Consider the following 72089-nt stretch of genomic DNA (forward strand, 5'->3'; position numbering starts at 1 on the left):
CCAAAAATTCGGTTTTACAGATACAAAATTCTGTTTGGAATTCATCGTCGGGGTCACTAATAAGGCAGCTGTGAACCTACATTGCGCGTGCCCAGAAACGAATGCCGGAAAAGACAAGGAAAAAGGACACAAATCCGCCTTCGTACAGCCTACTGGCAAAACACAAGCGCTATACTCGTACAACAACGTAAATAAGAGCGAGTCACACCTACAAATTTACGTGTGCAGAACACCTTAGATGCTCCATAGGGACTCAGCGAATAAAAGTCCGAAATCAATTACCCGGACTTGGGCGCTGTTGAGCTGTTCTAGTGATGAGATAATGGTCGATGGGCAATTGGGGGCGGGCGATTGGCAGCATAGGCCATGTGCCAGACCCATATACCAAGAAGAAAACCTGATCGGGATTCGTGGCCAGAATATCCTGGATTCAAACCTATATCTGTCTTGCCGGGAAAATAGCCAGGCAAAGACATTAAACATTGTGATATCTTTGCAGTCGCTTCCATCCGTTGTGAACCAAAATAAGCATAACTCCGCACAAAACCAACTTGGGAAAAAGACACTGTGGCCAAGAAACTGCCTAAAAACAGTGGTAAACAACATCCAACAACCACAGAAATCCTTCCAGTTTATAACTAAAATCCCAAAAAGAAAACGAGTGGGCATTTCTAATTCTGCCTATACACCTACTTCCTTTTCGTGCAAACCCGCCCTGTTGAAATTAACGATTCACTTCACTGCATAAGATAGGCGACTGAACAAACCACGTTCTGTTTCCGCGTGTGTCATGTGACGTGAACCTCTGTTTCCAGTGTCATGTGACCAACACGTCACCGATTGGCAAGCATTGAACAGTAAGCAATAGAGCCAGTGCCGTTTTCATACTGAGTTGCAGACAGGGCCACCGTTTTGACTTAACAAGTTTTATCAGTGCAGCTTTGGTGACTTACAACGATCCTGTCCGTAAACGACCAAGCAAGACATTTACTTTACAGTGACTGTGCAGTCGCCGTCAACCATTGGCTACAAAATTAAGTGCAAAGACAAACCAAGATGGATTTACTGAAGAAAGCTTGTATAAGCAATATGGTATAAAACACTTCTTGTCTTATAATGTTTATCATTTATCTGATGCAATGTGACAAACTTAATAAAACCTCACACCCAAAAAAGCGCTTGTATTTGTCTATTCTCCAAGTGATTCGTAAACGAAGCGCATTCAATATCAACCTTCGAACGGAGTAAGCGCGAGATTAAGCGTTCCTCTTGCGCATAAAACGGAAGGAGCGATTAAACGAAGCAAATTCGAACTCGCTGTATTTGTTTTCCCATACCTGGGCTTCGATTCAAATTCTTGTATGAACCTTAATGCGCGTGTCAAGAAACAAAAAGTACAAAGGAAAAACACAAGCGCTACAAAGCCCCCCTCCAGAAGCGGTTATGGGGTAGATGGTCATCTCACACACATACACTCAAAAAACAATTAGTGTCTCTTCGGAGATCCAAAGCTGACTCAACGTCGTAGTACTTAGTCTCGTCGGCCGAGATGTTTTTAAGTGCAAATTGGGCCTCTGCTTGCCTAAAGCAAATGCGAGGCTATTCGGTCCAAAAATTCGGTTTTACAAATACAAAATTCTGTTTGGAATTCATCGTCGGGGTCACTAATAAGGCAGCTGTGAACCTACATTGCGCGTGCCCAGAAACGAATGCCGGGAAAGACAAGGAAAAAGGACACAAATCCGCTTTCGTACAGCCTACTGGCAAAACACAAGCGCTAAACTCGTACAACAACGTAAATAAGAGCGAGTCACACCTACAAATTTACGTGTGCAGAACACCTTAGATGCTCCATAAGGACTTAGCGAATAAAAATCCGAAATCAATTACCCGGACGTGGGCGCTGTTGAGCTGTTCTAGTGATGAGATAATGGTCGATGGGCAATTGGGGGTGGGCGATTGGCAGCATAGGCCATGTGCCAGACCCATATACCAAGAAGAAAACCTGATCGGGATTCGTGGCCAGAATATCCTGGATTCAAACCTATATCTGTCTTGCCGGGAAAATAGCCAGGCAAAGACATTAAACGTTGTGATATCTTTGCAGTCGCTTCCATCCGTTGTGAACCAAAATAAGCATAACTCCGCACAAAACCAACTTGGGTAAAAGACACTGTGGCCAAGAAACTGCCTAAAAACAGTGGTAAACAACATCCAACACCACAGAAATCCTTCCAGTTTATAACTAAAATACCAAAAAGAAAACAAGTGGGTATTTCTAATTCTGCCCATACACCTACTTCCTTTTCGTGCAAACCCTCCCTGTTGAAATTAACGATTCACTTCACTGCATAAGATAGGCGACTGAACAAACCACGTTCTGTTTCCGCGTGTTTCATGTGACGTGCACCTCTGTTTCCAGTGTCATGTGACCAACACGTCACCGATTGGCAAGCATTGAACAGTAAGCAATAGAGCCAGTGCCGTTTTCATACTGAGTTGCAGACAGGGCCACCGTTTTGACTTAACAAGTTTTATCAGTGCAGCTTTGGTGACTTACAACGATCCTGTCCGTAAACGACCAAGCAAGACATTTACTTTGCAGTGACCATGCAGTCGCCGTCAACCATTGGCTACAAAATTAAGTGCAAAGTCAAACCTTATAATGTTTATCATTTATCTGACGCAATGTGACAAACTTAATAAAACCTCACACCCAAAAAAACACTTGTGTTTGTCTATTCTCCAAATGATTCATAAACGAAGCGCATTCAATACCATCCTTCGAACGGAATAAGCGCGAGATTAAGCGTTCCTCTTGCGCATAAAACGGAAGGAGCGATTAAACGAAGCAAATTCGAACTCGCTGTATTTGTTTTCCTATACCTGGGCTTCGATTCAAATTCTTAATCGTATGAACCCTTAATGCGCGTGTCAAGAAACAAAAATTACAAGGAAAAAACAAAAATTACAAGGAAAAACACAAGCGCTACACAGCCCCCCTTTAGAAGCGGACCTGGGGTAGATGGTCATCTCACACACATACACTCAAAAAACAATTAGTGTCTCTTCGGAGGTCGACCTCTATGGGGTGGTATGTCCAAAGCTGACTCAACGTGGTAGTACTTAGTCTCGTCGGCCGAGATGTTTTTAAGTGCAAATTGGGCCTCTGCTTGCCTAAAGCAAATGCGAGGCTATTCGGTCCAAAAATTCGGCAATTTTACAGATACAAAATTCTGTTTGGAATTCATCGTCGGGGTCACTAATAAGGCAGGTGAGAACCTACATTGCGCGTGCCCAGAAACGAATGCCGGAAAAGACAAGGAAATAGAACACAAATCCGCTTTCGTACAGCCTACTGGCAAAACACAAGCGCTACACTCGTACAACAACGTAAATAAGAGCGAGTCACACCTACAAATTTACGTGTGCAGAACACCTTAGATGCTCCATAAGGACTTAGCGAATAAAAATCCGAAATCAATTACCCTGACGTGGGCGCTGTTCAGCTGTTCTAGTGATGAGTTAATGGTTGGGGGCGGACGATTGGCAGCGTAGGCCATGTGCCCGACCCATATACCAAGAAGAAATCCTGATCGGGATTCGTGGCCAGAATATCCTGGATTCAAACCCCGGTGTGGTAAAAAAAAGATGAGCAATTGGGAATATCTTTTGACACGCCCCGACCCATCTAGAATCGTAGCCGAAATAATCTGGATTCGAATCTCGGTGAGGGAAAAAATTAAAAAAAATTTTAGCCTGTATTGACTCGCATAACTTGACAATATTTTATTTGGTGTCTATTATCGGGCAATTAATTTATTGGCAGCATTGACAATAAACAGTACATCAGTGAAAGTGAAACAAAAGTTTTGTTGGCAAGATTTCAAATTTGATTTCTTGCAGCCCCAACGCATTCTATTTTGTTCGTTCGCGTGGCATTCGCTTGCTGTTGTTGGCGTTTGCGTCATCGCGCGAAACACCCTTTGTTCTTGCCAGGTTATATCCTCCACATTGCGACAATCCGCAGATCTTAATCAACAACTAGTTTCCTACTGAGATGATGGAAACTTACCTTAATGTCAGGGTTTTCAACACGACTTGACATGTACGATTTAAAGAGTTTTTGCGGTAGAATAAGTAAATCTGAAAAGGATAAAATTATATAGCAACCATAAACGCCATTATGTGCCTTATAATAGCAACCAAAATTCGCATCTCATTGCAGCAAATCTGACTAATTTCTTTTTTTAGTCGCATTCTGCTGTCCCCTGTTTAGCGGTGACTCGTTGTTAGAAAAGCTAAAAATGGACTTTACTAATGCAAATCCAAATCGTTCCACGTAACCATGTCTGTGTCCTTGACACGACTTGACATGCAAGATATAAAAAAATTTCATGTTGGAATAAGGAAATCTCACAATAATAAAAGAATATGGCAACCATAAACGCCATTTCCTGTTTTCACAAAACGCCCACCAATGACGCACGGTATGTCGGAAGTAATGGAAAATAATAGCAGGGCCAGTCCATGTGAAAGCCGATTTCGTCAAACCGGTCAAATGTGCCTTAATAATCTTTTTCAGATAGATATTAATCTACAAAACAAGCAGGAGAATACGCTTTATATCTCGAGGTTAATAAAAGTTATATTTTGTACTTTTTGTGTTTACATCATTAACCATAGACAAGAAAGACCAAGTATTTCTGTAGAGATTTTCTAACACAAATATATTAGGTTCGGACACACTTGTATACTTCATAACAAAAACATCACTTGTTTCACTGCAAGTTACGAGTAGTATTTTCTATGCAAAGACATAATCTTATATTTTGTGTCGTTGCTTGTGTGCTAAATTAAATTGTGCGTGTTTCCTGGATTCGGTGCACATTCGAACAAGCTGATTTGATCATTCACATCCCCTGTGATTTGACGTTTCGTTGCAGGTTTGATCTGTTATTTGTTCGGGAAAATTTGTGTAGTGGGCGCTGAACGTACAGGTTATTCTGCTTTTTTTCGTATTTCATTACCCTTGATTACCCTTACCTTGATTACCTTGATTACCCTTGATGAGCCTCCATGGGTAACCGTACCTAGTTTGGTACGCCCATGATGAAAACAGTTTCTTCCCTACCGGTGGTACGCGCACCAAGGAATTTGCAATAATTAGTGTTTCCAAAACTTGCTTTGTAATTGAAATTCATCCAAGTAAATTTTATTGGGTTGAACATCTTATCTCGGTAATTATGGATCTTGTATATTTGTATGGCTGACGTGCTTTAGTGTAAGCAGGGTTTAGTGTTATGAGAGTTTTTTAATGTTATTGTATCTGTACGTTTATTCACACATTGCTTCACCACACACTGATGAACCAATTTCCGCAGCACGAGCTATCGTTAAAACCACCCACTAAATATATCTTCCACTGCGTTTAAATTTGTTACGTTGAAACATTACACTTCAGGTATGCCAAGATACGCATCACCACATTTTTTGAGATAGGTTTGTATTTTTAATGTCAGTTCAATGTTGTCTAGTTTTCCTGTTCGCAAAACTTTTATAACATCAGGTCCATGCAAGTAATATGGATCGGATAAAAAAAGATTTCATCAAAATTATGTCGTGATGTAAAACCGCTTTATAACAGAAACCAAACATCGCAACTCATTGCAGCAAATCGGATTTAATTCCCTTTTCGGTCACCTTTCTGCCGTCCCCTGTTTAGCGGTGACTCGTTGTTTGAAATGCATGAAATGGACTTTACCAATGCCAGTCCAAATAATTCCACGTAACGATGTCTGTGTCCTTGATACGACTTGACATGCACGATATAAAAATTTTTTATGTTGAAATAAGGTAATCTGACAACAAAAAAGAATATGGCAACCATAAACGTCATTTCCTGTTTCAACGAACGCCCACTAATGACGCACGGTATGTCAGAAGTAATGGAAAATAATAGCAGGGCCAGACCATATGAAAGTCGACTTCGTCAAACCGTTCATATGTGACTTGATAATCTTTTTCTGATAGATTATGGTTCACAAAACGGGCAGGAGAATACGCCTTATATCTCGAAGTTAATGAAAGATAAATATTTATTTTTTATGTTTGCATCATTAACCATAGAAAAGAAAGACCAGGACTTTTTGTAGATATTTTCTAACACAAAAAATAGGTTCGGGCACAGAAGAATATTTCATATCAGAAACTTCATATGTTTTACTGCAAGTGAAGAGTAGTATTTTCTATGCAAGTACGTAATCTCAAATTTTGTGTCGTTGTTCGTGCGCTAAATTACGTTGTGCGTGTTTCCCGGGTTCAGTGCACATTCGGAAAAAACTAGGTTGACCAGTGACGTCCCTTGCCATGTGACATTTCGTTGCAGGTTTGATCTGTTCTTTGTTAGAGAAAATTTGTGGAGTGGACGCTGAACATACCGGTTAGTCTGCTAATATATGCGTTTCGTTTTTAAACCTTTGGTGATCCTCCTTGTGTAACCGTGCCTAGTTTGATACTCCAATGATGTAAACCAGTGTTTCCATTCCGGTGTTGCGCGAACCAAGGAATTTACTACAGTCCTTGTCAATGAAGATGGCAATAATTAGTGTTTCCAAAATTTCTAATCCAATAAAAATGCCTCCATGTAATTTTTTATGATTTAACATCTTACTTCGGTAATTTTGTAACGGGTATATGTGTATGGCTGACGAGCCGTAGTGTAAGCGGAGTTTGGTGTTATGAGAGTTTTTTAATGTTATTGTATCTGTACGTTTATTCACACATTGCTTTACCACGCATTGATGAACTGATTTCCGCAGCACCACCTATCGTTAAAACCACCCGCTAAATATATCTTCCACTGCGTTTAATTTGTTACGTTGAAACATTACACTTCAGGTATGCCAAGGAACGTATCACCACATTTTTTGAGATAGGTTTGTATTTTTCAATTTCAGTTTAATGTTTTGTCTAGTTTTCCAGTTCGCAAGACTTTTATAACATCAGGACCATAAAAATACTATAGATCGGATGTAAAAAGATTTCATCATAATTATGTCATGAGGGAAAACCGCTTTACAACAAAAACCAAAAATCGCAACTCATTGCAGGAAATCGGATTGAATTTTTGGTCACTTTTCTGCCGTCCCCTGTTTAGCGGTGACTCGTTGTTGGAAATGCATGAAATGGACTTTACCAATGCAAGTCCAAATCATTCCACGTAACCATGTCTGTGTCCTTGATACGACTTGACATGAACGGTTTAATTAGTTTTTATGGTGGAACAAGTTAATCGGACAATGATAAAATAATATGGCAACCATAAACGTCATTTCCTGTTTCAACAAATGCCCACCAATGACGCAGGTTATGTCAGAAGTAATGGAAAATAATAGCAGGGCCAGACCATGTAAAAGTCGACTTCGTCAAACCGTTTAAATGTGACTTAATAATCTTCTTCTAATAGATTATGGTTCACAAAACAGGCAGGAGAATACGCCTTATATCTCGAAGTTAATGAAAGATAAATATTTATTTTTTTTGTTTACATCATTAACCATAGGCAAGAAAGACCAGGACTTTTTGTGGAGGTTTTTCTAATTCCAAAAATAATGTTTGGGCACAAAAGAATATTTCATATCAGAAACATCACATGTTTCACTGCAAGTGACGGGTAGTATTTTCTATGCAAGTACGTAGTCTCAAATTTTGTGTCGTTGTTCGTGCGCTAAATTATGTTGCGCGTGTTTCCCGGGTTCAGTGCACATTCGGAAAAAACTAGGTTGATCAGTGACGTCCCTTGCCATGTGACCTTTCATTGCAGGTTTGATCTGTTCTATGTTAGAGAAAATTTGTGGAGAGGACGCTGAACATACCGGTTAGTCTGCTATTATATGCGTTTCGTTTTTAAACCTTTGGTGATCCTCCTTGTGTAACCGTGCCTAGTTTGGTACTCCAATGATGTAAACCAGTGTTTCCCAACCGGTGGTACGCGAACCAAGGTATTTACTACAGTCCTTGTCAATGAAGATGGCAATAATTAGTGTTTCCCAAACTTCTTATCCAACTAAAATGCATTCATGTAATTTTTTATGGTTGGACCTCTTACTTCGGTAATTATGTAACGGGTATATTTGCATGGCTGACAAGCCTAAGGTAGGCAGGGTTTAGTGTCATGAGAGTTATTTTAATGTTATTGTATCTGTACGTTTATTCACTCATTGCTTCACCACGCATTGATCAACTGATTTCCGCAGCAACACCTATCATTAAAACCACCCGCTAAATATATCTTCCTTTGCGTTTAACTATGTCGCGTTGAAATATTGCACTTCAGGTATGCCAAGATACGCATCACCACATTTTTTGAGATAGATGTGTATTTTTAATGTCAGTATAATGTTGTCTAGTTTTCCTGTTCGCAAGACTTTTATAACATCAGGACCATAAAAATACTATGGATCGGATGTAAAAGATTTCATCATAATTATGTCTTTCTGTAAAACCGCTTTATAACAGAAACCAAACATCGCCATTCATTGCAGCAAATCGGATAGAATTCCACTTTCGGTCACCTTTCTGCCGTCCCCTGTTTAGCGGCGACTCGTTGTTTTTGAATGCATGAAATGGACTTTACCAATGTAAGTCCAAATCATTCCACGTAACCATGTCAGTGTCCTTAATACGACTTGACATGCACGATATAAAAAAATTTCATGTTGAAATAAGGTAATCTGACAATAATAAAAGAATATGGCAACTATAAACGTCATTTCCTGCTTCAACGAACGCCCACTAATGACGCACCGTATGTCAGAAGTAATGGAAAATAATAGCAGGGCCAGACCATGTGGAAGTCGACTTCGTCAAACCGTTCAAATGTGACTTAATAATCTTCTTCTGATAGATTATGGTTTACACAACAAGCAGGAGAATACGCTTTATATCTCGAAGTTAATGAAAGATAAATATTTACTTTTTATGTTCACATCATTAATCATAGACAAGAAAGACCAGGTCTTTTAGTAGATATTTTCTAATACAAAAAATTAGGTTTGGAAACACTCGTATACGTCATACCAAAAACATCACACGTTTTACTGCAACTGACGGGTAATACTTTCTATGCAACGACATAATCTTATATTTTGTGTCGTTATTCTTGTGCTAGGTAACATTATGGGGGTTTGTTGCGTTCGATGCGCTTTCGAACAAGCAGATTTGATCAGTCGCAATCCCTTGTAATTTGACGTTTTGTTGCAGGTTTGATTTGTTATTTGTAAGGGAAAAGTTGTTGAGTATACGCTGAACATACAGGTTACCCTGTTTTGTAAACATTTAGTTTTGAAACTCGCGGTGTGACTCCTTGGGTACTAATACCTAGTTATGCCCATGATGTAAACCAGCCTTCCCCACCGGTGGTACGCGTACCAAAGAATTTACTACAGTCCTTGTCATTGAAGAGGGCAATAACGTGTGTTTCCAAATCTTGCTTTGGGATTGAAATGCAACCATAAATGTATTGTTATTGTGTTAAAATAAACGAAACATCTTGTCTCGGTAATTGCATATCGGGTATATTTGCATGGTTGACGTACCGTAGCGAAAGCCAGGTTTAGTAGCATGAGAGTTCTTTTGATTGTATCTGTACGTTTATTCACACATTGCTTCACCAAGCATTGATGAACTGATATCCGCAGCACCACCTATCGTTAAAACCACCCACTAAATATATCTTCCTTTGCGTTTAAATTTGTTACGTCGAAATATTGCACTTCAGGCATGGCAAGGTATGCGGCATTCGACATTTTTGAAAGTAAATGCGTATTTTTGACTGTTGGTTTAATGTTTTGTGTAGTTTTACTCTTGGAAAACGTTCATAATGCGATGACCACAAAATACTATGGATAGGTTTTAAAACATTTTATCATCATTATGTCATGAGGAAAAACCGTCCTATACCAGAAAACTAAATTCGCAACTCATTGCAGGAAATCCGACTAATTTCCTTTTTTAGTCGCCTTTCTGCTGTCACCTGTTTAGTGGTGACTCGCTGCTAAAAAGGCAGAAAATTTACTTTACCAATGCAAATGCAAATATTTTCACGTTGCCATGTTCTGTACTTGACACGACTTGACATGCATGATTTAAAGAGTTTTTATGGTGGCATAAGTTAACCTGACAATAATAAAACAATATGGCAACCATAAACGTCATTTCCTGTTTCAACAAATGCCCACTAATGACGCACGGTATGTCAGAAGTAATGGAAAATATTAGAAGAGCCAGACCATGTGAAAGTCGACTTCGTCAAACCATATTTACTTTTTTTGTTTGCATCATTAACCATAGACAAGAAAGACCAGGTCTTTTTTGTAGAGGTTTTTCTTGTTCCAAAAATAAGGTTCGGGCACACAAGAATATTTCATATCAGAAACATCACATGTTTCACTGCAAGTGACGGGTAGTATTTTGTACGCAAGTACATCATCTTATATTTTGTGTCGTTGTTCGTGCGCTAAAATACGTTGTGTGTGTTTCCCGGGTTCAGTGCACATTCAGAAAAGCTTGGTTGATCAGTGACGTCCCTTGCCATGTGACATTTCGTTGCAGGTTTGATCTGTTCTTTGTTAGAGAAAATTTGTGGAGTGGACGCTGAACATACCTGTTAGTATGCTATTATATGCGTTTCGTTTTTAAACCCTTGGTGATCCTCTTTGTGTAACCGTGACTAGTTTGGTACGCTCATGATGTAAACCAGCCTTTCCCAACCGGTGGTACGCGTACCAAAGAATTTACCACAGTCCTTGACAGTGAAGTGGACAATAATGTGTGTTTCCAATACATGCTTTGTAATTAAAATGCTCCATAAAGAATTTTTTTGGGGGTTGAACATCTTATCTCGGTAATTATGTTTCTGGAATATTTTTATGGCTGACGTGCCTTAATATAAGCAGGGTTTGGTGTTATGAGAGTTCTTTTAATGTTGTTGTTTCTGTACGTTTATTCACTCATTGCTTCACCACGCACTGATGAACTGATTTCCGCAGCACCACCCATCGTCAAAACCACCCACTAAATATATCTTCCTTTGCGTCTAAATTTGTTACGTCGAAATATTGCACTTCAGGTATGCCAAGGTACGAATCACCACTTTTTTTGAGATAGGTGTGTATTTTTAATGTCAGTTTATTATTGTTTCGTCTAGTTTTCCTATTCGCAAAACTTTTGTAACATCACGACCTTAAAAATACTATTGATCGGATATAAAAGATTTCATCATAATTATGTCATGATATAAAACCGCTTCATAACAGAAACCAAACATTGCAACTCATTGCAGCAAATCAGATTGAATTCGAATTTTGGTCACTTTTCTGCAGTCTCCTGTTTAGCGGTGACTCGTTGTTAGAAAAGCTAAAAATGGACTTTACTAATGCAAATCCAAATCGTTCCATGTATCCATGTCTGTGTCCTTGACAGGACTTGACAGGCATGATATAAAAAATTTTCATGGTGGAATACCATGTAAAAGACCATGTGAAAGTCGACTTCGTCAAACCGTTCAAATGTGACATGATAATCTTCTTCTGATAGATTATGGTTCACAAAACAGGCAGGAGAATACGCTTAATGTTTTGAAGTTAATGAAAGATAAATATTTACTTTTTATGTTCACATCATTAACAACAGACAAGAAAGACCAGGTCTTTTAGTAAATGTTTTCTAATACAAAGAATTAGGATTGGAAACACTCGTATACGTCATACCAAAAGCATCACATATTTCACCGCAACTGACGGGTAATACTTTCTATGCAACGACATAATCTTATATTTTGTGTCGTTATTCTTGTGCTAGATAACATTATGCGGGTTTCTTGCATTAGATGCGCTTTCGAACAAGCAGATTTGATCAGTCGCAATCCCTTGTTATTTGACGTTTTGTTGCAGGTTTGATTTGTTATTTGTAAGGGAAAAGTTGTTGAGTATACGCTGAACATACAGGTTACCCTGTTTTGTACACATTTCGTTTTGAAACTCGCGGTGTGACTCCTTGGGTAACAATACCTAGTTATGCCCATGATGTAAACCAGCCTTTCCCAACCGATGGTACACGTAACAAAGAATTTACTACAGTCCTTGCCAGTGAAGTGGACAATAATATGTGTTTCCAATACATGCTTTATAATTGAAATGCATCCATAAAGAATTTTTTGTTGGGTTGAACATCTTATCTCGGTAATAATGGTTCTGGAACATTTTAATGGCTGACGAGCCTTAATGTGAGCTGGGTTTAGTGTTATGAGAGTTCTTTTAATGTTATTGTATCTGTACGTTTATTCACACACTGCTTCACCACGCATTGATGAACTGATTTCCGCAGCACGAGCTATCGTTAAAACCACACGCTAAATATATCTTCTTTTCCGTCTAAATTCGTTTCTTCGAAATATTGCACTTTAGGCATGGCAAGGTACGCGGCATTACCACATTTTTGCAGGTAAATGCGCATTTTTGACTGTTGGTTTATTGTTTTGTGTAGTTTTCCTCTTGGAAAAGGTTCATAATACTGGGACCACAAAACACTATGGATAGGTGATAAAACATTTTGTCATCATTATGTCATGAGGTAAAACCGCCCATACTAGAAAACTAAATTCGCAACTCATTGCAGCAAATCCGACTAATTTCCTTTTTTAATCGCCTTTCTGCTGTCCCCTGTTTAGCGGTGACTCGTTGCTAAAAATTCTGAAAATTTACTTTTCCAATGCAAATGCAAATAATTTCGCGTTGCCATGTCTGTGTTTTTAAAACGACTTGACATGTACGATTTAAAGAGTTTTTATGGTCGCATAAGTTAACCTGACAATGATAAAATAATATGGCAACCATAAACGTCATTTCCTGTTTCAACAAATGCCCACTAATGACGCACGGTATGTCAGAAGTAATGGAAAATATTAGCAAGGCCAGACCATGTGAAAGTCGACTTCGTCAAACCGTTCAAATGTGATTTAATAATCTTCTTCTGATAGATTATGGTTTACAAAACAAACAGGAGAATACCTTTTATATCTCGAAGTTAATAAAAGATAAATATTTACTTTTTATGTTCACATCATTACCAATAGACAAGAAAGACCAGGTCGTTTAGTAGATATTTTCTAATACAAAGAATTAGGATTGGAAACACTCGTATACGTCATACCAAAAACATCACACGTTTCACCGCAACTGACGGGTAATACTTTCTATGCAACGACATAATCTTATATTTTGTGTCGTTATTCTTGTGCTGGATAACATTATGCGGGTTTCTTGCATTCGATGCGCTTTCGAACAAGCAGATTTGATCAGTCGCAATCCCTTGTAATTTGACGTTTTGTTGCAGGTTTGATTTGTTATTTGTAAGGGAAAAGTTGTTGAGTATACGCTGAACATACAGGTTACCCTGTTTTGTAAACATTTAGTTTTGAAACTCGCGGTGTGACTCCTTGGGTACTAATACCTAGTTATGCCCATGATGTAAACCAGCCTTTCCCAACCGGTGGTACGCGTACCAAAGAATTCACTACAGTCCTTGTCATTGAAGAGGGCAATAACGTGTGTTTCCAAATCTTGCTTTGGGATTGAAATGCAACCATAAATGTATTGTTATTGTGTTAAAATAAACGAAACATCTTATCTCGTTAATTATACATCGGGTATATTTGTATGGTTGACGTACCGTAGTGAAAGCTAGGTTTAGTAGCATGAGAGTTCTTTTGATTGTATCTGTACGTTTATCCACTCATTGCTTCACCACGCATTGATGAACTGATTTCCGCAGCACCACCTATCATTAAAACCACCCGCTAAATAGATCTTCCTTTGCGTTTAAATTTGTTACGTCGAAATATTGCACTTCAGGCATGGCAAGGTATGCGGCATTCGACATTTTTGAAAGTAAATGCGTATTTTTGACTGTTGGTTTAATGTTTTGTGTAGTTTTACTCTTGGAAAACGTTCATAATGCGATGACCACAAAATACTATGGATAGGTTATAAAACATTTTATCATCATTATGTCATGAGGAAAAACCGTCCTATACCAGAAAACTAAATTCGCAACTCATTGCAGCAAATCCGACTAATTTCCTTTTTTAGTCGCCTTTCTGCTGTCACCTGTTTAGTGGTGACTCGCTGCTAAAAAGGCAGAAAATTTACTTTACCAATGCAAATGCAAATATTTTCACGTTGCCATGTTCTGTTCTTGACACGACTTGACATGCATGATTTAAAGAGTTTTTATGGTCGCATAAGTTAACCTGACAATGATAAAATAATATGGCAACCATAAACGTCATTTCCTGTTTCAACAAATGCCCACTAATGACGCAAGGTATGTCAGAAGCAATGGAAAATAATAGCAGGGCCAGACCATGTTAATTGCATTCGTCAAACCGTTCAAATGTGACTTAATAATCTTCTTATATTAGATTATGGTTCACAAAACAAGCAGGAGAATACGATTTATATTTCGAAGTTAATGAAAGATAAATATTTACTTTTTATGTTTGCATCATTAACCATAGACAAGAAAGACCAGGTCTTTTTTGTAGAGGTTTTGCTAATTCCAAAAAAAGAGGTTCGGGCACACAAGAATACTTCATATCAGAAACATCACATGTTTCACTGCAAGTGACGGGTAGTATTTTGTACGCAAATACATCATCTTATATTTTGTGTCGTTGATCGTGCGCTAAATTACGTTGTGCGTGTTTCCCGGGTTCAGTGCACATTCGGAAAAGCTAGGTTGATCAGTGACGTCCCTTGCCATGTGACATTTCGTTGCAGGTTTGATCTGTTCTTTGTTAGAGAAAATTTGTGGAGTGGACGCTGAACATACCGGTTAGTCTGCTATTATATGCGTTTCGTTTTTAAACCCTTGGTGATCCTTTTGTGTAACCGTGCCTAGTTTGGTACTCCAATGATGTAAACCAGCCTTTCCCAACCGGTGGTACGCGAACCAAGGAATTTACTACAGTCTTTGTCATTGAAGAGGGCAATAACGTGTGTTTCCAAATCTTGCTTTGGGATTGAAATGCAACCATAAATGTATTGTTATTGTGTTAAAATAAACGAAACATCTTATCTCGGTAATTGCATATCGGGTATATTTGCATGGTTGACGTACCGTAGTGTAAGCTGGGTTTAGTAGCATGAGAGTTCTTTTGATTGTATCTGTACGTTTATCCACTGATTGCTTCACCACGCACTGATGAACTGATTTCCGCAGCACCACCTATCGTTAAAACCACCCGCTAAATATACCTTCTTTTCCGTCTAAATTTGTTACGTCGAAATATTGCACTTCAGGCATGGCAAGGTATGCGGCATTCGACATTTTTGAAAGTAAATGCGTATTTTTGACTGTTGGTTTAATGTTTTGTGTAGTTTTACTCTTGGAAAACGTTCATAATGCGATGACCACAAAATACTATGGATAGGTTATAAAACATTTTATCATCATTATGTCATGAGGAAAAACCGTCCTATACCAGAAAACTAAATTCGCAACTCATTGCAGCAAATCCGACTAATTTCCTTTTTTAGTCGCCTTTCTGCTGTCACCTGTTTAGTGGTCACTCGCTGCTAAAAAGGCAGAAAATTTACTTTACCAATGCAAATGCAAATATTTTCACGTTGCCATGTTCTGTTCTTGACACGACTTGACATGCATGATTTAAAGAGTTTTTATGGTCGCATAAGTTAACATGACAATAATAAAATAATATGGCAACCATAAACGTCATTTCCTGTTTCAACAAATGCCCACCAATGACGCACGGTATGTCTGAAGTAATGGAAAATATTAGCAGAGCCAGACCACGTGAAAGTCGACTTCGTCAAACCATATTTACTTTTTATGTTCACATCATTAACCATAGACAAGAAAGACCAGGTCTTTTTTGTGGAGCTTTTTCTTTTTCCAAAAATAAGGTTCGGGCACACACGAATATTTCATATCAGAAACATCACATGTTTCACTGCAAGTGACGGGTAGTATTTTGTACGCAAGTACATCATCTTATATTTTGTGTCGTTGATCGTGGGCTAAATTACGTTGTGCGTGTTTCCCGGGTTCAGTGCACATTCGGAAAAGCTAGGTTGATCAGTGACGTCCCTTGCCATGAGACATTTCGTTGCAGGTTTGATCTGTTCTTTGTTAGAGAAAATTTGTGGAGTGGACGCTGAACATACCGGTTAGTCTGCTATTATATGCCTTTCGTTTTTAAACCCTTGGTGATCCACTTTGAGTAACCGTGCCTAGTTTGGTACGCCCATGATGTAAACAAGCTTTTCCCAACCGGTGGTACGCGTACCAAAGAATTTACTACAGTCCTTGTCATTGAAGAGGGCAATAATTAGTGTTTTCAAATCTTGCTTTGTAATTGAAATGCATCTATAAAGAATTTTTTGTTGGGTTGAATATCTTATCTCGGATCTGGAATATTTTTATGGTTGATGTGCCTTAATGTAAGCTGGCTTTAGTGTTATGAGAGTTCTTTTAATATTATTGTATGTATACGTTTATTCACACATTGCTTCACCACGCATTGATGAACTGATTTCCGCAGCAGCACCTATCCTTAAAACCTATATCATCCACTGCGTTCAAATTTGTTACGTCGAAATATTGCACTTCAGGCATGGCAAGGTACGCGCATTGCCACATTTTTGCAGGTAAATGCGTATTTTTGACTGTTGGTTTAATGTTTTGTGTAGTTTTCCTCTTGGAAAACGTTCATAATACAAGGACCACAAAATACTATGGATAGGTTACAAAACATTTTATCATCATTATGTCATGAGGTAAAACTGCCTTATACCAGAAAACTAAATTTGCAACTCATTGCAGGAAATCCGACTAATTTCCTTTTTTAATCGCCTTTCTGCTGTCCCGTGTTTAGTGGTGACTCGTTGTTAAAAATGCAGAAATTGTACTTTAAGAATGCAAGTCCAACTAATTTCACGTTGCCATGTCTGTGTTCTTGACACGACTTGACATGTATGATTTAAAGAGTTTTTATGGCGGAATAAGTTAACATGACAATAATAAAATAATATGGCAACCATAAACGTCATTTCCTGTTTCAACAAATGCCCACTAATGACGCAGGTTATGTCAGAAGTAATGGAAAATAATAGCAGGGCCAGACTATGTGAAAGTCGACTTCGTCAAACCGTTCATATGTGACATGATAATCTTCTTCTGATAGATTATGGTTTACAAAACAAGCAGGAGAATAAGCTTGATATTTTGAAGTTAATGAAAGATAAATATTTAATTTTTATGTTCACATCATTAACCATAGACAAGAAAGACCAGGACTTTTTGTAGAGGTTTTTCTTGTTCCAAAAATAAGGTTCGGGCACATCATCTTATATTTTGTGTCGTTGTTCGTGCGCTAAATTACATTGTGCGTGTTTCCCGGGTTCAGTGCACATTCGAAAAAGCTAGGTTGACCAGTGACGTCCCTTGCCATATGACATTTCGTTGCAGGTTTGATCTGTTCTATGTTAGAGAAAGTTTGTGGAGTGGACGCTGAACATACCGGTTAGTCTGCTATTATATGCGTTTCGTTTTTAAACCCTTGGTGATCCTCTTTAAGTAACCGTGCCTAGTTTGGTACGCCCATGATGTAAACCAGCCTGTCCCAACCGGTGGTACGCGTACCAAAGAATTTACTACAGTCCTTGTCAGTGAAGTGGACAATAATATGTCTTTCCAATACGTGCTTTGTAATTGAAATGCATCCATAATTTTTTTTGTTGGGATGAATATCTTATCTTGGTATTTATGGTTCTGGTATATTTTTATGGCTGACGTGCTTAATGTAAGCTGGGTTTAGTGTTATGAGAGTTCTTTTAATATTATTGTATCTGTACGTTTATTCACACATTGCTTCACCACGCATTGATGAACTGATTTCCGCAGCACCACCTATCGCGAAAACCACCCGCTAAATATATTTTCCTTTGCGTTTAACTATGTCGCGTTGAAATATTGCACTTCAGGCATGGCAAGGTACGCTGCATTGCCACATTTCGGTGATAAAGGTATATTTTATAATTCGATATTTTGTGTAGTTTTCCTGTTGGAAAAATTTTTAACATGAGGAAAATGAAAATAAGTACTATGGATCGGATATAGAAAGATTTCATCACAATTATGCCATGATGTAAAACCGCCTTATACAAGAAACCAAACCTCTTAACTCTGCAGCAAATGGGAATAATTTCCATTTTTATTCGCCTTTCTGCCGTCCCCAATTCAGAGATTGCTCATTGTTGGAAATGCAGAAAATGTACTTCACCAATGCAAATCCAAATCGTTCCACATAACCATGTCTGTGTTCTTGACACCACTTGACATGTACGGTTTGAAGAGTTTTTATGGTGGAATAAGTTAATCTGACAATGATAAAAGTATATGGCAACCATAAACGTCATTTCCTGTTTCAACAAATGCCCACCAATGACGCATGTTATGTCAGAAGTAATAGAAAATAATAGCAGGGCCAGACCATGTGAATATATAACATCAGGACCATAAAAATACTATGGATCGGATATAAAAGTTTTCACCATAATTATGTCTTTCTGTAAAACCGCCTTATAACAGAAACCAAACATAGCAACTCATTGCAGGAAATCGGATTGAATTTCACTTTTGGTCACTTTTCTGCCGTCCCCTGTTTAGCGGTGAGTCGTTGTTTGAAATGCATAAAATATAGTTTACCAATGTAAGTCCAAATCGTTCCACGTATCCATGTCTGTGTCCTTGATACGACTTGACATGGACGATATAAAAAATTTTCATGTTGGAATATCGCAATCTGACAATAATAAAAGAATATGGCAACCATAAACGTCATTTCCTGTTTTCAATAACGCCCACTTATGACGCACGGTATGTCAGAAGTAATGGAAAATATTAGCGGAGCCAGACCATGTGAAAGTCGACTTCGTCAAACCACATTTACTTTTCAAAAATTTACTTTTTATGTTCACATCATTAACCATAGACAAGAAAGACCAGGTCTTTTTGCAGAGGTTTCTCTAATTCCAAAAATAAGGTTCGGGCATACAAGAATATTTCATGTCAGAAGCATCACATGTTTCACTGCAAGTGAAGGGTAGTATTTTCTACGCAAGTACATCATCTTATATTTTGTGTTGTTGTTCGTGCGCTAAATTACATTGTGCGTGTTTCCCGGGTTCATTGCACATTCGAAAAAGCTAGGTTGATCAGTGACGTCCCTTGCCATATGACATTTTGTTGCAGGTTTGATCTGTTCTTTGTTAGAGAAAATTTTTGGAGTGGACGCTGAACATACCGGTTAGTCTGCTATTATATGCGTTTCGTTTGTAAACCCTTGGTGATCCTCCTTGTGTAACCGTGCCTAGTTTGGTACGCCCATGATGTAAACCAGCCTTTCCCAACCGATGGTACGCGTACCAAAGAATTTATTACAATCCTTGTCAGTGAAGTGGACAATAATATGTGTTTGCAATACATGCTTTGTAATTGAAATGCATCCATAATTTTTTTGTTGGGTTGAACATCTTATCTCGGTATTTATGGTTCTAGTATATATTTATGGCTGACGTACTTAGTGTAAGCTGGGTTTAGTGTTATGAGAGTTCTTTTATTGTTATTGTATCTGTACGTTTATTCACACATTGCTTCACCACGCATTGATGAACTGATTTCCGCAGCACCACCTATCGCGAAAACCACCCGCTAAATAGATCTTCCTTTGCGTTTAACTATGTCGCGTTGAAATATTGCACTTCAGGCATGGCAAGGTACGCTGCATTGCCACATTTCGGTGATAAAGGTATATTTTATACTTCGATATTTTGTGTAGTTTTCCTGTTGGAAAAATTTTTAGCTTGAGGAAAATGAAAATAAGTACTATGGATCGGATATAGAAAGATTTCATCACAATTATGCCATGATGTAAAACCGCCTCATACAAGAAACCAAACCTCTTAACTCTGCAGCAAATGGAACTAATTTCCATTTTTATTCGCCTTTCTGCCGTCCCCAGTTCAGCGATTGCTCATTGTTGGAAATGCAGAAAATGTACTTCACCAATGCAAATCCAAATCGTTCCACATAACCATGTCTGTGTTCTTGACACCACTTGACATGTACGGTTTAAAGAGTTTTTATGGTGGAATAAGTTAATCTGACAATGATAAAAGTATATGGCAACCATAAACGTCATTTCCTGTTTCTACAAATGCCCACCAATGACGCAGGTTATGTCAGAAGTAATAGAAAATAATAGCAGGGCCAGACCATGTGAAAGTCGACTTCGTCAAACCGTTTATATGTGACTTAACAATCTTCTTCTGATAGATTATGGTTTCAAAACAAGCAGGAGAATAAGCTTTATATTTTGAAGTTAATGAAAGATAAATATTTAATTTTTATGTTTGCATCATTAACCATAGACAAGAAAGACCAGGACTTTTTTATGGAGCTTTTTCTTGTTCCAAAAATAAGGTTCGGGCATACAAGAATATTTCATATCAGAAACATCACATGTTTCACTGCAAGTGAAGGGTAGTATTTTCTATGCAAGTACATCATCTTATATTTTGTGTCGTTGTTCGTGCTAAATTACGTTTTGCGTGTTTCCAGGGTTCAGTGCACATTCGAAAAAGCTAGGTTGATCAGTGACGTCCCTTGCCATATGACATTTTGTTGCAGGTTTGATCTGTTCTATGTTAGAGAAAGTTTGTGGAGTGGACGCTGAACATACCGGTTAGTCTGCTATTATATGCGTTTCGTTTTTAAACCCTTGGTGATCCTCTTTAAGTAACCGTGCCTAGTTTGGTACGCCCATGATGTAAACCAGCCTGTCCCAACCGGTGGTACGCGTACCAAAGAATTTACTACAATCCTTGTCAGTGAAGTGGACAATAATATGTCTTTCCAATACATGCTTTGTAATTGAAATGCATCCATAATTTTTTTTGTTGGGTTGAACATCTTATCTCGGTATTTATGGTTCTGGTATATTTTTATGGCTGACGTACTTAATGTAAGCTGGGTTTAGTGTTATGAGAGTTCTTTTAATGTTATTGTATCTGTACGTTTATTCACACATTGCTTCACCACGCATTGATGAACTGATTTCCGCAGCACCACCTATCGCGAAAACCACCCGCTAAATATATCTTCCTTTGCGTTTAACTATGTCGCGTTGAAATATTGCACTTCAGGCATGGCAAGGTACGCTGCATTGCCACATTTCGGTGATAAAGGTATATTTTATACTTCGATATTTTGTGTAGTTTACCTGTTGGAAAAATTGTTAACTTGAGGAAAATGAAAATAAGTACTATGGATCGGATATAGAAAGATTTCATCACAATTATGCCATGATGTAAAACCGCCTTATACAAGAAACCAAACCTCTTAACTCTGCAGCAAATGGAACTAATTTCCATTTTTATTCGCCTTTCTGCCGTCCCCAGTTCAGCGATTGCTCAGTGTTGGAAATGCAGAAAATGTACTTCACCAATGCAAATCCAAATCGTTCCACATAACCATGTCTGTGTTCTTGACACCACTTGACATGTACGGTTTAAAGAGTTTTTATGGTGGAATAAGTTAATCTGACAATGATAAAAGTATATGGCAACCATAAACGTCATTTCCTGTTTCAACAAATGCCCACCAATGACACAGGTTTTGTCAGAAGTAATAGAAAATAATAGCAGGGCCAGACCATGTGAATATATAACATCAGGACGATAAAAATACTATGGATCGGATATAAAAGATTTCATCATAATTATGTCTTTCTGTAAAACCGCCTTATAACAGAAACCAAACATCGCAACTCATTGCAGGAAATCGGATTGAATTTCACTTTTGGTCACTTTTCTGCCGTCCCCTGTTTAGCGGTGAGTCGTTGTTTGAAATGCATAAAATGTAGTTTACCAATGTAAGTCCAAATCGTTCCACGTATCCATGTCTGTGTCCTTGATACGACTTGACATGGACGATATAAAAAAATTTCATGTTGGAATATCGCAATCTGACAATAATAAAAGGATATGGCAACCATAAACGTCATTTCCTGTTTTCAATAACGCCCACTTATGACGCACGGTATGTCAGAAGTAATGGAAAATATTAGCGGAGCCAGACCATGTGAAAGTCGACTTCGTCAAACCATATTTACTTTTTATGTTCACATCATTAACCATAGACAAGAAAGACCAGGTCTTTTTGTAGAGGTTTTTCTTATTCCAAAAATAAGGTTCGGGCATACAAGAATATTTCATATCAGAAACATCACATGTTTCACTGCAAGTGAAGGGTAGTATTTTCTATGCAAGTACATCATCTTATATTTTGTGTCGTTGATCGTGCGCTAAATTACGTTGTGCGTGTTTCCCGGGTTCAGTGCACATTCGGAAAAGCTAGGTTGATCAGTGACGTCCCTTGCCATGTGACATTTCGTTGCAGGTTTGATCTGTTCTATGTTAGAGAAAGTTTGTGGAGTGGACGCTGAACATACCGGTTAGTCTGCTATTATATGCGTTTCGTTTTCAAACCCTTGGTGATCCTCTGTGAGTAACCGCGTGCCTAGTTTGGTACGCCCATGATGTTAACCAGCCTTTCCCAACCGGTGGTACGCGTACCAAAGAATTTACTACAGTCCTTGTCTGTGAAGTGGACAATAATATGTCTTTCCAATACATGCTTTGTAATTGAAATGCATCCATAATATTTTTGTTGGGTTGAACATCTTATCTCGGTAATTATGGTTCTGGAATGTTTTTGTGGCGGATGTGCCTTAATGTAAGCTGGGTTTAGTGTTATGAGAGTTCTTTTATTGTTATTGTATCTGTACGTTTATTCACACATTGCTTCACCACGCATTGATAAACTGATTTCCGCAGCACCACCTATCATTAAAACCACACGCTAAATACATATCTTCCTTTCCGTCTAAATTTGTTACGCCGAAATATTGCACTTAAGGCATGGCAAGGTATGCTGCATTGCCACATTTTTGCAGGTAAATGCGTATTTTTGACTGTTGGTTTAATGTTTTGTGTAGTTTTACTCTTGGAAAACGTTCATAATGCGATGACCACAAAATACTATGGATAGGTTTTAAAACATTTTATCATCATTATGTCATGAGGAAAAACCGTCCTATACCAGAAAACTAAATTCGCAACTCATTGCAGCAAATCCGACTAATTTCCTTTTTCAGTCGCCTTTCTGCTGTCCCCTGTTTAGTGGTCACTCGTTGTTAGAAAAACTAAAAATGGACTTTACCGATGCAAGTCCTAATAATTCCACGTATCCATGTCTGTGTTCTTGACACGACTTGACATGTATGATTAAAAAGAGTTTTTATGGTGGAATAAGTTAACCTGACAATGATAAAAGAATATGGCAACCATAAACGTCATTTCCTGTTTCAACAAATGCCCACCAATGACGCAGGTTATGTCAGAAGTAATGGAAAATAATAGCAGGGCCAGACCATGTGAAAGTCGACTTCGTCAAACCGTTTATATGTGACTTAATAATCTTCTTCTGATAGATTATGGTTTACAAAACAAGCAGGAGAATAAGCTTTATATTTTGAAGTTAATGAAAGATAAATATTTAATTTTTATGTTTACATCATTAACCATAGACAAGAAAGACCAGGACTTTTTTGTAGAGGTTTTTCTTATTCCAAAAATAAGGTTCGGGCATACAAGAATATTTCATATCAGAAACATCACATGTTTCACTGCAAGTGAAGGGTAGTATTTTCTATGCAAGTACATCATCTTATATTTTGTGTCGTTGTTCGTGCGCTAAATTACGTTGTGCGTGTTTCCCGGGTTCAGTGCACATTCGAAAAAGCTAGGTTGATCAGTGACGTCCCTTGCCATATGACATTTCGTTGCAGGTTTGATCTGTTCTATGTTAGAGAAAGTTTGTGGAGTGGACGCTGAACATACCGGTTAGTCTGCTATTATATGCGTTTCGTTTTTAAACCCTTGGTGATCCTCTTTAAGTAACCGTGCCTAGTTTGGTACGCCCATGATGTAAACCAGCCTTTCCCAACCGGTGGTACGCGAACCAAGGAATTTACTACAGTCCTTGTCAATGAAGATGGCAATAATTAGTGTTTCCAAAACTTCTTATCCAACTGAAATGCATTCATGTAATTTTTTATGGTTGAACATCTTACTTCGGTAATTATGTAACGGGTATATGTGTATGGCTGACGAGCCTAAGGTAGGCAGGGTTTAGTGTTATGAGAGTTCTTTTAATGTTATTGTATCTGTACGTTTATTCACACATTGCTTCACCACGCATTGATGAACTGATTTCCTCAGCACCACCTATCGTTAAAACCACCCACTAAATATATCTTCCACTGCGTTTAAATTTGTTACGTTGAAACATTACACTTCAGGTATGCCAAGATACGCATCACCACATTTTTTGAGATAGGTTTGTATTTTTATTGTCAGTTTAATGTTGTCTAGTTTTCCTGTTCGCAAAACTTTTATAACATCAGGTCCATGCAAGTACTATGGATCGGATAAAAAATGATTTCATCATAATTATGTCGTGATGTAAAACCGCTTTATAACAGAAACCAAACATCGCAACTCATTGCAGCAAATCGGATTGAATTCCACTTTCGGTCACTTTTCTGCCGTCCCCTGTTTAGCGGTGACTCGTTGTTTGAAATGCATGAAATGGACTTTACCAATGTAAGTCCAAATCATTCCACGTAACCATGTCTGTGTCCTTAATACGACTTGACATGCACGATATAAAAAATTTTCATGTTGAAATAAGGTAATCTGACAATAATAAAAGAATATGGCAACCATAAACGTCATTTCCTGCTTCAACGAACGCCCACTAATGACGCACCGTATGTCAGAAGTAATGGAACATAACAGCAGGGCCAGACCATGTGGAAGTCGACTTCGTCAAACCGTTCAAATGTGACTTAATAATCTTCTTCTGATAGATTTACAAAACAAGCAGGAGAATAAGCTTTATATTTTGAAGTTAATGATAGATAAATATTTACTTTTTATGTTCACATCATTAACCATAGACAAGAAAGAGCCGGTCTTTTTTGTAGAGGTTTTTCTAATTCTAAAAACAAGGTTCGGGCACACACGAATAATTCATAGCAGAAACATCACTTGTTTCACTGTATGTGACGGATAGTATTTTCTGCGCAAGTACATAATCTTCTATTTTGTGTCGTTGTTCGTGCGCTAAATTACGTTGTGCGTGTTTCCAGGGTTCAGTGCACATTCGGAAAAGCTGGGTTGATCAGTGACGTCCCTTGCCATATGACATTTCGTTGCAGGTTTGATCCGTTCTTTGTTAGAGAAAATTTGCGGAGTGGACGCTGAACATACCGGTTAGTCTGCTATTATATGCGTTTCGTTTTTAAACCCTTGGTGGTCCTCGTTGTGTAACTGTGCCTAGTTTGGTACTCCAATGATTAACACCAGCGTTTCCCAACCGGTGGTACACGTACGAAGTAATTTACTACAGTCCTTGTCAATGAAGATGGCAATAATTAGTGTTTCCAAAACTTTTTTTTCCAACTGAAATGCATCCAATTAATTTTTATATGGTTGAACATCTTACCTCGGTAATTATGTAACGGGTATATTTTTATGGCTGACGAGCCTAAGGGTAAGCGTTGTTTAGTGTTATGAGAGTTCTTTTATTGTTATTGTATCTGTACGATTATTTACTCATTGCTTCATCACGTACTGCGGAACTGATTTCTGCAGCACCAGATTTCGCGAAAACCACCCGCTAAATATATCTTCCTTTGCATTTAAATATGTCGCGTCGAAATATTGCACTTCAAACATGGCAAGGTACGCTGCATTGCCACATTTCGGTGATAAACATATATTTTATACTTCGATATGTTGTGTAATTTTTAACTTGAGGAAAATGAAAATAAGTACTATGGATCGGATATAGGAAGATTTCATCATAATTATGCCATGATGTGAAACCCCTTTATAACAGAAACCAAACCTCGCAACTTTGCAGCAAATCGGACTAATTTCCTTTTTTTAGTCGCTTTTCTGCCGTCTCCTGTTTAGCGGTCACTCGTTGTTAGAAAAGCTGAAAATGGACTTTACCAATGCAAGTCCAAATCGTTCCACGTATCCATGTCTGTGTTCTTGACGACTTGACATGTACGGTTTAAAAAGTTTTCATTGTGGAATAAGTTAATCTGACAATGATAAAAGAATATGGCAACCATAAACGTCATTTCCTCTTTTCACAAACGCCCACTAATGACGCAGGTCAAAACGTGTAGCCATGCACCAATGAAAGTTGTTTTCGTACTAAGAATCACGATCGCACTTGCAAGTGGCTTAGTTGGGTCACCCTACTGACTAGTACAAAGCCAATGAACCACAAAGAGAACATACAAATCCTTTCTCAGGGCGTTAGCTTTAATTTAATATAAAATAAAAACTGGTTGCGAAATAACTACTATTTTTAGGTAATAGACGTACAAAAAAACAGGAGTGAATTACTAGCGGGGGGAAGGTGACATACTCTTCGTCTTATTGACTAGTTGAGGTTGTATGTATGTTAAAGTTGCTTGTATGTAATGTAAAAGGAGCTCATAGATAATATACTGTCCACTGACACGTAATTGCGTTGTCATGCTTTGAAACCGAAACGTCAGCTACCAACTTGCAGGGCAACAAAGCACGATTGCTTAGCATTGTTCTTTAGAGTAAAACAAACATTAAACGCAAAATGTAACAGAATTAAATCAACATATTCAAAGTAAAGCCACGTAATATTTTGGAATCCTCTTTATGCAAAGGTAATTAGTGAGAATTGTTTGTTGCCGCCAGAAGTTGTTATTTTGGTGTTTCGTGTGTTTAATGTTCTCTTTAGCACCGGTGAATGAGCTACAAAGTATGTCTTGAGAACTTCTGGAAAGCATTTAGTAGTATTTTTGTGTCCACAAATACGTTACAATTTTGGCGACAGATTTCAAATTAGGCTGAAAAATGCAACACGGCGAATTTACGACTGGACTGAAACCACTTAGTGCCTGGTCAAGTACTTCTGTAGGTATCATCCTTCGAAATATCGTCACAGAAACTATCTCAAAAGTTTTAATTTTGCTCCAGAGCCACACAGTGATGGATGTCAACAATACTATATTACTCAATTTCAAAAATTGCGTTTATTCAGCATACCTCAAGATCACTTAAAAAACGTCGTCACGAATAACGAAACACAATTTCTTATCAAGAAAGTCGACCGGGTTGCTTAACCGCTTTAATGTACAACATAAGCACCAACGGCATGCCCACACAGCAAAATGTTATCAAGTTGTCTTAAAGGAAATCTTAGTTCTTAATTCGTGAGGATATTTTTTTAAGCTATTGAACAGCCGCCAGTCCACTTATTTGACATATTTAAAGCCAAATGGTTTCGCTTTTATATTGCTTAAAATGATAAATAATCCTAAGTCATCTGTCTGTTTCAAGTTTTTACGACATATATATTTCGCCTGTCTGTGCAGGCATCATCAGTATCGCTAAAAAACAACACAACAACGGAATTAGACTTTACGATTAGGTAAGGTGCGACTGAACTGTCGGCTTTGGCTTGTTTGTGGGGACGCTCGATAAAACAACAACAAACTGCAAACGATAGCGGTAAAAAATGCCGGCGGTGATCTGGCTCTACGTCATTGATAAGCTTGTCACAATGACAACACAGTTGGTGGACACTTCAACGGTAAGCGGAAGCAAAAACAAAAACAAAACCGACACTTACATTGTATTAGGCAATATAAGGGGGTTGATGTTAATTTTTGCCTTGATTTTGTGAAACCATTTGTCTTCGCAAATATCCAATAAATGCACTGGGGGCTGTTCTACGAAGACGACTTTGTAGCATTTTGCCATGTCAACATGTCGGTGCTGCTTGTGTTGTGCGTGGTAGTGGTGGAGCAACGCAGCTCGGTCGGTATTTCCGTTGTCTTTTCCCGTTTTCCAAACAGCTCGATGTCCGTTCCATCGAGTGGAAAACTTGTTTTTCGTTTGGCCAACGTATTGGTAACCACATAAAAGGCATGTAGCTATGTAAATGCCATAGTTACGACATGTCAATGTCTGACGGAGTGGAATTGGCCCACTGGGTGTTAATAACTGGTTGGTACTCACAACCATTGATGTGTGGTTGCCGAAATTCCCACAGAGGGCGCAATGGCCGCAAGGCTGTGACAGTCCTGTTTTGTGCTCTTTTGATCGTCACAATGAGCGATGCCTCTATGCTTGGTGAGCATACAAGCGAGAGTGTGTGGGCGCTAGTAAACTACCATGGTATGTAGATGCAGGATCTTCTCTTTGGGACTTGGTGTAGGTTTACGAAACTTGTAGCCCATATGTCCAGTACGGATGTACAGCGGGTGACACTGGGGCCAAACCTTTCCTTCCAGTCTTTCGCCAGGTTTAGGACGTCGTTAACTATGTTTTTTGGAAAACGCGATCGTATGGCTTTAGCTTCGAGCTTTTCCAGGCTGCTATGGTAGTCCTCGTCGGATTCATTCAAGCGGCGCAATCTTTTTGCCTCTATATGTAAAATACCTGAGAATACCCGTCAAGAAAGCAACGGTGCAAAGCAGTGGCCTTGGTGTGGTCAATGGTTCTGAATGAGAACGGAGATCGGGTGGAATAGACATGTTCTACGTCGAGGAATGGTACGCCCGACATATCTTGTTGTACGTGTGTTTTATTAAACGTGAGTTCCAAATTATTTTTGCGGAACACGTTGTCAAGCTCATTGCTGACGTGGTTGGCTGTTTCTTCAGCAAAACAAATAAAAATTATGTCATCAATGAAACGTTTGAAAACCTCGGTTTCTTTGACGAATTGGGCAGCTTGAATGACGACATAGTGAACGGAGACGTTTGCTAATGAGACCGAGTGGTTGTCACCGGTTACGATGCCAGTTTGTAAAACTTTTGTTCGTTACGTAAGACTACGCCTTCAAGACACACAAATATTAAATCGATGAGATCTTGTGTAGTCTTGTGGCTGTACTGCGTGTGTCGTTGCAGAGCATCCTGCAGGGCAGAGTGGAGCAGCGTGCGTGGGATGTCACTGTACAGAGATTTTACATCTGCTGTCACAATGTACAAGTCGGAAGTCTTCTTACCTATTTCGTTAGCCATGTGATTCTGCCAGTCAGTTAAAGTCCTTAAATAGTGAGTGCTGTCCCGGCAATATTCTGACACAATGGCTTGGCAGTATGACGCACTGATAGGTTGTTGTATGCTTTCTAAGAAAGCTGTGAACCGTGACATCAGAGTGTTAACTAGAGATTGCAACAGTCTCACTGGGATGTCCTGTATGTTCGTAATTTTCAGTTGTGCGGCGGCAATTTTGAGCGTCTTAAACAAGGGATATGCGTATGCTGGGGTGTTGGAACTGAAGTATTTTGCTGCGGGACCGGGTACGTGATGATACATATTTCCTTTGTTCTTAATTCCAGCTGTATGAAACAGTATGCTGTCGCTGATAACACCATCCTTATGTAGAGAGATTAAGATTTTTTCACAATTATATTGCTTAATATAAAAATGTTGTCGTTTACCGTTTGTCGCCGTAGTTTCCACCAACTGCTTTGCTATTGTCATAATCATTATCAGTGACGTAGAGTCTGGTCACCGCCGGCTAGCTTACATATTGTATTGTATTTTCCAGTGCGTTGCTTTTATCCTACCGCTGAATCTGGAATGTTTTTTAACTTCTTGATTCATCATTGTTTTCAAAAAAGATTCTTTACCCAGCGAAATATGTATTCTAAGAACAAACTGTGTTTAGACATAAGATTTTTCATTAATTCTAATTTGTCATTTAAATAACAGCCCACATCTGTGGAAACCAAATCAATACCGTTGTATGTTCTTGAACATTTTAAACAAAGATGCAATCTGATAATGAAGGTAAGATAGTTCACAAGTTTGCGAAAGTAAATGACTAACAGAACTCTTACTTTAGATAGTCTCAGCAGAAGAACAAGCTATAGTGGAAAGCACAAACCCGTGCAAATCATAAAGCCAAAGTCGCCAGGCGAAACTGATTACATCATCGATGAAAATGAAATTAAACGAATATTCGGACACCCGGGTATAGCCAATACACCGGTTGCAATCTATTCAATTGCTGGAGCTTTCAGAACAGGAAAATCATTCATGCTTAACTTTTTCCTTCGTTATTTGTGGGCAAATCAAAAGAATAAGGTATTAGTTACTCCAAATATTTGTGAACTTCGCATGTTATAATCCATTGTGTACATAGTGGCTTGAAACTAACGGAGATGAGCTGGTTGAAGGTTTCGCTTGGAGGGGTGGTGCAGACCAACACACAGAAGGGATTTGGATATGGGATGAACCATTTTTTGTTGATACAACTGACGGCGAGGCATGAATTTTTTGGGGGCTTGTTGCTTTAAACAACTATTTAATTATTTTGTAGATTGCTTTGTTCCTTATGGACACCCAAGGTGCATTTGATAACAACAACACCATAAAACAAGTTTCAGTTATTTTTGGAATGAGCACACTGATGAGTTCTGTTCAAATTTACAACGTGAAAAATCAAATAGGAAGAGACACTCTCGAGCACTTACAGGTTGGTTCATGCAATTTCTTTTACAGTTACGCGTGATACAATCATTCTTTTGCAATAGTTGTTGACGGGTTATGCAAAAACAGCAAAGCAATCTCCACTGGCAATGCTCAAGGTTTGTTTTATTTTTGAATTGTGTGGCGTGAATTACCCCCAGATGTTTTTAGACTTTTTACCAAAAAGGAAAATCACTTATATTTGGGTCAGACACTGATCATAAAAGACCATTTCAGGTTTGTTGAGCTAGATCATTTTATATTGTGTATAAAGGTGATTTAGAAGTTTATTTTGCGTCTAGAATTTAGTTTTTCTTGTTCGTGATTGGCAAGACTCGGGGTACAGTTTCGATTTTGAAGGAGGAGAAAAGTTGCTAAATAAAGTCCTTTACACCACATCCAGTAACCTCACAATAGAATCCGTTCGAAAACACATACGGGAATCATTTGAAAACATTTCATGTTGTCTGATGGAAAATCCCGGACGTAAAGTATATCGTAGAAGCCAAGACCAAGGAAGTCAGATACGTATACAAGGTAAGCCAGGAGGTTTTAAAGTTGGAACCGTGTCTTCTGTTACAAACAAATATTGAATCGTATGCTATTTCCAGATATAGAAAAGGAATTTCTAGAATCCCTGGACATTTTGGTAACGGAGATTTTGTCACCTGGGCGGATTGTGGTAAAGAAAATCAACAACAAAACAGTATCTGGAGAAGATCTTATTAAATTTACATTGGCCTACTTTGAAATATTCAAAAGTGGAGAGATGCCGGAGTTAGACACCATGTTGGAGGTAAGGCAAACTATTGTTTCATTAGTGATCTATCAGGCAAAAATCGATCATTGAGTTTGTGTTTTCGTTTTCTCACGATACTTGCCACATGATATAGCAGATAGGAAGGTAACGTTTATTTTTTAATATTCAACATGGTACATTTATAAACTTAAATTGTAAGATGTTATTCTCGTGCAGACTACAGCAAAAGTTGACATTTTGCAGTGTGTTGGTGATTGCCTAACAATTTATTGCAGAAGAATGAATGAGGTATATTATACCTTATTATCTCAAAATATCTTTGCAAAACTAACCGACTAAAGCCTTGGATTTAGATTTGCAAAGACGAATTTCTAAACAAAAATGACTTCAGAAGCAAACATGAGACACTGAAGTCTCAAGCAATGGCAGATTTTGATAAACGACCAAAGCTTGGTGATAAGAAATTCAACTTAAAATACAGAACGAATTTGGAGGACAGCATTAACATGGAGTTTATTATGTTTGAAAAAATGATGATAGCTCAAATGGTTTGTGAAAAGAGAATTTATTTTATAACTTTAGATCTTTATACCCGCTGAAATTATGTATATGGTTGTGTTTGTTTCGTATCATGAGGGTTTTTTCAGGAAAATCTCAAGTCAAAAGCCGGAGAAGCACTGAAAGAAACGGTGGAAAAGTACGCGAATTCACTAAAGGAAGTAAGCTTGTTAATTTACTGAACGTTATGTAGGGGCTTGTAATAAGTTAATCGAATTAGAGAAACGCTTGCCTAAAGCATTGCACTGCTTTATTGCGTTACGAGTAAAGACCGACTCCACGAGTCAGCACAAAAAACGGCAACAAAATAATAAGTTATCGTGAGATTTGCTCGCTTCAGCAGGTGTAAATAAATGTAACACCGTGTAATGTGAAAACAAGCACAAAACAGGAAATAGGCACGTAGGTAAGCTGTCGTTCGGTTCGTTCCAACGGCATCATGGTATGCGTAGTGAACCATGAAACGCTAGCGACCATGGTTGGAGTTAAAGCGGTCAATATAATGTTGCTTGTCCGTTTCTATTACAAGCCTTGATTTTTCCGTAACATTTTGTAGAACTAAAAACCGGACGACCTCCACATTGCGATAAGGTTTGTTAAATAAGATCCCTAACTGGCTTTTTAGGGTTATTTGCTTTCGCTCTTTTGGTTTTGCTGCACGAATCAGTTGTATTATTATTTTGTTTCATCAAAGAAAATCTCTGGAAAATACGTCACTGAAGAGCAATTGGAAAAGCTTGCACGTGACTGCAAAATCGAATCTGAAGCGCATTACAAAAATCAAACAGCAGACATTCCCACAGAAATTGTAGATAGTTGCGAATCCACGATGCATGATTTATTCAAACTTGAACTTAGCAGAGCAAAGGAATCCAATGGCATCGAACTCGTAAGAACACAACTTAAAAATTAATCAATATTATTGTTGTTGTAACAACCGATTCGAATAATGCGAAACAGTGCTTTACTGTACGCAGTTGTAAAAGCGAAATGTAATCATTTCACAACCCATAACATGAATATTTAACGATCTTATAATTACCAAGCTGAAATATTGCTACGTCATCACCATTAAGGCAACGGCTGAGTAGTGCAATATGTCCAATGAATGTGGGTGTAAGCAAATACTGTTTCTTATTTGAATTGCTAGTTCATTTTAAAGCGTAAATTATTTCCTCTGCTTTGAAGTTTACATTGCCTGCCTTGTGTCTTCTTATTGGCACTTGGTAAGAATCAAATTGTTTATGTAAAAATATAAATTGTAAGATTGATTAGTTCGAAACCACAAAACAGGAGATGGCCTTTAGGGGTCAAGGACCATAAACTGTAAAGTAGGGTTCACCTAGGATCTCTATGCCTGAAGTAAACGCTACCTATTTCGACATAAGTTGCATAGGACATATTGCACAATTCGTCGTTGCCCAGATGATGATGACGTAGCAATACTCTAGCTTGGTATCACATATTTCTTTGTATCATATATTTTTCTGCGAATAAAAACACCAAGATCTGTCTGTTAGATCGAACTTGAAGTTTTATTAAGCAAATAGTTATTGTTTGCACTGACAAAAAAAATTTACAGCAAAAGTATATTCTTCATCTTAAAAACAAAACCCGCGCAGCTGTAGATATGTACAAGGAAACAATGCAAAAGGTAATAATGGTATTACAAATATAGTGCACAAGTTTTAAGATGTTAGTTATCTATTTTTAATATTTGCAAGTGCTGCTCTGATCAAGTATTGGATGAAAGAGAATTTATGGAAGCCCACGATAATGCTTTTGCGGAAGCGATGAATTCCTTTGATAACTCTGACACTGTCGTCAACATAGATGTGGCAACGGAAAACAGACAAAAACTTGAGGACGAGATTTTCGGAATTCAAAACGAGTTTAGGGAAATTAATGTAAAGTCTTATTTTTTAGGTGCATAACAATAGCAATAACGAAATGGTACAATTACAGAAACAGGCTCAACGAACAGTGGACAAATGTTTGAAAAAGGCTATAAATCTTTACACATCCTTAATGCAAGAAGTAAGTGTTTCAGGTTTCAGTAATTTGCTTCAGTCTCACCCAAAAGTTATTTCGTTTGGACAGAAAATGAGCGGTGGTTACGTGGAGATTCAGGAGCTCAAAAAAAATCATTTAAACTATCAGAAAAAAGCTCAAAGTGTTGTCGATCCGAATGACCAAACTAAGATTGTGAAAGCGTGCCGACCACTATTGGAAGCGAAGATCATCAATGAGTACCACAAAATACAAGAAAAAAACAAAGAATTAATGGTTTAAATTTTATTTACCATCAAGACAAATTGTAAAAGTAGACTGATTTTGTTTTAAAGTTCGTTGTAACATAGTCTGCATGTAATGTCTTTACAACTTTAAACACGAAATTGTTACTACAGCAAGAATAATAAGGGCACTTGGCCTACAGAGCTCTTAGTCAAGCAAAACTAAATATCCTAAAAGAACATTCTATAGCACAGTTTGTATTTATTGTTATTGATCATGTTGTTACGAGTTAAGTCATGGATTTTTTTTTATTGAAACAGGAAAAATTGACTGATCGTCTTGAAAACAAAACTCACACAGCTGTACATATGTACAAGGAAATAATGAAAAAGGTAATAATGATCAAAAAATGAGATTGCATTGGGTTTAGGATTTTTGACACAAATTAGGAATTTTCATGTTTGTGTTGAAAGGTCTGCTCTGATGAAGTGATGAGTGATGAAGAATTTAGAAAAGCCAACGAAAATGCATACAGAGACGCAATGAATTGGTTTGACAACTCTGAATCTAAAGTCAACACAGATGTGGCAAAGCAAAAAAGAAAAAAACTCGAAGACGTGATTTTGAAGAGCAAAAAAGATTTTGAGAAAATCAATGTAAATAGTAACGCCAAATTTTAAAATCGCAAAGTCTCATGATTTGTGTAACCTATACAACAATTGCAATAACGAAATGTAACAATTACAGAAAATTGCCCAAGAAACATTACAAAAATGTTTGGAAACGGCTAAAAATCTCTACACATCCTCAATGGAAGAAGTAGGTTTCAGATTTCGACATTTCGTTTGTTTTCGCCTATTTAAAAAAAATTGATTTGGACAGAAAATTGGCGATGGCTACGTGGAGGCCCAGGAGCTCGAAGAAAAACATTTGGAAACTGAGGAAGAAGCCCGAGGTGTCGTAGATTCGAATGAGCAAACTAACATTGTGAACTCGTGCAGACCACTATTCCAAACAATGATTATCACCGAGCATAAAAAAATACAAGAAAGAAACAAGGAATTAAAGGTTGGTTACTTTTCTTGAGAATACAAAGCTATTCATACAATTTAAACTGATTGACTTTTAATGACCGTTTCGAAAAAAACACAAAATGTTTTAAACCTAAAAGTGCAACATCAAAATACTTTTAGGTGTAAACAAGAAGTAACTTTTCAAAGGATATGCTTTTGTTTTTAATTTTACGGCATCTCTGCCTCTTTTCAAATTTCATACTCAGCCATCATACGTCTGACGGACTACAGACTATAGCGGCTGATAGCCAAACACAATTCCAAACGCAGTTCGTCTCTTGATTAAACAACAACGAAGTTGAATATTTTTTTTCCATTTGTTGGAGGCACTACGACGTGCACTGTATGTCGCACGCTACTTCAAACCGGATTGTTCTGTGGAACATTTCTAGTACATTTTGAGAATAATGTGCAAAATAATTTCAAAGCAACTTTAGGTTCCTGTTGCAACTTTGTTTTGTGAGTTTAACGGCACATTTCCGACATTGCTGTCATCCGTCCAAGCCTTCCTTTATTTTGTTAACGGTGGGAATTGGTAAACGTCCCGAAACAGAAGAGTTTGCTCGATGCTTACCAACTGCTGTCCCTTGGACTAGCGCTCTTACAATGCAACAGAATTTTAGTTTTTCTATTGTTCTCCTTTTTAGCGAAAACTGGAAATAAACTTGTAAAATGAAACACAGCGCTAAGTTGGCACAAAATGTGAATCCCAACAAGGTTTAAGAGTCAACGGGATCACCAACTGCGGGGTTGGTACTTTGTTATAGAAGTTATAAAATGAATATAAACGCGCTTACAGTGAAACAAAATAGAACATTAGCCACATAACAAGCGCATATAAGGCGACAACCGTGACAGGATAAAGGAATAGAAAACCAATGATCCTCACGCGAATATTTGTGCAAGTTTGCCACAGAACAAAAGAAATTCACGTTTGCGATGTAGTTTCATAGTATTGGATAATACGTACGATGTAAGAATAACGTATTTTCATTGCAGGAAAAATTGATTAATCGTCTTGAAAACAAATCTCACACAGCTGTAGATATGTACAAGAAAACAATGCAACAGGTAATAATGGTTGAAAAAAATATAATTGCACAGGATTTGGGATGTTAGTTATTTATTGTTGTTTTTTGCAAGTTCTGCTCCGAAAAAGTGATGAGTGAAATGGAATTTAGTGATGCCCACGAAAATGCATCCAGAGAAGCGATGAATTGGTTTGACAACTCTGACTCTGACATCAACACAGATGTGGGAAAGCAAAAAAGAAAAAAACTCAAGGACGTGATTTTGGAGAGCGAAAAAGATTTTGGGGAAATCAATGTAAATAGTAACGCCAAATTTTTAAATCTTAACGTCTTACGTGTTGTGTAGCCTACACAACAGTTGTAGTAACGAAATATTGCATTTTACAGAAAATTGCCCGAGAAACTGTACAAGAATGTTTGGAAACGGCTAAAAATCTCTACACATCCTCAATGGAAGAAGTAGGTTTCAGATTTCGATATTTCGTTTGTTTTCGCCTAATTAAAAAAAATGATTTCGACAGAAAATTGGCGATGGCTACGTGGAGGCCCACGACCTCGAAGAAAAACATTTGGAAACTGAGGAAGAAGCCCGGGGTGTCGTAGATTCGAATGAGCAAATTAACATTGTGAACTCGTGCAGACCACTATTCGAAACCATGATCATCAACGAGTTTACCAAAGTTAAGCACAAAAACAAAAGATTACAGGTTTGATACTCTTAATGCGAAAAATATAATTTAAACTATTCGTCTTTAATGCCCGCTTTGAACAAAGCATAAAATGTTTTAAACTTAAAAACGCAACATCAAAACGTTTTTTTTTGTGCGTAAACAAGCAGTAATTTTTACAACGATACGCGTTATGTTTAATTTTACGGCATCTCTGCCTTTTTACAAATTTCGGGCATGCACTTGCTTTGCTTAACATACTCATTCGTCAGCCGACATTCATCTGACGGACTTAGTTAAAAGGCTAAAGCGGTTGACTCTTTATAGTAAGTGTTACCGAAAGTGCTGCGACGCCTGCAAGGGGCATGGGCCAAACACACTTCAATACTCAATTCGTCTCTAGATCAAACAACAGCGAAGTGTTGCACTTACAAACGTTGAGTATATTTCTTCCTCTTACTGGAGGCACTGCGACATGAACTATCTGTCGCATGTTACTTAAAACCAATCATTTATTTTAAACACGTGGTCAAACGCGCGGTTTAAATACACCTACGTACGATGTTAATCAGGGGAATGAAAGCGTATAACACCAATGGCGCTAATAAGCGGACAATAATTTTCTTTTGCATTCAGCAAACTTCCGTACACATCAACACTTTATGGAAAAGAATAATATTTTGCCAAGCGACCACAACGAAAGCAAGGTTTTTCTCGTGGCTTTGCGTCGATTGTACATAGGAAATGACCGCGCTTGTTGGAAGTGTGACATGTAACATTGCACGCTCGACACCACTGGCACCCTCCCTCGGGCCTCATTCCAGTGTCTGATTGTCACTTGCGTTGACAAATTTTTGTGTTTCTGGACATATTTACTACTCTATTTCACGTAAGACTAGGATCTAGTTGCAACCGCAGAGACAATTTTTTATCAAAAATACCCGACCACAATACGATCTCTTATCATTTCTTCTTTTAGTTGGCCATAATTGCAGCTTTCGGCTAGTGAAAATAGTGAAGTTATAAATTCATGAATGTATTCGTCAGATCCATTTCACACGTGAATTAAACTGGATCGTTCATAAATTACATTCTTACGAACATCAAAGTGTTCATCAAACTATTCTTTCACGATGTTGTACGTTTTAACTTCATCAAGAGATATACCAAAAGAGTTAAGAAATCATTGCTCCTATCGTCTATTGAAGATACTTTTACAGCGGGTCACAAAGTTTTTTCCAAACTTGATCCACATATAAGTATGTGTAAAACAGAAATCTGTCCGAATTTTAATGATTAGGCGTGAATAGGGCCACCGCCTGTTATTATTGTTTACAAATTTAAGTTGAAATACAGCACGAAATCTTAGCGTTAATATTCGCACAGATTTCTGTGCTACATAGGTTTATACGTGAATCAAGTTTGGAAAAAAAATTGCGATCCGGTGTAGTAGTATTTTCCATCGCCGAGAAGGTATATCAGTGCATCACTTTGGTTTATCTTAAAAAAAAAAATTTTTAATTTAGTCGCTGACCTGTAGCGTTCAAACCTATAAAATAAATATAAACGCGCTTACAGTGAAACAAAATAGAACATGAGCCACATATACTCGCGCTAATAAGGCGACAAGGATAAATGAAATAACAACCTACGATGCACATGCTAATATTTGTGCAAGTTTGCCATAGAACAAAAGAAATTCACGTTGCGATGTAGTTTCATATTATTGGTTAATAGGTACGATGAAAGAACCAAGTATTTTCATTGCAGGAGAGATTGATTAATCGTCTTGAAAACAAATCTCAGACAGCTGTAGATATGTACAAGAAAACAATGCAAAAGGTAATAATGATCAAAAAATGAGATTGCACTGGGGTTCAGGATATTTGACATAAATTTGTAATTTTCATGTTTTTAATGAAAGTTCTGCTCTGATGAAGTGATGAGTGATGAAGAATTTAGAAAAGTCGACGAAAATGCATCCAGAGAAGCGATGAATTGGTTTGATAACTTTGACACTGACGTAAACACTGAAGTGGCAAAGCAAAAAAGAAGAGAACTCAAGGACGTGATTTTAGAGAGCAAAAAAGAATTTGGGGAAATCAATGTAAATAATAACGCCAAACTTACGTTTCGATATTCAAATCTCAAAGTCTCATGATTTGTGTAGCCTACACAACAATTGCAATAACGAAATGTTACAATTCCAGAAAAATGCTCAAGAAACAGTAAAAACATGTTTGGAAACGGCTAAAAATCTCTACGAATCCTTGATGCAAGAAGTAAGCCACTTAAAGTTGTTTATTTCTTTGTTTCAGTCGCACTAAAAAAAATATTACCCTTCGACAGAAAATTAGCGGTGGTTACGTGGAGGATGAGGAGCTCAATGAAAAACATTTAAACTCTCAGACCAAAGCTCGAGATGTCGTAGATTCGAATGACCACGCTAACATTGTGAACGCGTGCCGACCACTATTCAAAACAATGATTATCGACGAGTATAAAATAATACAAGAAAAAAATAAAGAATTAAAGGTTTGTTACATTTTTAGTACAATTTTATTCATAATGTATTTTTAAAATGTGCATCTAATGACTGAAAAGAGTTGTCAATTTAAAAATTTGCAGTCAGCGAAAGCGAGTGTTAGGCCGTTAATGGACCAGTAACATTAATGACTGATAGTTAAACAAGTCATTTGACTGAGGGTATTGGGAAATTAAAGTTTTTTTCCAATTATGTGTGAAAGATTGTACACACAGAAAATGGAAAAATTTAACTTCCCAATATCCTCAGTCAAATGACTTGTTTACTCTCATTTATGAAAGCGTTGCATGTTCGTACATGTATTATACTTTGTATCAAACAAGTCCTGCTGGTGCTTTTGAATCATGTTTTGGGTTAATTGGCAACAATATCAACAAATCTTGAGTAAAATTTAAACAAAAAGTAGCGGTTTGATAGTGTGCCTGGCCTAAAAGACTCGTTTGGGTGTGCAATACTAGATACAGCCTGACAACCGTGACAGGATAAAGGAATAGAAAACCAATGATCCACACGCAAATATTTGTGCAAGTTTGCCACAGAACAAAAGAAATTCACGTTTGCGATGTAGTTTCATAGTATTGGATAATACTTACGATGTAAGAACCACGTATTTTCATTGCAGGAAAAATTGATTAATCGTCTTGAAAACAAATCTCACACAGCTGTAGATATGTACAAGAAAACAATGCAACAGGTAATAATGGTTGAAAAAAATATAATTGCACAGGATTTGGGATGTTAGTTATTTATTGTTGTTTTTTGCAAGTTCTGCTCCGAAAAAGTGATGAGTGAAATGGAATTTAGTGATGCCCACGAAAATGCATCCAGAGAAGCGATGAATTGGTTTGACAACTCTGACTCTGACATCAACACAGATGTGGGAAAGCAAAAAAGAAAAAAACTCAAGGACGTGATTTTGGAGAGCGAAAAAGATTTTAAGAAAATCAATGTAAATGATAACGACAAATTTTAAATCTTAAAGTCTTATGAGATGTGCAGACTACACAACAGTTGTAGTAACGAAATATTGCATTTACAGGAAATTGCCCAAGAAACTGTACAAAAATGTTTGGAAACGGCTAAAAATCTCTACACATCCTCAATGGAAGAAGTAGGTTTCAGATTTCGACATTTCGTTTGTTTTCGCCTAATTATAAAAAATGATTTCGACAGAAAATTGGCGATGGCTACGTGGAGGCCCACGACCTCGAAGAAAAACATTTGGAAACTGAGGAAGAAGCCCGAGTTGTCGTAGATTCGAATGAGCAAATTAACATTGTGAATTCGTTCAGATCACTATTCGAAACCATGATCATCAACGAGTATACCAAAGTTAAGCAAAAAAACAAAAGATTACAGGTTTGATACTCTTAATGCTAATCATATAATTTTAACTATTCGTCTTTAATGCCCGCTTTGAAAAAGGCATAAAATGTTTTAAACTTAAAAACGCAACATCAAAACGTTTTTTTTTTTGTGCGTAAACAAGTAGTAATTTTTCACAACGATACGCGTTATGTTTAATTTTACGGCATCTCTGCCTTTTTACAAATTTCGGGCATGCAGTTGCTTTGCTTAACATACTCAGTCGTCAGCGGTCATTCATCTGGCGGACTTAGTTAAAGGGCTAAAGCGGTTGACTATTTATAGTAAGGGTTACCGAAAGTGCTGCGACGCCTGCAAGGGGCATGGGCCAAACACACTTCAATACTCAATTCGTCTCTAGATCAAACAACAGCGAAGTATTGCACTTACAAGCTTTGAGTATATTTCTTCCTCTTACTGGAGGCACTGCGACATGAACTGTCTGTCGCATGTTACTTAAAACCAATCATTTATTTTAAACACGTGGTCAAACGCATGGTTTAAATACACCTACGTACAATGTTAATCAGAGGAATGAAAGCGTATAACACCAATGGCGCTAATAAGCGGACACTAAATTTTCTTTTGCATTCAGCAAACTTCCGTACACATCAACACTTTATGGAAAAGAATAATATTTTGCCAAGCGACCACAACGAAAAAAAGGTTTTTCTCGTGGCTTTGCGTCGATTGTACATAGGAAAGGATCGCGCTTGTTGGAAGTGTGACATGTAACATTGCGCGCTCGACACCACTGGCACCCTCCCTCGGGCCTCATTCCAGTGTTTGATTGTCACTTGCGTTGACAAATTTTTGTGTTTCTGGCCATATTTACTACTTTATTCCACGTAAGACTAGGATCTAGTTGCAACCGCAGAGACAATTTTTTATCAAAAATACCCGACCACAATACGATCTCTTATCATTTCTTCTTTTAGTTGGCCATAATTGCAGCTTTAGGCTAGTAAAAATAGTGAAGTTATAAATTCATGAATGTATTCGTCAGGTTCATTTCACACGTGAATTAAACTGGATCGTTCATAAATTACATTCTTACGAACATCAAAGTGTTCATCAAACTTTTCTTTCACGATGTTGTTCGTTTTAACTTTATCAAGAGATATACCAAAAGAGTTAAGAAATCATTGCTCCTATTGTCTATTGAAAATATTTTTACAGCGGATCACAAAGTTTTTTTCCAAACTTGATCCACATATAAGTATGTGTAAAACAGAAATCTGTCCGAATTTTAATGATTAGGCGTGAATAGGGCCACCGCCTGTTTATTTTTGTTTACAAATTTAAGTTGAAATACAGCACGAAATCTTAGCGTTAATATTCGCACAGATTTCTGTGTTACATAGGTTTATACGTGAATCAAGTTTGGAAAAAAAAAATTGCGACCCGGTGTAGTAGTATTTTCCATCGCCGAGAAGGTATATCAGTGCATCACTTTGCTTTTTCTTAAAAACTTTTTTTTTTTAATTTAGTCGCTGACCTGTAGCGTTCAAACCTATAAAATAAGTATAAACGCGCTTACAGTGAAACAAAATAGAACATGAGCCACATATACTCGCGCTAATAAGTCGACAAGGATAAATGAAATAACAACCTACGATGCACATGCTAATATTTGAGCAAGTTTGCCACAGAAAGAAAGAAATTCACGTTGCAATGTAGTTTCATATTATTGGTTAATACGTTCGATGAAAGAACCACGTATTTTCATTGCAGGAGAGATTGATTAATCGTCTTGAAAACAAATCTCAGACAGCTGTAGATATGTACAAGAAAACAATGCAAAAGGTAATAATGATCAAAAAATGAGATTGCACTGGGGTTCAGGATATTTGACATTAATTTGTAATTTTCATGTTTTTAATGAAAGTTCTGCTCTGATGAAGTGATGAGTGATGAAGAATTTAGAAAAGTCAACGAAAATGCATCCAGAGAAGCGATGAATTGGTTTGATAACTTTGACACTGACGTAAACACTGAAGTGGCAAAGCAAAAAAGAAGAGAACTCAAGGACGTGATTTTAGAGAGCAAAGAAGAATTTGGGGAAATCAATGTAAATGATAATGCCAAATTTATGTTTCGATATTCAAATCTCAAAGTCTCATGATTTGTGTAGCCTACACAACAATTGCAATAACGAAATGTCACAATTTCAGAAAAATGCTCAAGAAACAGTAAAAACATGTTTGGAAACGGCTAAAAATCTCTACAAATCCTTGATGCAAGAAGTAAGCCACTTAAAGTTGTTTATTTCTTTGTTTCAGTCGCACTAAAAAAAATATTACCCTTCGACAGAAAATTAGCGGTGGTTACGTGGAGGATGAGGAGCTCAATGAAAAACATTTAAACTCTCAGACCAAAGCTCGAGATGTCGTAGATTCGAATGACCACGCTAACATTGTGAACGCGTGCCGACCACTATTCAAAACAATGATTATCGACGAGTATAAAATAATACAAGAAAAAAATAAAGAATTAAAGGTTTGTTACATTTTTAGTACAATTTTATTCATAATGTATTTGTAAAATGTGCATCTAATGACTGTAAAGAGTTGTCACTTTAAAAATTCGCAGTCAGCGAAAGCGAGTGTTAGGCCGTTAATGGACCAGTAACATTAATGACTGAGAGTTAAACAAGTCATTTGACTGAGGGTATTGGGAAATTAAAGTTTTTCCCAATTATGTGTGTAGGAATGTACACACATAAAATGGAAAAACATTAATTTCCCAATACCCTCAGTCAGATGACTTGTTTAACTCTCATTTATGAAAGCGTTGCATGTTCGTACATGTATAATACTTTGTATCAAACAAGTCCTGCTGGGGCTTTTGAATCATGTTTTGGGTTAATTGGCAACAATATCAACAAATCTTGAGTAAAATTTAAATAAAAATAGCGGTTTGATAGTGTGCCTGGCCTAAAAGTCGATTGCTTACCACAAGAAAAGTAAAAAGCAGCAATTATATGTTTGTTGGATTATGTTTTTAATATGTTCTTAGCGCGTATTAAAAAAATGTTTTTCATTACAGAAAATATTGATTCTCCATCTTCAAGAAAAATGTGGCAAAGCCTTAGATATGTACAAGAGAAGAATGAATAGGGTAAGGATGTTTAATTTATCAAACAATAACGTAATTAAAGGTGTTTAGCAGTTAATATTAATTGCTGTTGTACCTTAATGTCATTGCTCATTCAATTGTTGTTGTACCTTATACCTTATTTTCTACCCTGCTGGTGTGGATGAGATTTACCATGTGACCTTGTGACCTAATGACATTGTGGGTTGGTGATGGTCAAAGTGTTGGTGCAGTGATTTAACAACATTACTCAATGGTCAAATTTAAATTTTTTGCAAGCTCTGCTCAGAAAAAGTGATGAGTGCAGAAGAATTCAGGGTTTCCCACGATAATGCTTCTGCAAAAGAGATGGATTGGTTTGGCAACTCAGACAATAACGCCAATACTCAAGTAAAAAATGACGCAGGAAAGACACTTGTAGACATGATCTTACGCAGTCAAAGAGATTTTGAAGAAATTAATGTAAGTAATATTTGCTTAAAATTGATACTTCGTTGTCAGGCACTAAAATGTGAATGTGGCACCATCGTAGTAACTAAGCAAAAAATTTAAAGGAACGGCTAGTGCTACGTAACTTATCCAGGGGAGACAATTGCTAAAAACAACGTTGACAAGAAATCGTAGACTCTTTTGCTGCAGCGAATGTGTCGTGGTCTAATGAAGCCCGCATAAAAGTTTTGTGAAACTACACAAATCTGCATAAAATTCTATGCCGATGAAGTTCGTGTAGGTTATTTGTTGTAACCCCTTAAAAAATATTAAAATATGGTAAAAAAAAGTTTGAAGCGGCACACAAAAATATTTATTGTAGTTGGGAAATATACAATGACAGGCACAAAAGTACGTTAGCTGAGTATCTAGATCCAGCTAAGGTATGTATGGATTTAAATCAACCGAAACGTTTTTTTGTAAAAGCTCTGCATATTATCAATACTATTTCTATAGATGCGTGCAATAACTTCCTGAAAATTAATATGTAATAACTTGGTTGCTCTTGAATTAATCAACAAGGGCGTTACACGTCTGCTTACAGGCCGTCTGTACAGTCTCAGACATTTGCGGCTTGCGTTACAATCCATGAAATCGTAGTAATGTCTCATGCAATGACATGATTGGCAGGAACGTCAATCTTTTTTGCTGTCCAAAAAACTCTGGAGAGCAAAAAAGATTTTAAGGAAATCTATGTAACTAATAATGCCAAATTTATGTTTCAATATTAAAATCTTAAATTCTTATGAGTTTTGTAGCCTACGTGGAGGCCGAGGAGCTCGAAGAAAAACATTTGGAAACTGAGAAAGAAGCCCGAGGTTTCGTAGATTCGAATCAGCAAATTAACATTTTGAACTCGTGCAGATCACTATTCAAAACAATGATCATCAACGAGTATAAAATAATACAAGAAAAAAACAAAGAGTTAAAGGTTTGTTACTTTTTCTACGACTGGAATGCCAATCATATACCCTGTACATTACTAGATGTTACGCTACATTTTGCATGGGCTACATTGTATAAGATGTAACAAAATGAAAACAAGGGCGTTTGATTTCACAGCGTGACAATCTAAAAAGTTATATGACTGAACCGCGATTTGACAAAAAAAACATTGCGCTGTGAAATCAATGCAAAATGCAAAAAAACATTTGAAACAAAGATCGCAGCCCAATCTTACATTTTCCGGAACCACTTATTTTTACTAAATGTAGCATAAAATGTAACTATATTTTAAGTCATGATTTGCTTTAGAGGAATCTATTGTATGCCTGAGTCACAAACAGTTCGATTGTATTCATACAAAACGGTGCGCAGTTAACGCCAGGAACGCAATTATTAGCCACTGAGGTGCGCAGTAAATCTGTAGCGACCTAAGGTGTGCAGAACGAAACACTGCCGTTTATCTGACTCCTAAGACTATTAAGAACTTCTGCCAAAGAAAAGCTTTTCGACTTTTAATCCAAACATGAAACGTAAAACAAACATACCTTGATTTAAAACAAACAACATAAAACGCGCAGCGTCCAGAGCGTGATTCTATCGCTTCGCCAGTGTTCTCTATCCTCTGTCTATATCGTTTTCTATCTTCTCGGTCTCCCTGGCTTAAGGCCGTGCGACGGTATTTATAATATTTTCGAAAATGAGAAAAATGCTATTATTGAAGAACGTCGATTTCGAAATTAAAAATATAAACCGATTAACACATCTGTGCGAGATTAACGCATCTGGCGAAATAGAAACGAAGCGATTGACCTACATGCCATCTGCGCTTTGTACGGAATGTCAATACACAAAAAATGACGTTTTATCAAACAGTTTCTCTGCAGAAAGTCCCCCGCTGCGAAAGTGTTTGTTGGGTGAATGTCAGATGTTCCGTAACAATCGAACGTGCACTGAAGTTTGATGTAGAATGTTGTCGCGATCTGTAGACAAACTCGAACAAACAACAGTTAAAATTCCTAGGCCTAAGTTACCTCAAACGTTTCGCGCGTTGTTATATGACTTGTCATGTGTTTTGTTTGTAATTTTTCACATTTTTTTTTTTACGTGACAAACAGCTTCGTTTTTTTGCGATAAAGCAAGTGACATTTAATTCAAGCGCTGGAACAACAACAAGGACAGAGAACTTGAGGATAATATACAAATAATTATAGCTTTGAGTATTGTCATGTGTCAAAAATTCGAATTAATAGTGAAAAAATCAAACATGTCTTTAGTAATTTCCAGGATTGGCATTTAATACAGTCCACTAGGTGACGGGCTTTATGGGAAAAGGTGTTGCAATGTGAAATGTAACTCGTGTTTTGGCCGTAATCACGAATCTCCCACCAGGCAATTTGTTGACACGCAGTGAAAATATATGTGTGTGATGCATCAAGCTGCGGTCTGAGAAAAATAAAAAAAAATAGTCGCATTGAAAGTCACCAGTGCAAAATGAGCTAATGGGTAAATCGCCAAGTGGATTTTTAATTCACCCACTGCACAATGCATGGCTTCAGGCTCAGCAACCAAGCGTGTATGGCTTCTGGTCACTTGCGAAGTGGAGGCGTCAGTTGCGCCGTGCGACTAGCAGTCATGTGCTGCTTCTCGGACGCGTTGTCCGGTAATGTGAAAATTCATGAGTAAAAAATATGCGTTAAGTAAACGCCTCGCGACAAGCGCGATAGCCCTGTGATTGCTCACTGAAAACACCATTCTGTAAATTATGCATTTCTCCTGTTTTTGTTCCTATTGGCAAGTTGATTAATTAATGTAAAGTTTACGTTTTGGAATTAAACATCACAACCACAAGTCTAAAATCATTGTTATACCGTATCCTACATCACAGATCTGCGCTTTGTACATAGAGAAACATGCCATCTGCGCTTTGTACGAAATTTCAATACACAAAAAATGACGTTTAATCAAACAGTTTCTCTGCAAATCCACAGGCGTAAGTCGCATTGCCAGACACGCTGATTGCACGGCGAATCTAAAACGCTCTTTTGTTGGGTCAACTGTAGAACATAAAACGATATTATTACACAACAGAATCTTTACCGTTATCTATAACATACGTGTTGGTAACATTCCTCAGTATGTTTTCGATTAACTCATTTCTCCTCGACAATAAACAATGTTATGCACGTTATGCATAGAAGTGTTTCGAACTATGTGACGTCTGAAGGAAGGAATTTTGCGCATTTAGGTTTATAGAACCAACAAAACAATAGGCGAAGAAAAATAAGCACACGTAGCAACCAAAGATTTTGTTGTCATATAAAAATGTAATAATATTGTTTTATTGAAGGTAAAATTGATTCATCGCCTGAACAACATTTCTGATGCATCTGCAGAAATATATGTGAAAGGAATTCAGAAGGTAAAAATGGTCAAGTTTAACAAAACGTAACAAAGTTAAAAGTAACGCAGAAGTATAACCATGATTTCACATAAGGCCTGGTTAACCCAGGGTCGCGGGTTCAAATCTCACCGGAGTTTGATTTTTCAGATTCGCTTCCACAATAATTTAAGATGTTATTATTTATTACGCAGTAATATTTCATACAACGGCATGCTTGGCTTATTATCTATTAATGTTTTTCTGCAAGATCTGCTCTGATCAAGTGATGAGTGAAGATGAATTTAGGGAAGCTCACGATAATGCTTCTGCAAAAGCGATGAATTCGTTTGATAACTCTGGCATTGACTTTAACACAGAAGTGGCGAAGCAAGCAAGAAAAAAGCTGATGGATAAGATTTTGAAAAATCAAAAAGATTTGCAGGAAATCAATGTAATCTTGTATCTTTGCTGTGAACAACAATTGCAATAATGACGAAATGTTACAGAAACTTGCCCAACAAAAAGTGGACAAATGTTTGGAAACGGCTAAAAATCTTTACTCATCATTAATGCAAGAAGTAAGTGTTTCGTCTTCAGCAATTTGCTTCAGTCTTTTCAAAAATTAGTTCGTTTCGACAGAAAATGAGCGGAGGTTACGTGGAGATTAAGAAGCTCAAAGAAAATCATTTTATCTATCAGAATAAAGCTCAAAGTATAGTAGATTTGAATGACCAATCTACGATTGTGAAAGCGTGCCGACCACAATTGAAAGAAATAATTACAGTGAAGTACGAAAAAGCACAGCAGGAAAACCGAAAAGCAAAGGTTAGAATTTTGTTTCTGATTCTTTTGGTGCAATAATCCACCGTCAATTATAATTTTGCCATGCAGCGCTTATAAAAGCGTTTCTATGTGCAGTAAGTAAATTGACGAGTTTATATCATCGTGTTTTAATTCTGGGTTTTAATCTTGATTTTAGGACAAAGTGGTTGAACAATTTCTTCGTCGAAAGATCGATGCTTTCGACAATTTTAAAGAGAAAATGGAAGTTGTAAGTAAAAAGTCGATACAAAATTACTCTTGTATTATCAAGTAATGTATTTTGTTTATAGGCAAGACGTAAATACTTCGATGAGGACGATCTGTCTCAACTTTATACGAAAGAAAGTAACGTGGCACTCAATTACTACAAAGAAATTCCACCTAAAGATCTACGGAAAGAATACGATACCAATCTGAATAATTTGAAATCACATATGGAAGAGCATTACGGACTAGTTGAGACACAAAATGCACACAACAAGGTAAGTACACCTGCGTTTCACTTGGACCGAATTAGACGAAGTATCCAACGAAGCGAACAGGGCGATTTGTTTAAAGATATCAGTGAAAATGCTTGATTCGTCAAATTTTTAACGTACGAAAAACACAAAAAAATTGTTCCGTGCTACAAGTTTTACTCCAAAAGAGCAACTTCGCTATGGCATGTCGTATACGTTACACACTGTTACGACTTTTTGCCTTGTGTTGATAGACTTTCTTCCAAGTATAACACGTCCACACAGTTAGTAGCCACTCAAACATCGAATGAATCATAAACAATGAACGTTGATTGCTGTTACAAGTGACTCTATTACGCCACAAGCTTAAATTACGGGTGATGCGTCAACAACACATGCACGTTTGTACAGTTGATTAAGTTACGTTTAAACTGTTGCGTACGAAATCGTGCGAAAACGAGATTATTGTAGCGTGAAAAAAATGAACATGTGCTACAACATATTTTTGTTGTTCATTTCAGCTGCAGGCACATGGCCGCCGTTTCGACCTATTGAGCTTTATATTTGAGCTTTATGTAGTTGCGTAATAATAAAACAGTTACTGGAAACACAGTTATCCTGTCATAGCACCACTTTTTGTTTGGCAGTATCGTTAGCAACGAAATTGAATCGCAATAGATTGATTAATTCGCCGCAATCAACCAGTAACATATTTTTAGCAATACAGTTCGTAACTAGAAATGTTAAAATCATCATAATAAAGCCAACACAGGTTAGTATTTTGACATTACGTCCAAAATAACGTCAGTAACGTCACTGAGAAAACAGAGTAATCTCGTTCCTGCTATGCCTTTTGGTTTAACGATGTTCAGGGATAAATATACCTGTGGTTTGTGAAGTGGCATATTTTTGTATGCTGTTACATCAGCTTTTCCAGAACATTTGTGGTAACGTAATTTCGCTACAGCGAAGAAGGTTTACGATAAATGCTAGCCGCTATTTTTTGTGCCGTTTTTACGTTTTTTAGTAGATGTAGAACCAGAAAACTTAAAAACTGACAATATGTTTGTTGCGGTTGAACCTTTAGTTTTTCGCAAAGTCGTGCCACATGCACTTTTTTCAATTCACTTTTTTTATTCAGTCGATGCTGGAAAAGAAAGCGAATTTAACTTTGCGTGAAAACATCGCCATCTATGTAATGGAAATGAAAAAGGTAAGCAACACGTCCAAGCTTAATTCTTAATGCACGAGTAGTAATTGCTTTTTGTGGAAGCAAATTACTTATTGTAGCTGGTTTTCAAATGAGTTTGAACCTTTCACAGTTGGTTGATGGAAAGTACGTCGAGCCTTCGCTTCTGGAAGAAACTCACGACAGATTGAAACAAAAGGCTAAGGAGATATTTTCTTCAAAGTTTGAAGAAAACGCTTCTAAAATCAGAGACCAATACAAGGGAATGTATGAGCAGGAAAGCCAAGATATCTTGATGGAGCTTCAAGAATATAACCGCAAAAACGAACATATATATGTCAGGAAATTAGGAAGCTTTTTTGTTGGCACTGCTAAAGGGGTTGTGGACGGGATAATTTCGGGAGCACGAAAGGGAGCAGAAATGGCCAGTGTTCCACTAGGACCGGTTGGTGGGGTGGCTGGGGGAGTTTTGGGAGCTCCTGTTGGTGCAATTCACGGTTTATTGACCGGTGGAGTAAAGGAAGCCATAGCGACTGGTGCCGATTTTCAACCAAAGTCAGAGGATTAGCACAATGACAAATAATCGAGACGTCATAATTGCTCCCTAATTTCTGTTATTGTATGTTATACGGGATACATGTATATATTCAAAATTCTTTCACCTGTATTTTTCCTATTTGGATCTATAAGTGCAGTGTTTTTTGTTGTTTACCTCGGGTAGCTTGTAGTTTAATCATTTTTTGTAACAGCTTTTTTGAATCGCCGCTAAATTCTATGGTTTCATATGATTAATAACGAATGTATTATTTACTGTTTGAAACGTTTACTAATTAAAAAAAACATTAAAATTCTTGCAACAAAATTAACACTAAATAGTATGCAGTGATTTTGCATTTTACAGAAATAAACGCTCATCATAACGATCGCATGTGCTAAATCTGAAAAAAAGTTGTGATATTGCTGTCATTCTTAATTTTCGTACACCAGGATTGCATAACTTAAGAAAGTAGTGCGTGTGATTTTTGCTTATCGTGCGCCAAACACTTGCATAACCTTGTTAGGAGTAATATCTTAATTGTCTTAAAATCTTTTTTGCTAGGAAGCTTGATCGAAAGTTTCTAGGCCTAAAACAACAAACAATTAAGCCCGCCTGTCATTTTTATACCAATGGTGAGCCCAAAAGATTTCTGAGTCACAAAGTTTAAAACTCCGGCTTTATGTTTTAATTGCCTTAGTCGGCAAGACCATAAACATTATATATACATTATGCAATAAAATAGGCACCGATAAAACCATAAAGGTTAGGTTGTTATAAATAATGCACACAATTAATTACAACTCTTTCGGTCGTTTTATGTCAAAAACAAACCAGTTGAGTGAAATACAAAATGTCACCAATAATTTGAAATCAGTTTTGAGAAGATTAAACTCGTTGCACGTATTCGTTATACGATTAAAGAAAGCATATCAGTATTTCGCCCGCAAGAAATGCCGGACTGGTCCACAGAGAGAAACTCAGTGACGTCACCTTTTCAATCGTGTTTGTTGCAGTTTTAGAGCATTTTTTGGCCTCTGCAGTCAGCTAGTTATTTTGTGCTGGGTGTTGTCAAAAAGTTAGTTGACAGTTATACCTCCATGTGTCATTTTATGTTAGGCCCGACTCTTGTCTGCACATTCAGGTCAAAAAATACATAACAACCCCCTACCCTCTGGAGGCTCCTTTAATTTTAATCCAAAATTTAATAGGAACTTTTCAAAGCAGGATATTTGCACACTGGTGACGCAACTTTTTGCACCTGGTGACGCAACTTTATGCTGTACATTATTAACCAAAAAAAAAAAAAACAGCACGCTGAATACACGTGTCTTCATTTAGAGGGAATAGGGAATACGACTTCTACCGATTTTCGTTACTTTCACGCTATTCAGCAGCCAATTCTTGACAGATACAAAGATTTACAAAAAAATCTAGGTAGCGGAAAGTGGTTTAGTACTTGATTAAAAGTGATGTCACCGACAAAGCAAAAAGCGTAAAAAAGACTCGTGTTTCAGGTTGTTCTGATGGAATACTTAGGACTTCGGTGGTGGCATTATATTGCGGAAATCGAATATTTTCAAACATAGGAGAATCCACAGATTACGTTACCTCAAAGGTCAGCACAAGATTTTACATCACACAAAATATGTCACTGTGACGTAACAAACCAAAGGCCTTTTTGTCGTTGACCATCGAAAAAGCAAGGGTATAGCAGCAACGACACTATTCTGTTCTTCGATAAGACGGGGATGGTGGGTTTCTTTGCTCAGTGACATTACATGACGTCATTTTGGGTGTGATGTCATAACTTTAATCTCGATTTTGTGTTGATTTTAAGTTGATGATTCCAACATTTCTAGTTACAACTATATTGCGAAAAATACATTAGTGGTTGATTGTGGCGAATTAACTAAATCATTTATGACGCGAACTCGTAGACAACGCCACTGTCGGACAAAAAGTGGTACTATGACAGAATAACGGTGTTGTGTTGCATAATCAGCTAATTTGGTCGGTTTTTCTCAGGGTCTTTGCCAGCCTTAAAATTAAATTAACCTACTTGTATCTTTTGCTGTGAGTGAACAAAAACGCAATGCTAAATTGACGGTTTGTCTTTGTCGTGTTTCGAAAAGTTAATGTGTCACGTTAGCGATCATAAATGCTGTAAAAACACCCTGTCCCAGTAACTGTTTTATTGTTACGCAACTAAATAAGACATAATAGGTCGAACAGCGGTCATCTGTCTTCAGCTTAAATTAATATCGAAATGCGTTTGTTGCACTTGTTCACTTGTTGTCCCATGTTTAATGCAATAGTATAATAAACGAGTTTTACAATGTTTTCCATTCCTACGCATAAGGCTTGCTGCCAGCACTCGTACGACCAAAGCGCCTTCTTTGACGTCACGCAACAATGATCTGGCTTTCGCACGATTTCGTTCACAACGGTAAAATTGCGACTTTGATCAGCTGTATCTCAGAAACCAGTCGTCGTATCAAGCTACTTCTTTCGCCAAAAATGTTTTAAAGTTATGAACATCTCTTAGTTTAATTATTAACATGTTTTACTTTTATGTGTCACATGCACTTTATGACCAAAAAGACGCTAGTCGACAAAACTTTTTTTCCAGTCGGCAAAACTTCAAACGCACATAACTCTACCGTTTCTCAATGGATTCTGATAATTTTTGGGCACGATGCCTGACACAAAATTTATGTAAATGTAAAAAAAAATTATTAATTTTGAACGAATTTTGTAGCGCATACTAATGTACAATATTGTGGCGACCGAACTGTAGTGTTCGCCTGTGCATTGAAGCGTGCTATAGCCTTTTTCCCGTGTCGCGATTGCCGTCTTATATACACGTGTTTATTGTGTTGCTCGCCCCTTTCTGACTCTCGCAATAAAGCATCAACCGCTTTAATATCATAAATTACCTATAACGTTTTTCATAGGTCGACAGGAAAGATAATTTTACCACCGAAGGAAAGCCCTTCAAAATCCCTTTACAGCGATACCTAACTTGTGCGCGATTTCGTGGGGGAAATGTATTTACCGACCGAATATTAAATATGACTGCCATAAAAAAAATCGTTTTTTTACTTGTTACTTTGGCTACAGTCCGACGGGAAAGACAATTCTACCACCATTGCTTGCACAAATACCTTTCCAACGATACCAAACTTGTCTTCTCATTCGCGGGGCTTATGTGTTTACCGGCCGATTATTGTTCATAACCACGGCCCCAAAATCAGTTTTTCGATCATAACTTTTTTTCTAGGCACAGGAGGAAAAATAATTTTACAACCATTGCAAAGCTCATTGAAAAACCTTTCCAACGATACCAAACTTGTCTTCTCATTCGTGGGGGGAAATATGTTTCCCGACCGAAAATTGATTATGACCGTCATAAGAAAATCAGTCTTTCACTTGTAACTTTTTTCAAAAATCTCTAACTCTTACAATTGATTTGATTATCATTAAATTTGTGTAATATGTATAAAAATATTTAATTTCTTGCAAAAATATTTATATAACTTGTAGCTAAGGCAACGTGAGTGATCGGCCTCATAAACCGCTGGCTCGAGCGCTTTCCAAGAATTATCTTTCCTGTCGACCTATGAAAAAAGTAATAGCTGATTTATGACATTGCATATTAATATGCGCTACAAAATTCTTTTAAAAAAAAATTCACATTTTCTTAAATTTTGTGTCAATCCATGCATCCCAAAAAATATCGGAATCCATTGAGAAACGGTAGTTATGTGCATTTGAAATTTTGTCGACTGGAAAAAGGTTTTGTCAACTAGCGTCTCTTTGGTACTTTTTGCGTTCACGTGTCGTTGTGTCTGGAATCGATCTTTTGTGGCAAATAGATCTCGTCGAAGTACAGAAACTTGCTCGTGAAAATCGTGGTGTGCGATATTTAGTTACCATTATCGATGTATTCTCTAATATTAAGCGAAAAAACGGTTCCAATCTAGTGTGGCCCGTCGATCGTGTGATTCGTGCAAGCGGGCGAGCGGGCGACGACCGGATCAACTGCAAACAGACGCGGGTCGCGATTTGTAAACAGTGTCAAACCGACACATTGTATAACTGACATTTTTCTCGTCGCTGAATATTCATGTCTTGTTTTTTTATCGTCGCAGAAAATTTTTGCGCTGTTTTTCGTTGTTTTGTAAGCTCGCCTTTTCTGCGTGAAAAAAAATTAATTGGGTTTAATGCGAGATTGTTGTCCAATGTTTACAAAAAACGCAACACAATAATTTGCAAATATGACGTTGATGATACAGTGTTGTTTAATAAGATCGATTAATAACCAGCAAGTAGCATTATTGGAACTTGTGCTTAATCTGTGCTTCAAAATTCGTTAAAATTGCCCATGTAGGTTTTGAGATATTATACTTTGTTGTTGAAGCTGTTGAATATGAGGTACATTGAACCGAAAAATATGCACTTGAATCCGGCAAAAACATGACGAATTATGACTAACACTTGTGGTGAATGTATCATTAAGCTTCAAACCCACATTTATATATTTCAAAAGCAGCTTTTTCGTTAGACTGAAATTAAGCTTATCAAAACATCTTCCACTTAGGCATTGTAGGAATATAAACAGCAAAAAGATAAATAAAGGTCACATATTTCTCGTGATTTTTCACAAACCAAGAAGACCTCCATGTAGAACAAGGAAATCAGATTGCAACAGCTGCAAAATCTCATGTCATGCAATCCTATAATGTATTAATGTTAAGCAAACCATGTTCAGCCAAGATGTCTAACATAAAGATTTTAATACAACTATGACATCAACAAAACAAGGGCTTACAAGAAATGATCCAGTGGGCGATAGCCTGTCTTGCAGTGCTGGGTGTGTTGTCACAAGAGACAAACATTTCTCTGTACTGATTAGACTTCGGATAGATAGGAATTAAAACACAAGGTCACTGCACAGCACACTTTGTAGTGAAATAAGATGTTACTTACTTTGTGTATCTTCACATATCATGAAATTTAATATTTACAATTTGCCTTCTGTATTTACTTGGGATAACAGCCACTTCCTCTTTTATGGAAGGACAAACGCTGATTAGAAATGGTGGCAATACATATACCCAAGGCCACTTTAATAACTCTTCTTCAATATTGCAATTAAAGTGCTCGATAACGACTCTTCAAACTGTGATGTAACATCACTTTCTTCCGCTGTACTTTCAGTTGTGCTACTGCACAAGTTTGTGGTTGGTTCCTCAGGCGATCTTGAATGTAGTTTTAGTTTCCAGTTCAAGTAAGATGAAACATTTTTGACTAGCTCATAAATAATAACAAAAAAAGAGATTTTTTTTTATTTTTTTACGTTTTTATTTATGAGAGCACAATCGACAGTTAAGCCTAATATAATCATTTTGTTAACTCGCATATACATCATGAGCACGACGCATTTCTATTCATGCCCATAAATATTTAACTTGAGGGAAATATCTAAAACATTGTAATGTGGCACTGTTTTGTCCGTAAGTTGTCTTTTTTCCTGTTCTCTCTCTGAACCAGTTACCATTGGTTCTGCTCTAACCGCACCGAAGGAGGACATTCATGCGTCATCGGTCAAATTGGTATACGAGGCGCCAATTTGGGTTTGTGGCGAATTCGTTCTTACGAGCATCTCTCTTTCCGAAGCTGAACAGAGTTTGCTTGAACACGTACGAAATTTTGTCCCTTCACAAATGTCACTCCACTCCATATAGGCCATTGGTTCCAAACGAATTACACGCACCTCGTTACGTTTCTGACTCACCGTACGATAGTCCGTCTCGAATCCTAGAGAAAGGACCAAAAACATTTATTTCGGACATTGGTGGACGACAACAAGAAGTCACCGTAGATTGACTTAAACCAGCTCACCTCGACTTAACGTAAACCCGCAGCGGGCGACCTCCGAAGAGACCATAATTGTTTTGTGTGTATGTGCGTAAGATGACCATCTACCCCAGATCCCTCTTGAGTCAGAGTTTTGCCGATATTCGTTTCTTGACGGGCAATAAAGAATCACAACCGCCGAACAAACTTTTTTAATGGATACGGTATTACAATTATATTGGAGTTGTTATTGTCATGTTAAAACCAAAACGATAACTTCTTATATTTATTTATCAACTTATCGACTGGAAAACGGTAGGAGAAATGCCTGAAAAATGGTGTTTTTAGTGAGAAATCACAGGGATATCGCAATGTCGCGACCGCGTTCTTTCAACACCTCCAATTTATACGACAGCTAGTCGCAAATATCGCATCAACCTGCAAACGATCAGACGTCCAAAAAGACCTGTTTGTTGAGCAGAATACTATGGGCGGCAGGTAATAAAAAATCCGCAGTGGTTTACCTGCGAAGCCCGAATGTAGTTTCAATAAGCGATTCATTTCCCAGACTGGAGATTTCATTCATTCATTCATTCATTGATTCATGCATCACTTGGAGCACGTATTCGTCAAAACGCTAGTGACTTTCTCTTCATATCTGACCAATTGGACGAAACTAATGACTCGATTCCATTGTGCACCAAGAGACTCGATGCAATCTTAACTCTGTAGCGTAAGGAACATATTTAATCGGGACGTCTGAGGCTTTTATTGAGGACAACTTTTGCAGAAAGGACGGTATTTTTGTGTACGGTTCAGCACAAGAGGGGTTCTCTGTTTTGACCAACACTTGAGAGAACAAGCTATGCAAGTATTTGTATGTCGGTGAACTTGGACTTGTTTCCAGGCCGCATAAACTCATCTGGGCAGTAGTATTTCCAACTATAATGCGTCTTTCGCCAAAAGAATTTGGCCTGTAGACCGATGCTTCACGAAAAGCAGCTTGCCCATCAAATCTAGCAATTGGACACTGGTGTTACGGAATTATTTCGGCAGCTTTGCGTGTTGACCAGTAGCCCTTTGGCGCAATGCGCGTTCTTTGAGGTCCTTGTAGGAAACCTCGAACAAATTTGCCTCTTTTTCTTGTATTGTCCATTTCAAGTCGTTGTCAATGCTTGCCAGGAACAGGTGTCGTTTCTTCTTCTGAGGCCTCGACGCTCGTACAATATGACTCAAATACATTAAAATACTGTCCTAGGTCAGCTCCCGGCCGTAAAGGCGGAGGTTGCATTAAAACATTAAAAGCCATTGTTAAGAAAAACCAACCTTCAAAATATCATAAAACCAAAATACACGTAGGGAGTCTTCCCAGTAAAAGCAGCCGGATGTGGTGACAGGGTCCTGGCGTGCTCGCCAAGTTGTTACGGAATTATTTCGGCAGCTTTGCAATTAGGCGGTTAGATGTTTTTGGGTGGCGATGTTATCCCCCAATTAACCCTTCTACCTAATTAGGTACTTTGCACAAAACTGCCTCCCTAATTCTGATACTGCCCAGAACCCTGCAATAACGGCTCACCACAAAGCCAAAGTAACCCAGGCTGATTTAACTTATTGGACGTCGTGTTAAACTCAAAGCGACTTAAAAACAATACAAGACGTTCTGGCAAAGATCCCGACAACTCACACAACACTGAGATGTTCACAACGCGACGCCCAGAAGAAGACTCGCACGTTTTAGGGAAATCGTTCGCAGCACCAAAAGCACTAACCAATCAGGATGCGCCTTTCCGACACGCGGCACATCCGGGGCATACAAAAATAAGCGGAGCGTAAAATAATAGGAAGAAGAGGGGAGACGAAGGTAATAAAATAGTGTGGTGAAAATAGGTGAAGTGCGAGACTTAAAAGCAATGTATGTGGGTAAAACAATGTAATAAATAAAGTGGTAACAACGAAAGAAAACAGTGAAATTACAAGGTGCCAGCAAGAAAGGTAAAAACAATGAAATACATACAATACTTAACAAAAGTGAAAGGTGACGTGAAGGAAATAAAATTCGTTACACTGGCCAATCGACACCTTGTGGTCATTCACACGACCACCATCCTACGTAACCCAAACGGCACAATGAAGTTGCATTAGAGTTTGATGTTGCTTGAGAAACTCAGTTTGAGAAAACTCAGTTTTTTATTTATTCCTCTCAATCTTATATACACTTGGCTGAAGTAACTAGAAAGGAAATGTAGCATGTTTGAGTTTGGTAAAAACAAAAGCATGTAACGCAAAAGTTACAAATAGCAACCAATTTTGGAACGCAACAAAGGCATAATTTTTTCGTCGTTATGCCTCAACTACAACGCAAAAAGGTTCCCGCTTGACTTTGCTTTGTTCTCCAGCCCACATTCACTGCCATTGCTGAAAACTTCACGTGAGTTACGGTATAATGTTGTATGGTTATGTTACAAAGTTTTTTAGTGTTTTCTTGGCGTTCGTGTGTGAAGGCTAGTTTGTGCATTTAATAAGTTGCTAAAACCGCTGTATGTCTTTAGTTTTACTGCAGAGAGTCAAAGGTAAAGATTGTGACATAGCTGAGGTGTTGGTTTGAAAGTTTATTCTGAAAGTGTCTGAGATTTTGTGTGCATTGGCAAGTATGCTTACTCAGAACATAAGATTTGCTTAATTCTATCTCGAGACTAACGGGTAATTCACACAGCACCCCTTGTACTGGCCAATCAACCAATCAACGACTTGCACGTAAATCAATGTAATGAGGATTGCTTCAAATAAACAACATTTACAAACTCAGAGTAACTCTATCTTAGAAAAGTAACAAAAACCGAACCTTCATGTACAAACAGTCCGACTCCAAATAAGGCGCAATAAAATATGTACGAAATTATTCCCTGTTTAAATGAATGTAGATGTCTTGACAATGTATTCGCCGGCTAACCTTTCTTACAGCATACAATACGTCTCATCGATTAACGTAACTAAAAGTCCGCGATGTTTTATTCGAACAATATACAGAGTATTTTTAAACCTATCTGTTTCAACATATATATGTCAACATATCCCAAGATTGCGAATGTGACGGCTTATAAAGGACGAAGGTGTAATAGAAGAGAGAAAGAATTATTAGAGGTTCCAAGTACTGGTTGTTATCGGCGGTGCAGGTACGAGTTCGGTGATTATAAAACATAAGGGGAAGTAAACAGACGAGAAAACGATACACAATGCAAGCAAAGACGTTTGGCGACAATGTGGCGACAGTCTGACGGTTTAAATAAATTGTCGGTGACTTTAAACTAAATTCGGTTACAATAAGGAATTCTCAACTGCCAACACGACACGCTAAAGAGGAAAGCATTCGTGCCATCTATTAATTTCTCCACATTCCCCCAAGACATTCCCACTCAGCTGGGACTATGTTTCTGTCGCAAAACTTGGTTTGCTTGCGTTCCCGCACTTGTCGGCTATGTTGGTCAATGTTGCTTTTTTAATCTATACCAGTGTTTCCCAACCAGTACTACGCGACGGCATTCGAGCACCTTTCCGTAATTTGCGAATTGGAAAATCGCGTGATCGCAAAATGTTTGTTGCTTCATCCGCTAGGTTAGTTTGTAACACTCAACTTGGTGGTACGCGTCGAAATTGTTTTACATCCAAGTGGTACGCAAGCGCAAAAAGGCTGTGAATCACTGATCTACACACAATCCCACCTCTTTATGGGTGGGTAACATTCTTCTATTTCTCCCTGTTCGCCTACAGCAAAGGCGCACAACCTTTTTATTAATGTCGACCGCATTACACAGACTTTATTCAACCAACGGCCTCCAATGTGTCCGCACCGATAATTTAGCTATGCGTGCGCTCAATTCCTTGCCACCGCCAGAGAGTATTGACAGGACTCTGGGTTTAATTTGGCAGAACATAAAACAGAGCACAGAGAGTTTCAAGGTTTATCAGGCAAATGTAATGTTGACATGAGTATCTAACACTACATCGACTACATAGGACACAAAGCACTCAAGAAACCTTTGCTAAAATATTTGTCAATTAGAAACTCAGTTTTTGATTTCTTCGTCTCAATTTAGCCGAAATATTGCGTCTCAATTACACTTGGCTGAAGTAACTACAATAGAAAACATATTTGGGTTTAATGAAAACAAAAACATGTAACGCAAAATTAAAAAAAAAAAACAATTAGCAACAAATTTTGGAACGTGACAAAGGCATAATTTCATCGTCGTTCGGCCTCAACTACAACGTCAACTTCCAGCTGGACTTGCTTTGTTCTCCAGCTTAAATTGATTGCCATTGTTGAAAGTTTCATGCCAGTCGCGGTATATGGTAAAAGTTTTTTTTTCAACTTCAAAGGCATAATTTCTTCGTCGTTGCGCCTTAACTACAACGCACAATGTTAATTTCCAGCTGGACTTGCTTTGTGCTCCAGCTTAAATTCACTGTCATTGTTGAAACGTACACGTAAGTCGCGGTATAAGATTGTAGGGTTTTGTTTCAAAGCTTCTTATTTTTCAGGCGTTCGTGTGTGAAGGTTAGTTTGTGCAGTTACTAAGTTGCCAAAACCGCCGTATGTTTTTAGTTTTACTGCAGAGAGTTTAAGGTAAAGATTGTGTAAGAGTTCAAGTGTTGTTTTGAAAATTTATTTGTCAAAATTTCAGTGTCTGGAGTTTTTGTGTGCATTTGATTACTCAGAGCATAAAATTTGCTTAATCCTATCTCGAGGCTAACGGGTAATTCACGCAGCACTCCGTGCACCAATCAACGACTTGCACATAAGCCAATAGAGCGTGACGAGATGTGGCAGACGTAGAAAAAAACGATAGTGCGTAAATAAATACAAAAGAAAAATTGATAAAACGTGATTGCAGGAAACGGATAAAAACAAAAGGAAGACTCTGCGATGTTTTGTGCGCATATGTAATGAGGATTGCTTCAAATAAACAACACAGATACGAACAAAGAAAAGCACTAGTGTCATTTTCTCGATATTCCTATTCAGCTGGGTCTATGTTTCCGTCGCAAAACTTGGTTTGCTTGCGTTTCCACGCCTGGCGGCTACGTCCGTCAATATTTAACGGGTCGTTCCAATCGGCAGACGCTGGCCCGGTTTGCTAGTTTTTTTCTTTTAGGAACATTACCGTGGGCACATGCAGGTAGGCCGACCTCAACTTCGGGACTGCTGGGTTCTTGATGAAAACCTAATCACTGACTGAATGTGGTGACCCGTGTTGTCGCCGATCGTATTAGCTTGTCATCCGCTGGCGTTGGAGTCGGAGACTTTTTCGAAACCACTTCCTCCTTTAGTTCTAAACAGTCGCGTAAACTGTGGATTTCATCTTCGTATGACATCTCGTTCTATTTTCCGACTCCATTCCCCCAACCATATCTTCGGGCAGTCATAGTGGTTGCCTGTAAAAAGCGTGTGGGAGGAGGCCTTGTAGGCCGCGAACACCGCGGGTAGGGCTTCGTTCCATTTGTTTTCGTCTCGTTGTAAACAATTACGAAGCATTGTTATAATGGTTTTGTAACGAATTTTATTTACTGCACGTCACCGTACACTTTTGTTAGTTATTGTTGTTGTTTGTATTTCATTGTTTTCACCTTTCTTCCTGGCATTTAATATATTGTTTTACCCACGCGTATTGCTTTTAAGTCTCGCACTTCACTTATTTTCACCACACTATTTTATTACCTTCGTCTCCCCTCTTTTTTCTATTATTTAACGCTCCGCTTATTTTTGTATGCCCCGGATGTGCCGCGTGTCGGGAAGGCGCATCCTGATTGGTTGGTGCTTTTTGAGTACGAAACGATTTTCTCTAGAACGGGGAGTCTTCTTCTGGTCGTCGCGTTGTGAACATCTCAGTGTTGTGTGAGTTGTCGGGATCTTTGCCAGAACGTCTTGTATTGTTTTTAGTCGCTTTGAGTTTAACACGACGTCCAATAAGTTAAATCAGCCTGGGTTACTTTGGCTTTGTGGTGAGCCGTTATTGCAGGGTTCTGGGCAGTATCAGAATTAGGGAGGCAGATTTGTGCAAAGTACCGAATTAGGCAGAAAGGTTAATTGGGGGATAACATCGCCACCCAAAAACATCTAACCGCTTAATTGCAAAGCTGCCGAAATAATTCCGTAACAGTTTTATTGTCGTCCTCTATTCCACTGTTGTTTGATGGTCGAAAAGCAGTGGTTCGAGTTTTCTTTGATCCCATTAATCACAATAATTTGCAAAAATTAAAAGGCAAAATATATTTTTCTCAATACAAATCCCTCTGAGCTGTCCACAGATCGCTTTGTGGAATTAAAACATATCAATATATCGATATGGTGTGCGATCCACAACCTTCCAGGTGCCTTCGGTTTTTAAATGGATCTAGTTTTTATTCTTTAATCACATAATTATGCAAAACAAATTACTTTCGAAATTCGTACCCCTGTTGGTATGTAATGTTTCAAGCACCCCGTGAACCGAAAAGTTCCGATACAGTAAACTCGCTGTTTCATTTGCCGTTTGGTGGCGCATCGGCCAAGCGCAAACTTACTTAGTAAATATATCGCATGCGTCTGTGGGTGATTGGCAGCATTGACCAAGCGCCCGACCCATATACCAATAAAAAAAAACCTGATCGGGATTCGTGCCCAGGGCATCCTGGGTTCAAATCCCGGTGTAATCAAAAAAAAAATATCGCATGCTTGCAAAATAAACTGATGCCCTGTGAATGGTAAAGGCCCGTTCACATCGAGGCTATTTTCCGTCAATGGTATCTGTGTCCTTTGTGCGTTTGTCAATTGTATTGAAACTCGATGCAACCCGACAAAACTGTTCTACGTCTTCGCGACTTTCGAGAGGGTCTTCGCGAAGCCTAGATGCCACCCTCCAATCTCGTTGTTGTGTAATGCATAACCATAAGCATAAATCCTTGTCTCAAAATTGGAGGTAGAACAATTACTTGGTAAATATATCGCATGCGACCAAACTAAACTGATACTCAGATCGTGTGAATGGTAGAGGTCCAACCAAATCAAGGCTATTTCCATCGAGTGGTCAAATGGTGCGTGTGGCCTTATTGCATTGACAATGGCTGTAAACCAAACAAAACTGTTTTACGTCTTCGCGCCACTTGCACCAATTGTACACTTCGGCGACATTCGAGACGGTCTTCGCGATGCCTAGATGCCAACCTCCAATCGCGTCCTTGCGTAGTGCACGCATAACCCCTTGTCTTACACTCATGGTAGAATACGAGTTAGTTTTTATACGTTTTTAATCGGTTTGTTTGTAAGCAATAAGTTAAAAGTGTTACTTATTAAAGTATATAATGCTTGCTTAGGCATAGGCCAGAGACTGACACGGCAAGTTAAAGAATTTATTAAAGTTTATTTCTTCGTTAATAAATTTCAAGACCCAAGATAAATAAATTAATAACACGGAAATGACACTAATACTATGTTTCCATGTCGCGAGTTTTGCCCATGTATTTGGGCCATGTGACCAAATATGGAAGTGACGCAAATGACGCAGGCCGAGTACTTGGCCAAAACGGCTGAATTTTTGGGCCATCAAAATAGGTGGTCCTTAACTGACTTTGGCCAAGTAATGTTTCGGCCATGCAATGACTGCTGCAGGGTTTAGTAGCTTTTTGCGCAGTAAACAGCAGCTTTTTCGATTAATTTAACGCGCGTTTTGCACGGTGTTTAAATGAATGTCCTCAGTTACTTACAGCCTCCGTTAATCGCTTTTATTGTGAATATATTTCTTTTTTGATGGGTAGCAAGGGGCGTTTTATTACTTTGCAAGTGGATTATATAGGCCTTTCTCATCCTTTTTGTGCATGGATGTTATGTTGAACTGCAGTTTTAAATGTAACATTTTGATGGTAAGTTTTGTGCATAAATTTAACTTAGAAAGTGGACAAGAATGCTGTGGATGCATTGATAACCATATGAAAGTTTTTGCATGTTCATGCAATATATGGTATTACAAATTGGTGAACACAATAGCTTTTCCACATTCTAGATAACTGCATCAGATTAGGTACTTAATAGCTTTGGAGATAAAACACATAGAATGATTTTTTTGTGTTATTTTCCCAGCTCTACAGCTAGCACAATGACCAACTGTTGTTGAAATACATTTATTAATTAGTTATGCAAGAAAATGAACTAGAAAATAGTTCTGGAAGTCAAAGTTCATTTAAATTGTTGAACATGCTACATTTCCATTACCGTTGTGAAGATGCACAAACACTCTTAAAAAAGCACCAGGATTAGAAGTTCAGCAAGGACTGTGACAACATGTTCTGACCATTTTGTTTATTTTTTTTTGCAATAAAGCTTTGCTCATTCAACAAATCAACAAGTAAAGGACAATGTAAAACATTCATAATTTTGTCCAGTTTTGCACTTGTATGGCAGTAATCATCTCTCTCCAGTGATTCTCAAATATCTGTAAGATTGGCAGTGGTTGTTTTTTTCATTATTAGTAATAAAAGTCAAGTTAAACATACCTCTTGTGTTGTTTGGAAGAACTTTGCCAATCTGTTTTCAAGGTTGAACCATGGTTATTGTAATATGCACAAAATTGTAAAAAAACTAATTAAAAGTGCGGAAAGACACTAAAACAACTGCCACATAGTTCGAATCCAACTTTTTTGAGACACAAGCGTCCGATAGAGACGATTTATCAGGTTTTCGCACTTTCAAAAACCCCGCGACACGATTAGTGAAGGGCGAAAAACTGCTACGCTTGAATGCGTATGCGACATGGAAACACGACCCGTTTTAGGACCAAAACGTAAAACATGGACCAAACATTTTGGGCTAAGCCAAATCGCGACATGGAAACATAGTATAATTGCCATTAATCCAGCAAATGTAATGCTTTTTCCGTGACCTTGACATTGGATGACAAAGTTTGCAAAACGTAAAGCATCAAAGATCTACAATATTTGTAAAAGATGTGAAAGTAATCGAATGTAGAACATGTGCAAAACGTGGAACGTATGAAACCATGCGCCAATGGAAGTTGTTTTTATACAGAAAATCACACTCGCACTTTGAAGTGGCTTAGTTGCCACATTCTACTGACTGATACAAAACCAATCAACCACAACGAAAACACACCAATCTTTTCTCAGGACGTAAGCACTAATTTAATTGGAAACAAAAAGTTTATGCGATGTATAGCTACTATGTTTAGATAATAGAAGTACAAGAACAGGTGTGAATTGCTTGTTAGACAATGACGTGTTTAGGTTGTTGATTTGCGACTTGTATGAAATATAGATGACTTCATGTATATATGAAACCAAAACGTCAGCTGCTGATTTGCAGTGTGACAAAAGTACATGTGGCATTATCGTCACCGCGACTCCGTAGTGTTGTTCAACTCTAAAAAATGAAATAAACATGAAATGAAAAATGTTGGATTTATGTCACCACGTGTAGAATATGCGGAGCCCAGTATTTGAAGCGTCAGGTGCGCCGTGCGACCAGCAGTCTCGTCCTGCTCTTCGGTCTTGTTGTTCGGTATAGTGAAAGAGATGTGTGCATTGAGAATTTGTATGCCCACCTGATATTGTTTACGCAGCACGCATCATTTTTTTTCTGTTTTTCGCGGGATTTTTATGCCTTCGAATTCAATTCTGCATGAATATACACAAGGGCCGGACGCATAACATAAGTTGCCAACCACCGCTAATTTCTTGTTAGTGCAACCTTACACCGCGACATACGTAAAAGCTTTAACAATAGCAGTGGACTTGGGGTGCAAACAATGCAAGTGAAGCGGGAAGTCAACCTTTTACGTTGTAGTTGAGGCGTCATGACGAGACGTTTCGGCAACAGATGTTGTGGTTTCAAACCAGGCCAAAACATTCAGGAAGCAGTGGAGAATATTGTTTTCGTACTGAGAATAACGATCGCACTTGGAAGTGGCTTAGATGGTAAACCCTACTGACTGATACAAAACCAATCAAACACAATGAAAACAAACCAATCTTTTCTCAGGGCGTTAGCTTTAATTTAATTAGAAATAAAAACTTGTTGCGATGTATAGCTACTATGTTTGGGTAATAGAAGTACAAGGAAAGGGTGAAGGGGGTGACAGATCCTGCGCCTTACTGACTTGCTATGGTTGTTGATTTACGCCTTATATGTAATGTAAAATGTCTTTATGGACACGGTACTTACGTGGGCGTTTGCCTTGTAAGTCGCAGCCACCGCGGGTAGTGCTTCGTCCCATTTGTGTTCATCTCGTTGTAAATAATATTACGTAGCATTGTTACAATGGTTTTATTGTTGATTTTTACTCAACCGTTGCACGAATGTCAATAAGCAGGGGTTCGAGTTTCTTTTGATGCCATTAATTATAATAAGTTGCAAAATTAAAAGGCAAAATATAATTTTCTCAATAAAAATCCGTCTAAGCTGTCCAGAGATCGCTTTGTGAAATTTCGATACGGAGTGCAATCGACATTCTGCCAGGTGCCTCTGTTTTTTAAATTGACCCAGTTTTTATTCTTTAATCACATAATTTGCAAAACAAATTACTTTCGAAATTCGTAACCCTGTCGATATGTACTGTTTCGGACACCCAGCCAAATCGAGGCTTTTCCGTCGAGAGGACGAATGGTGCCTGGTGGCCTTTATGCGTTTTTTCTTACTGTATTGACACCCGATGCAAACGTCCTTGTGTGGTGCAAGCACAACCCCTTGTCTTAAACTTGGGGGTAGAACATCGATTTAGTTTTCACACGTTTCCATTCGGTTTGTTTGTAATTTAAATTTAAATAATATAAATGTGTTAATTGATAACTTTTTTTGTGTTAACAAATTTTAAGAATCAAGATACATAAATTGATCACACAACGGAGATGACCCTAATTGCCATTTATCCAGCAACTGTCATGCTTTGTCCGTGACCTTAGCACTGGATGACAGAGTTAGCAAAACGTAAAGCATCAATGATCTACAATATTTGTAAAAGATGTGAAAGTAATCGAATGTAGAACATGTGCAAAACGTGGAACGTATCAAACCATGCGCCAATGGAAGTTGTTTTTAAACAGAAAATCACACTCGCACTTTGAAGTGGCTTAGTTGCCACATTCTACAGACAGATACAAAACCAATCAACCACAACGAAAACACACCAATCTTTTTTCAGGACGTAAGCATTAATTTAATTGGAAACAAAAGCTTTATGCGATTTATAGCTACTGTGTTTAGGTAATAGAAGTACAAAGAACAGGTGTGAATTACTAAGGTGGAGGAAAGTCGCTGCGCCTTAGAAATGTTAAAGTTGTTGATTTACGCATTATATGCAATGTAAAATGACTTCATAGATTTATATTTTCCACTGGTAGGCAAACGTGTTGTCATCGTTTGAAAGCAAAGCTTCAGCTGCCGATTTGCAGTGCGACAAAAGTAAGCGTGACATTTTATATGCAGAGCCCATTATGCTGGACAAACAAAGAATAGGTTTCCCACTCGCTGGAATATACACAAAGCAAACACTATTTAAATGAGCACAACCAATTCCTTTAGAAAAAAAACACATTTCCAAACAGCTATGGCGTGATTTTTTTGCAGAAACCACCTGAAGATAGTTTGGACCGGCAAATAAATGTGCAACGCATGATCAAACCTCCACTTAAATAGAGTTTGATGTTGCTTTTTTAATCTATACCAGTGTTTCCCAACCAGTACTACGCGACGGCATTCGTGCACCTTTCCGTAATTTCCGTAATTTGCGTATTGGAAAATCGCGTGATCGCAAAATGTTTGTTACTTCATCCGCTAGGTTACTTTGTAGCACTCAACTTGGTGGTACGCGTCGAAATTGTTTTACATCCAAGTGGTACGCAAGCGCAAAAAGGCTGTGAATCACTGATCTACACACAATCCCACCTCTTTATGGGTGGGTAACATTCTTCTATTTCTCCCTGTTCGCCTACAGCAAAGGCGCACAACCTTTTTATTAATGTCGACCGCATCACACAGACTTTATTCAACCAACGGCCTCCAATGTGTCCACACCGATAATTTAGCTATGCGTGCGCTCAATTCGTTGCCACCGCCAGAGAGTATTGACAGGACTCTGGGTTTAATTTGGCAGTACACAAAACAGAGCACTGAGAGTTTCAAGGTTTATCACACACTTGTAAGGTTGACATGAATATCTAACACTACATCGACTACATAGGACATATAGCACTCAAGTAACGAAATATTGCGTCTAAATTACACTTGGCTGAAGTAACTACAAAGGAAAACATATTTGGGTTTAATAAAAACAAAAACAAGTATCGCAAAAGTTTAAAAAAAATACAATTAGCAACAAATTTTGCAACGTGACAATGGCAGAAATTCATCGTCGTTCCGCCTCAACTATAATGTCAACTTCCAGCTGGACTTTTTTGTTCTCCAGCTTAAATTTATTGCCATTGTTGAAAGTTTCATGCCAGTCGCGGTATATGTTAAAACGTTTTTTTTTTCAAAGCTCCTGATTTTTCAAGCGTTCGTGTGTGAAAGTTAGTTTGTGTAATTACTTGGTTGCCGAAACTGCCGTAACTCATTAGTTTTACTGCAGAGATTTTAAGGTAAAGATTGTTAAATAGATAAGGTATGGGTTTGAAATTTTATTGTCTTGAGTTTTTGTGTGCATTGTCAAATTTCGGCGACTTACGAGGGGGGTTTTGCGCTGCCTAGATGCCAACCTTCAATCGCAACCTTGTGTAGTGCAATCATAACCCCTTGTCTTACATTTATGGTAGAACTACGACTTAGTTTTGATACGTTTTATTCGGTTTGTTTGTATGCAAAAAGTTTTACTTATTAAAATTTATTCAAAAAGTGATAACTAGGACTGGTCATGATTTCTACTTAATCATCCAACAAAGATGATTTTTTGAACATATACATTTCGCCTATGCGGCATCCTCAGTATTCCAAAAACAACAAGAGTAATATCGTGGTGATTAGCAACAATAGCACACATCAAGACTAACATGTACACATTAACTTCCAGACCGCCAACTTTTACCAAACCAAATAAAAAACACACAAGCGTAGCAGCAGTTGAACGGTAGCAACGAAAACTGTTGTTGCGTCTGCGGTTTGCTCGCGGGTGCAAAGATAATATTTACAGGCACCACACCAGATGGATTAGAACAGTTTAAAAGATCAAAATGTAAATAAAAGTAAAAAATTTAAATAAAAAACACAACAACAAGAAAACGTTTTGTTTATCGTATCCTGGGCAACACCATGCGTTGAATTTTAATTGTTGCATTGGTTATGGCCTGCGATTTTGCCTCGCATAGGTCAAGTGTTCTTCAGCAAGGTAGTTCGGCAAACGTTACGTAGTAACGTGTATCCAGGCTAGGCTTTGTGCTTAGCAGCGTGTTGTGCTTGCTGACGTAATGCCAAAAAAGTGTAGCTTTATCGTCTATGCTTTTGCTTATTTCTGTGTGGGCTTTTACATTTTTTACAAAAATTTATTTCTGTGTTAATAAAGAATATAAATTCATAACATGAAGATGACATTAATCGCCGTTTAACCAGCAATTGTAAAGTTTTGGCCGTGACCTGGCAATTGGATGACAATATTCGCGGAACGTAAAGCATCACAGATTTACAATATTTATAAAAGAAGTAAAAATAATCGAATGTACAACATGGGTAAAACGTGGAATGCGTTTTCAAAACATGCACCAATGTAAGTTGTTTTCGTACTGAGAATAACGATCGCACTTGGGAGTCAATCAACCACAATGAAAACAAACCAATTTTTTCTTACGGCGTTAGCTTTAATTGAATTAGAAATAAAAACGTTTTGCGATGTATAGCTACTATGTTTAGGTAATGGAAATATAAAGAACAGGTGTGAATAACTAAGTGGGGAAGGGGGGTGACAGAAATTGCGCAATACTGACTTGTTAAGGTTGTTGATTTACGCCTTTTATGTAATATAAATGACTTCATGGATATATATTCTCCAATGCTACGAAAATGTGTTGTCATGGTTTGAAACCAAAACGTCAGCTGCCGATTTGCAGTGCGACAAAAGTACGTGAGGCATTATCGTCATCGCGACTCCGTAATGTTGTTCCACTCAATAGAATGAAATAAACATGGAGCGTAAAATATGGGATTGATGTCACCAGGTGTAAAATACGCGAAGACCAATATGCGGGACGGACCAAGAATAGGTTTCCCACTCGCTGGAATATGCACAATGCAACCTCTATTCCAACGAGCGCAACCTTACTTTCCAACAAAAACCCACATTGCCAAATAGCCAAGGGGTGGTGTTTTTGCAGAAACCAGCTACAGGTAGTTTGGACCTGTATGAGGGCCTATGGCTGCATAGGACATGGATGCAAGTAAATGTGCAGTGCATGGTAACACATACATGAAAATAGAGTTTGATGTAGTTTCATTGATCTATACACCGTCCCAACTATGTTTGGGAGGGTGACTTTGTTTTATTTCTCCCTGTTCGCCGGCCTCATCACACAGACTTTATTACGCCAATGTCCGCCAGGGACTCCACACTGATTATTTTGCATTTACTCATGGGTGCGCTCAATTCGTTGCCATCGCCAGAGAGTTTTTTTCTCTGGGTTTAATTTGGCAGAACATAAAAGAGTTTCCATGTTTATCAGACACATGCAAGGTTGACATGATTTTCTAACACTACATCGACTAAATAGGACACAAAACACTCAACGTAGCCATTGATAGCTTTCAACAATAGAAAATGACGTATGTCAAGTAACCTGTGGAAAAATATTGGTAAATTTAAAACGTTGTTTTTGATTTATTCGTCTCAATCTCACCGAAATATTGCTTCCCACTTACACTTGGCTGAAGTAACTAGAAAGGAAATGTAACATATTTGGATGTGATGGAAACAAAATCATGCAACGCAAAGTTACAAATAGCAACAAATTTTGGAACGCTACAAAGGCATAATTTCTTCGTCGTTACCCGCCCAGCTACAACGTACAATGTTAACTTCCCGCTTGACTTGCTTTGTTCTCCAGCTCAAATTCACTGCCATTGTTGTAACTTTCACGTAAGTGGCGGAGGTTGTAAAGTTATGTTACAAAGCACCTTATTTTCCTGTATTTCGTGTGCGAAGGCTAGTTTGTGCAGTTAATAAGTTACCAAAACCGCTGTATGTCTTTAGTTTTATTCCAGTGTCTAAGGTAAAGATTGTGAAATAACTGAAGCGTGGTTTTGAAAATTTGTTTGTCAAAACTTCAGTGTCTTGAGTTTTTTTGTGTATTGGTAATTCAGAA

General features: G+C 37.8%; 3 protein-coding genes across 3 annotated transcripts; all 3 read left to right on the plus strand.

Moving 5' to 3' along the window:
- Nucleotides 1-30051: 30051 nt before the first annotated feature.
- LOC145909697 (atlastin-2-like) lies at nt 30052-31344 on the plus strand. The gene is made up of 7 exons (XM_082997052.1): nt 30052-30070; nt 30126-30367; nt 30426-30548; nt 30603-30758; nt 30817-30870; nt 30923-30988; nt 31054-31344. Exons 1-7 carry the CDS (start codon nt 30052-30054, stop codon nt 31342-31344), a joined length of 951 nt encoding a protein of 316 aa, XP_082853178.1.
- A 589-nt stretch (nt 31345-31933) lies between these two features.
- LOC145909699 (uncharacterized) lies at nt 31934-45398 on the plus strand. The gene is made up of 29 exons (XM_082997053.1): nt 31934-32059; nt 32159-32230; nt 32764-32958; nt 33652-33723; nt 33794-33976; nt 34035-34106; nt 34625-34696; nt 34778-34960; nt 35052-35123; nt 35187-35372; nt 36377-36448; nt 36521-36703; nt 36796-36867; nt 36930-37115; nt 38847-38918; nt 39001-39183; nt 39287-39358; nt 39426-39611; nt 40244-40315; nt 40388-40570; nt 40661-40732; nt 40795-40980; nt 42721-42792; nt 42875-43057; nt 43161-43232; nt 43300-43485; nt 44035-44106; nt 44362-44544; nt 45330-45398. Exons 1-29 carry the CDS (start codon nt 31934-31936, stop codon nt 45396-45398), a joined length of 3609 nt encoding a protein of 1202 aa, XP_082853179.1.
- On the plus strand, nt 45382-51215 carry LOC145908697 (uncharacterized). The gene is made up of 9 exons (XM_082996021.1): nt 45382-45502; nt 47864-47935; nt 48165-48347; nt 48403-48474; nt 48536-48721; nt 48876-48947; nt 49009-49200; nt 50318-50389; nt 50499-51215. The coding sequence occupies exons 1-9, from the start codon at nt 45452-45454 to the stop codon at nt 50931-50933; spliced, it is 1335 nt and encodes a 444-aa protein (XP_082852147.1). The 5' UTR covers nt 45382-45451; the 3' UTR covers nt 50934-51215.
- Nucleotides 51216-72089: the final 20874 nt, after the last annotated feature.

This window comes from Ascidia mentula, chromosome 7, assembly GCF_947561715.1.
Source record: "Ascidia mentula chromosome 7, kaAscMent1.1, whole genome shotgun sequence".
NCBI classification, from domain to species: Eukaryota; Metazoa; Chordata; class Ascidiacea; order Phlebobranchia; family Ascidiidae; genus Ascidia; species Ascidia mentula.

What these genes read in the sequence shown, in the direction of transcription:
- LOC145909697 (XM_082997052.1), top strand. An exon ending in ACACTCTCGAGCACTTACAG is followed by an intron (nt 30,759 to 30,816) that starts GTTGGTTCATGC and finishes CTTTTGCAATAG; the next exon opens with TTGTTGACGGGTTATGCAAA. An exon ending in ATCATAAAAGACCATTTCAG is followed by an intron (nt 30,989 to 31,053) that starts GTTTGTTGAGCT and finishes TTTTGCGTCTAG; the next exon opens with AATTTAGTTTTTCTTGTTCG.
- LOC145908697 (XM_082996021.1), top strand. Translation starts at nt 45,452, where the DNA reads ATGATCATCAACGAGTATAAAATAATACAAGAAAAAAACAAAGAGTTA. An exon ending in ATGTGAAAGGAATTCAGAAG is followed by an intron (nt 47,936 to 48,164) that starts GTAAAAATGGTC and finishes TTTTTCTGCAAG; the next exon opens with ATCTGCTCTGATCAAGTGAT. An exon ending in AAGATTTGCAGGAAATCAAT is followed by an intron (nt 48,348 to 48,402) that starts GTAATCTTGTAT and finishes GAAATGTTACAG; the next exon opens with AAACTTGCCCAACAAAAAGT.
- LOC145909699 (XM_082997053.1), top strand. Translation starts at nt 31,934, where the DNA reads ATGGCAGATTTTGATAAACGACCAAAGCTTGGTGATAAGAAATTCAAC. An exon ending in ACAAGAAAACAATGCAAAAG is followed by an intron (nt 42,793 to 42,874) that starts GTAATAATGATC and finishes TTTTAATGAAAG; the next exon opens with TTCTGCTCTGATGAAGTGAT. An exon ending in AAAAAAATAAAGAATTAAAG is followed by an intron (nt 43,486 to 44,034) that starts GTTTGTTACATT and finishes TTTTCATTACAG; the next exon opens with AAAATATTGATTCTCCATCT.